Source organism: the organism of the source record quoted next, unplaced genomic scaffold (assembly GCF_019419815.1).
Source record: "Pyrus x bretschneideri cultivar Hongxiangsu unplaced genomic scaffold, Pyrus_bretschneideri_v1 Contig44, whole genome shotgun sequence".
In the NCBI taxonomy this organism is placed as follows: Eukaryota; Viridiplantae; Streptophyta; class Magnoliopsida; order Rosales; family Rosaceae; genus Pyrus; species Pyrus x bretschneideri.
The window spans coordinates 529,739-600,790 of record NW_025999768.1 but is presented as its reverse complement, the minus strand read 5'-3'; the positions used below and the strand labels follow the sequence as shown (position 1 = coordinate 600,790).

Below are 71,052 nucleotides of genomic sequence, written 5' to 3'. Positions count from 1 at the left end.
AAGGTGGTGGTCGGCACCGGTGGTTATGTTCTCGAAGATGTTCCTCATTTCTCGGATTACATTCCTCATCTGCCGGTACGTCGTCGTTTTCATCTTATCTTTTCGATTGTGAACTTTTGTTGTTTGTGGATGGTTTTGTGGTAAAATTGGTTGTGTTTTGATGGCCTTTGCAGACCTACCCAAATCCATTGCAAGACAATCCTGCATACTCAGTTGTCAAGTAAGTACTTGTATGACATTTGTGTAAAGTTGTTTGCGGTGTTTCAAGTGTTCTAAAAGTCCCGTCTAGCCCCGAAGGTCCACTAGACACTAAACTGCTAGTCATTGTTACGATTAATTCCTAAGCATTTAATGTGTGTTGCTCAATTGGGTAATTTACATGATATGTTTTTGTTTTTGAAATTATTTTCAGGCAGTACTTTGTTAATGTGGATGACACTGTTGCACAAAAGGTGAGCCTTTTCCATATTGAATGTAATTTCCCTCCAATTTTCTGATGAAGAATTTACATGTTGGAATTGTACAGCAATGTACAGCAATTTTTACGATCTGTGTTGAATTAGTTCTTGTGTTCTCTTCTACCTTTTGTAGATCGTTGTTCACAACAATAGTCCAAGGGGCACACATTTCCGGCGGGCAGGACCGCGTCAAAGAGTACGTTTTTTCGTGTAATTTACCAACGAATTTCGACATGATTAAATACCATGATCCCGTCAATGACTCTGTTGGTTCTTCGTCATCAGGTGTATTTCGAGTCGGATGATGTTCATGCCTGTATTGTGACATGTGGGGGTCTATGCCCTGGACTCAACACGGTGATTAGGGAGATAGTATGTGGCTTGCACCATATGTATGGTGTCAAGAAAGTTCTCGGAATTGATGTAAGTGATTTAAAGTATAAACCGATTTTCGATTGTATGATTCAGTGGCGTCATTGGCTGATGAAGTTTTCGAAATTTTCAGGGAGGATACCGGGGTTTTTATTCACGTAATACGATTCCTTTGACTCCTAAGAGTGTGAACGACATCCATAAACGCGGTGGAACAATCCTTGGGACGTCTCGTGGCGGCCACAATACCAAAAAGATCGTTGACAGCATTCAAGATCGTGGAATCAATCAGGTTTTTATATTGTTCTGTGCATTTCTTGGGGTCTAGATCCCTTCACAATGCATAGATTTTAACTTAATTGTTTTTATGTTACAGGTTTACATAATTGGAGGAGATGGAACCCAAAAGGGTGCATCTGTGATATACGAGGTAGTCTAATCTATAAGATTTCCAGTGTCATAATATCATTACGTTTACCTGTAAATTATTTTCAATGATATAATGGCTATTCGTCGTGCAGGAAATTAAGCGACGAGGTCTCAAAGTAGCAGTAGCCGGAATCCCCAAAACCATCGATAATGACATTGCGGTACATTTTTGGCTTAGCGTACCTGTTTGCAGCTGAGTTATGCAGATGATTTGTCACAAATGAACAAAATATTTTGGTAAAATGTTCTTTCTTGTTGTTACACTACAGGTTATCGATAGGTCCTTTGGCTTTGACACTGCCGTTGAGGAGGCTCAACGTGCAATTAATGCAGCGCATGTCGAATCTGAAAGCATTGAGAATGGCATTGGTGTTGTAAAGCTGATGGGTCGCTACAGCGGTAAGCTCACTGCTTGTTCAAAAATCACTAAGATTGTATCGAAAAGTCTGCCTATATTTACTTGTTTCACCACTTAAACTGGATGATGGGATGCAGGGTTTATCGCTATGTATGCAACGCTTGCAAGCCGGGATGTAGACTGCTGCTTAATTCCTGAATCACCCTTTTACCTAGAAGGCCCGGGTGGACTTTTTGAGTACATAGAGAAACGACTCATAGAAAACGGGCACATGGTCATAGTCATGGCCGAAGGTGCTGGCCAGGAGCTTCTTTCTGAGAGCATTCATTCCATGACCAAACAGGACGCTTCAGGAAACAAGCTTCTCCAAGATGTTGGACTATGGATTTCCCAGAAGATCAAGGTCTATATTCTAATTTCTAAAATGCATTCTCACCTGTTATAATCCGCTAAATAAGATTTTCGCGCACCAGGTTCGTTGATTTAACTTTTGTTTTCTGCAGGATCATTTTAAGAAGGGGAACAAAATGAGCATAAACCTCAAATATATAGGTTGGTAAATAAACATACAAAATTTCTACTTATACATTTATGTTCCCATCAAGTGGGAAGGACTAGAGCAAATCAATCAAGTCTTGCACTTCATTGTTTGCAGACCCTACGTATATGATCCGAGCGGTTCCAAGCAATGCATCTGATAACGTGTACTGCACGCTCCTTGCTCAAAGCGCCGTCCATGGAGCAATGGCAGGTTATACAGGATTTACAGTTGGGCCTGTCAATGGGAGACATTCTTATATACCCTTTCATGTGAGTGCCTCATATCATGCATAAAATTAAGAGAAATACGCAGACTTTTAATAAAAAACAGAAAGAGAGGGACACCAAACATACAAGAAAGAGTACTAAAACACTTGCTAGGTATACGGCTAAATGTCTGTTTAGTGTCGCCTAACTCTATTTAACTAGTTCCGTTAACGCATATTACCCTAAAATTAATCTATCTTTTAGTTTTTGATAAAACATGAACTAGGGATTGACATGAAGTGATTGTTGGATGGTTGATCTGCAGAGAATCATTGAGCAGCAGAACAAGGTTGTGATAACTGACAGAATGTGGGCACGGCTCCTATCTTCGACAAACCAGCCGAGCTTCTTGAGCACTAAAGATGTCATCGAGGACAAGAAGGAAGAACCACCAACCCAGTTGCTGGATCACGAAAATGGTTTGGAGGACAACTTGTTGAACAAGAAAATCAGCTCTGCTTGTAATTGAGATCACGACTGTAATGCTTCTTAGTTTTAGTTTCATGTATTCGAAAGAGAGAGCGAGAGTCGAAGTCTTATCTTTGTAGGCGTTCAGGGATGTAAGGCATCACATATCTGTAAGAAATGTTGTTTTCTTCATCAAAAATTTGTACGGACGTTTGTTTCCAGAATAATGACAGTAATAAGATGATTTGATTGTATATTGTAAACATATGATTTTGAGGCAGTATACCATGAAAAAAAGTAATGGATGACCAAGACCTCGTTTGGAGAGATCAAGAAGAGATATTTTACCGATTCTTTCAACTATTATATCTTTTCGCTATTTAAAGAAGAAATTTAATCATCAATCGTCACGTCACGTGGTCTACAAAATGTGGTCTCTCTAACATCACCCCTTAAAAAACTATGAGTTCGTGTTTCGTTTACCAAACCAGCACTGAACGTATCGGAAGGTTCAATGGTACACAACCGAACAAAAAGCTTGAACTCTTTTTGGGAACACATTCGGTAGACCTGTACCGAAATCAAAGTCAATTTCGGTGTATCTTGACTGACCTTATTCAGAGAGGTACTTTCGGTGCACTCCACCAAGCACCTCACATGTTGTTGAATACACCCCATTTAAAAATGTAATACTAAACAACTTGTAACTCTAATATGAAATGACTATTCGAAGCCTCAAAGCTACTCTTACTCTCCAGTGTAGAACAAAACCCTAAAAACACAAACAAGTTGATGAAAATACGTCTTTTGATGAACGGAACAAAAATATCAAGTTTTGCTCCTCGTTCATTCGTTGGTTTTCACATTCAAGAAATTATTTAAATAATGAAACAAAAATTTGACTTTTTGCAAAGCCCTGCTCTAGTTGGAATCCAAGAAATAGGAAGAAAACTGGAGAATGTTGTAAAATTTCAAGATGTAATAAATGTAATATTCTTGTAACTGTTTGATGATGAAGAAATTCAATATTTTTTGGTTGGTTGGAATTGACATGACCTCAGTACCTACCATTTGTCCATCAGGCTTCTTAGAATCCAACGTATTTATTCAAGAAAATTTGACGGATGCTTATAAATCAAACGGCAAGATGGAGATTTTATACAATTTAATTCATCTTTCTTGTCTTTAAAATGTGGATTATTCTATTATGTGAAAGAGATGAAGAGTTTAATGTGAGATTTTATACAATTTAATTCATCTTTCTTTTCTTTAAAATGTGGATTATTCTATTGTGAAAGAGATGAAGAGTTTGATGTGTGGTTAATTAGTTGATGATTGTGGGGATGTGGGATGTACAAGATGTGAGGTGTGAGGGTAGTATTGGAAAGTAGGGTGATGTTAATAAAACAAACCAAATATTTATTTTTAATAAGAAAAAGGGAAGCTTGTAAAACTGGTTCAGCCAAACAGATCCCCGAGGCTGCTCGAGCTGCAGAAAAAACCAGACGTCCGTCTGAGAAGTTGGAGAGAGAGAAAGAGAGGGGAGGAAGGAGATGGGGATCAGATTCATACTTATGGTGAACAAGCAGGGGCAGACCCGACTTGCCCAATACTACGAATACCTCACTCTCGAAGAACGGCGAGCTCTTGAAGCTGAAATCGTCCGCAAATGCCTCGCCCGCACCGAGCAACAGGTCCTCTCTCCCTCTCTCTCTCTCTCTCTCTCTCTCTCTCTCTCTCTCTGCACTTTCCTTTCATCGATTTCTACGCTTGATCATCAAATCTAAATATCCGAACCAGAATCTCCGATTTCTTTTGTTTAATACGAAATTAGCAATGCCCAATTGTTCAATTCTGAGTTTGCCTGTTCAATTGGGTTGAATTCTGAGATCTCAGTTCCCAATTATTTTGTTTAGATTTTGCTTGTGATCATTAAAAAAGTGGAATTGGGATCCAGAAATTTATTGGGTTATTTCGGTTTGTATCAGAATTAAGAAATTTTAAATTTTTACTGGATGCACTGCTTCCTGAAATTGAAGTCGCATACAAGTGAAATAGGATGTTCTTGTTTAGTCGCTTAGGTCGAATTCGAAACTCCCGAGTATAAAGTTTGATAATTTGAAGTTGGAATATAGGTTGTTAATATCAAGCACTTGCTACATTACCCTATGGTCCATGTTCTGCATTAGGATTTATGTTTAGGGGATTTGGTGGGCAATCTCATTTGTCACGAACCCTTTTCGAAGTTCATATTTTCGGGTCCTGCTGAACTTTTCATCATGTGGAAGATTTCACTACCTGCCTTCCTACCTTGAACAAGGTCTTTGTAAACGGGTTGTGTTGGTTATTAGGATGCTTACACATATAGGTGAATGCGGAATGCGGGATGCTAGTCATGTTTAGGACCAGTTATTTCTTTGCTTGCATATCTATGGAATTTGGCTGGGCTGTGTCCTAAGTTTCGTAGTTGAACAGCAAAAGTATATGAAACTTGATGAATTTGTGAACTTAATTTTTTGTTTGTTTGTTATTAGTAGATATTATGCAACAGGCGTTATACATGTCTTTGATGCTGATGTGTATTGTACATGGAACAGTGTTCGTTTGTTGAGCACCGGAACTACAAAATTGTGTACAGGCGCTATGCTTCGTTGTTTTTTCTGGTTGGAGTCGACAATGATGAAGTAAGTTACTAACAACACAACCCTGTTCTTTTGATGCCTCCAACCATGTCTTCTTAATCGCTGTTTCTCTCTTCTTGTCATTTCCATTGCAGAATGAGCTTGCAATTTTGGAATTCATACATCTGTTGGTTGAAACCATGGACCGCCATTTTGGCAATGTGGTAAGCTCCTCTTCCAAAACAGATTAACTAAGTATTCTTTTTCTTCCAACTTTCGAGTTAATCTTGCAGTTTTGTGTATTTACTTCCAACTATATTGTTTTCTCTGTTCACCTTCGCAGTGTGAACTAGACATCATGTTCCATTTGGAGAAAGCGCATTTCATGCTAGAAGAAATGGTCATGAATGGATGCATTGTTGAGACGAGCAAGTCTAACATTCTGGCGCCAATTCAGCTGATGGACAAAATGACTTAGAAAGATGCCGTTGTAGATGCTAGTTCGCTATGCATTGTATCGAGTTACTCGAAGGGTTTGAATTTATTTGTGTTTGCCTGTTGTACAATAACTGCAAAGAGGATAAATACCATATTTTTTTTCTTTGTTAATGAAAATCGTCGTTTATTTTGCTTGAATACACTAACTTTGTTGAAATTCATTCAAAAACACAAAGGCAAGTAGAACATTGTGGAAATTTGTAACATTTGATCTTGTTGATGTCTGAGGAAGCACAACCTAAGCTACACATGATGTCTTTCTATGTACTAACAAATCTGCACAGCAAGACTAAATATCCCACAAGGCACTCTCCTTCCTAATCTACAGAAACTTGCAATCATACAGCTGCAGGCTTCCCGTCCTTTCTCGGGTCACTTACAGCAGTGAGCCTACCGTGAAATATTTGTTCATTAGAATTCTTTCCGCCTTTCCGGCCTATGTTTGCAGGATTTTGAAGGGTTTGAACAATGAGCTGAGTGATGGCTCCCCCTGCCTGAGCCTGCAACTGATGACCCCGCTGTTGCAAGAACAGCTTTCTTTCGTCTGAAAGCTCGATGTGATCGCCATCTATGACAGTCATGTTCTCGTAGCAAACTATGTTCGGTATCAGCTGCACGGAATTAAAAGAATAAATTAAACAAACGTAAAGAGTTCATAATATCTATCATGGCTATGATCTGAATCAAGAAAACAAACCCTGTGGTAGATCCTTGGACTTTGAACTGCATCTAACGGGTCCATCCCTAACACGAAATGATTAAGGAAAACCTGTGTTACTGCTGGAATTATGTTCATTCCGCCACTGCCGCCAAGAACCCCGGCCAACTGATTGTCCTGCAAATGCCGAAAAAATTCCCTGTTATTGGCTACTATTATCTTAAGGACACATAGTATGCAATGCAGTAGTTTCTGTACCTTTGTGATAATAAGCGGAGTCATGGAAGATAAAGGCCTCTTGTTCGGTTCGATAAAATTTGCCGGAGCAGGAGGGAGATGGTCGGGGGATATATCCGTTGGGGTTGAAAAGTCACCCATCTCGTTGTTGAGCAGAATTCCGGTAGAAGGAGAAAGCACTCCAGCTCCAAATGGGTAATTTACGGTGCTAGTAACCGAAACTGCGTTTCTGTCTGCATCTACTATGCAGAAATGACTTGTTCCATGATCTCTGAGCTGACTCCACCTGAATCATTGTGAGCTGAAAGAACTTTAGAGTAATGACTTAGAAGAAAAGCTCTAATTTGAACCAGAAAAGTCGAAACATCATGCCTGTGCAGATAGTACTCAGGAGGGAAAGTCGTGCTGTCAAATATCTTCTGCCGAATTTTCTCTGCGAATGATGGGGAAAGCATAGCAGAGGCGTATTTAGTTGTATCTACGAACGCAGGGTCGCCCAAGTTCATTCGGATTGCAAACATGTGTTTCAACGCTTCAATCAAGCGGTGTAGACCAAGATCTCCTTTTGCAGCATCTGAAGTTCCATAGCTGTTGAAAATGTTCAGAACCTGTGTTTCAAAATGCATTGTCATCGTCATCCCATTAGGATCGAAAACTCTTGCTTTCATAAGCTATCGAGTTTGATGAAGAACAAAATGGTAAAGAGAAATAACCCACCAAAGAGAGCCCCAATGTTCCACTCGAAGGAGGAGGCATTCCAAAAATAGTGTAGCCCAACACATTCGCAGCCACTGCATCCACAACATTCACCTTGTAATTCCTCAGATCCTCCATTGTCAAGATCCCACCAGCCTCTTTCACATCCTTGACTAATTTCTCGCCAAGAGTGCCGTTATAGAATGCTTGCGGCCCAAGTTCTGCCACCGCCTCTAAGCTCCGGCCAAGTTCCACATTGTAGCATGTATCGCCTTCCTTTAACATCTTCCCATTTGGTGCAAACACTTGCCTTAAGCCGGGATCACTTAAAATGTCATCTCTTAATGACCTTAGATATCGTCCAAGATAAGGAGCAACCACATATCCATCTCTAGCTAGTTTTATTGCAGGTTGAAATAAAGTCCTCCAAGCGATACGCCCATGTTGCAACCAAGCTTCATGGAGACCGGCTATCTCACCCGGAACTCCCATTGACAGTGCACCTTCAGTCTTGGCTTTCGGATTGCTCTCATACATGTTCTGTTTGTTCACAATAACAATTTACACACAAAATGCAGAACAAAATTACTGCGAATATTTACCTAAGAGATTAGATTGGATCCATTGGCAGGGTACCCTGAGAAAACCTCGCTTCTACTCAGTTTTCTTAAACTTTGACCCCCATCCTATGACATAGTTAATTGTTTTAAGGTGTAGAATCATCATTTCTCAGAAATTAGGTTTCTAATCGCTTAGGTTAACAAAAACTTGAAGCTCTAAAGGATCAACCATGTCAATAAATGGGATCAAAGTCGAAGAAAATTAGAAGCGGGGTTTTCTCAGCGCGTCCGATCTTCCTGCACAAACAATCTCTCCAGTGCAAACTAGCATTTCAACCGAAAAGATAGGATTTCAAGACCTGTGAGGCAGCTAATGGGGCAGTTTCCCTCATATCAAAAGCTTGGGTTTGGGAGGTTGCTGAAGATCTCACAAGCATGAAAGCTCCACCTCCTATCCCACTTGCCATGGAATTAACAACACCAAGGCACAATGCAGTTGCCACTGCTGCATCAACAGCATGCCCTCCTTGCCTGAGCGTTGATGCTCCGATTTCGGAACACCTTGCATCATCTGCAGCAACAACTCCATTTTCTGACTCAACTATGTCAGATTCGTTGCCTCCAAATTTCCCATCATTGTGTTTGTTTGATCCTTCAAGTAACCAGCCATTTGTGTCCCCGCCAAATATAAGGCCTACAACTAGAAAATTAAACGAAAAATAGAAAAATGGTCAATTATTAAACCATTTATCTTTACAAAGTATGGCCAATAATTATGTTTCTACTTTGCACAAACAAGTATTCTATAAAAAAGGTAGATTCCCACTTCCCAAAAAATGTGATATAATATGTTAAATTTGGGGATGATGAACAAAAATTTCGTAAGTCGTTTTTTTTTTACTAACAAATTATAGTTTAACGTGCATGTAAAAACTTATTTGTTTTGTAATTTTCTTGAGTTATGTTTGCGTATTCATTTACTGTGATTCCGTTGTGAGGAAGAATTGTTCTTACCCTCACATGGCAAAATTTCTGGAGAAAGTGAACGGATGGTGGAAATTACTTTATGAGAATGAAATTTAAATTATGAAAATTTTTGGTCTCCTCCATAGCTGCAAACTTAAGCACCAACACTTGGCTTGTATAAAGTCAAACTTATGGAAAAAAAAAAATTGGTTCCTTAAATAAAAATGTTTGAAAGTCTGTACAACGAGAAAAGCCAGACACAGAGATCGTACACACACACACATGTATATATATATAGATTTATATATTTACATATATGTACATATACACCAGAGAAGATCAAAACTATAAAATGATCGGAGAGAGAGAGAGAGAACTGACAAATGATGATGGCTAGAAACGTAAACAGGAGAAGCCAGAGAGGACTGGTAGTCTTTTTGCTCTTATTGGCCAAACCATGACTGCCAAGGAGTGGAGCTTCCGAGCTCTGCTGCCCCATTATTCCTGTCAGGCCTCAGACTCACCGAGAGAGACAGAGGAAGAGAGAAGGTTGGGTGCTTTGACAGAGAATGGCAGTAATGCTTGTCGCTGGTGTGGCCCTTTCACCCGATACCTTTTTAGTCTATTTTTTTGTGAATTAGTGAGGCGTGACAAATGCACACTTGCAACAATAATATCGTATTTGTCACGTTTATATGGAGAGGACGATGGTTTGGTTTTCATTATTTTAATTAGAACATGACTTTTACGGTTTTATCTCTAGTTTTTATATTGACTACCGTAAAGGAGAATGAAAGTATAAAATATGAAAGAAGAATTCTAATCTTTAGATTAAATAAAATAAAATAGAACGAGAGTAATGTAGAAAAAGAAAAATGATGTGTGAAAATCGCATCTCTATTAATTAATGAAACCATTTTTGTCAATTTAAAAAGGGTAAAAAGACTACTTAATCTTCTATCACAAAAAAAAAAATTAATGGGCAACAATATAATTCCACATGTCCAAATTTTACTGTTTTTTATTGAAATCTCAGCTACAGGTAATGTTAAAATATCTCAAATATTAAAAAAAAAAAAAAAACCTCCCGCTCTTCGCTGTCTCTCTCTCCCCTCTCATTCTCATTTTCTAAAAAAATGTGTTCATACGCATAAAGTATACAGACAAATGCTAATGATTATTAATCTAGTTATGTTTTGCGACCCAATACAGAGTTTTGAATATTATTGGCTTTTTATTCTTAGGATTAGTCATCCTCCATTAACCATATACAGGGTTTAGATTCCGGCTGTCAGACCAAGAAACGAAATAGAAGGTTTAGAATTAGATTCCGTATGTACTTGGTTAACTTCCACCAATTAACTGCTGCCGCATCGTACCAAAGAATAAAAATCTTGTTCCTTGATACTGTGATAATTGTGGTGTGCGTTCTGGACTAAATTATACAACGATTCAGCTTTTAATTAAGTGTTAAACTCGACATTTAAAGTTGAGTTTAAAATTTTCAATCATAAATGAAAGAGAATATTATTAAAGGAAAACTAATAAAAAAATGTTTGAAAACTTTGAGTTTTAACGATAAGGACAAAATAAATGCTAAAGTAAATAGTATTAGGATTAACTTTTTAGTGTAAAAATGTAATTTTTCGTTAAAGTGAACAGTACTGGATCTTTTCGTTAAAGTTCCTTATATTATTAAACCGCAATTTGAAATAGCAAAAATGAAGAAATTTTTCATTGTGACCAGAACACTGGTGGTAAGTGATGGGAAATTTTATTTTTGAAATTATTAACTTTTTAACACACATATCTCACCATTTGTATAGTGACACGTGGTGTACCACCCCGTGTACCACCCTATCATTTTTATTGAAAGCAACCGATATCAATATCGATATCCAATATATCCATCAATATTTTCATAAATTTACATATCAATATTTTTACAGACCAACAGGATCCCTCTTCGAATCCTCTTTATGAGGATCCTGAAAATCCGTAAATCATGTCTGTTCATCGTACATCGAGCGGTCAATTTTTGTTAGATACTATTTATGTTTAATTTTAAATAAATTAATTAAAAGTAATTTATAATCGTACAATGTACGATAAATAAATACGATTAATGAATCTTCAGAATCCTCACAAAAAGAATCATACAAGATTCAAATTCTTTTACATATACCAATATTTTAAATATTGCCCAAACCCCACCCCAACCCCCACCCACCAGCTCCCTCCAAATAAGTTTGGACTTTGGAAGAATAATGCGTTGGCTTGGGATTAAGATTCTCTCCTCTCATCTTTTCATCCCCTTCCCTCATTTCCTCATATTTTCTATTTTGTCTTTCCCTTTTCATGAAAAATTAATATAAGATGTTAACGTAGTTTAACCGTTACCGTCAAATAGAAGAGGAAAAAAGAAGAAAGCAAATCCTACTCCGTTGGCTTGCCTAAAAAATAAAGTATGAAGTGGGGCCATGTTAAGTCCCTTCAAATTGAATAAGGATCCTCTATCCGAATATATAATGAACGAACATAATTTGAGTATCCCCAGAATCCTCACACGGGGAATCCAAAGAGGATCCTCATTCATAAGATCACAATTGTAAATTCCAATGTCCGTGCGTTCTCAAAATTTGACCTTGTGTTCCTTTGAAAAGTTCCGTTTCCTCTCACAAAACACCATTAGCATATACATCAAGCCATTTTAACACGATCGTTTCGTAATCAAACATGTCATGAATTCGGACTTTCGAGGATCGATAACGACGGTTTTTATCATAATGTCAGCCAAATATATGACCATAGCGAGCAAAACCGATTTGCATACACCGGCACAAGCAAATGGACGAAAGGCATGGAGTCTGTTGAAATATTTGGCAACTGCTATGATGCTATCCATGATGTCTCGAAACATATGTACGAGAACTTTTCTTTTTTCTTTTCTTTTTCCATAAGACAGGCCACAATCTAAAAAATGACCTCGATCGAAAAAGAAAAATCTATATACGGTTCATATTTACCAAAAAAATTAAACCAAAAATTAAAAATAAATAAAACTTGAACTTTGTCAATGAACCTCTTTCATGACTGCCAGAAAACGTCGGGGTCATTGCTGTACAATGAGTGATCCTGGATTTCCTGGTTCGCCACATGGCAGTCGATGAGCCGCGACTGCACGAGTTTACACAGTGCTAGGCCACAGGGAAGCACCCACCATTCACTTTCATCCCTGAATTGATGCGAGAACTTTCATTAGTGAGGACTGAAGTTGCTGCAATCAGGGATATAAACAGTTTGCTGCCATGACGGGTTGAAAAACTTACATGCTAAAATTCCAGGACTGAAAGTTGGAGTGCTTTTTCCTCGAGTGGGCCGCATAATGAATCAATCCACACGTAAACGCAACACCCTGTAACAACCGAAAAATGTCAGGAATCACGCCGTTGAAAATGTGCATCGCTTGCTTTTACCCTATGTCATTGTTTTGAATACGAAAGCCACTGGATTCAAGGCAACTTACGACATTGATCAAGGATGTGATGTTCCATAAAGCATATATACGCGTAAGACCTGCTGCCCGTTTAGGTCCACGACTAAACAAAGCACTGATTCCAGCCGGGAAGGGAAACAGTAGACCGAGAGGAAGAATAAATAAGACTAAGAAAAAGTTCAACAGTGAAATAGAATATAGCTGCAGCAAACTGAGCAAGACTATGCTAAAATCTCCCAAGAGTAGAATAGAGATGAACAAACCGACAAGATCCTGCGAGAACGGAAGAAAGTAGGGAGGGAAAAATTAGAAAACGTCTAAGAACAACTGGAAATCAGAATGAGGAATGACAAAGGACCAAGTCAGTACAATATAAATGTAGGCCTGTTCAATACCTGATGGCCAACCGGTTTGCCATTATAAACTATGAAAGAATACGGATAAAATATAGCTATCTTCTCTTTAAATGTCCTTACGCTCTTGCTGTGTAAAATGCCTCCAGAAAATCTTTTCTGTGACATCCAATGGTCGATGAGTCTCAAATGCTCAAATGGGTTTTCCCAATGAGTTCTTGGCGTACTGCAAATAGGGTGGAAGAAACATGAGCCATATGATACGTAACTTGCTAGAAAGATAATCAGGAGCTGAATGTTACCGTGACAGATAATCCCGCAGCAACAATGCATCTTGAGCCTCCAGTGTTGGTGGCACACTTTCGTTGTCGATAGCATATATCAAAAGTCCAAACTGGCTATACCCAGACGCTGTTGGCTGAAACCAGGCAAGATCAACATGTACGCCATATGGCCTAAGAGTAGGGTTAGCATGCGTTTCAAGCCAGCTGATAACATGACCAAAAGTTAACCTTAAGTGACCACGCCGAACCAATCGCAGTTGAGCATTTAGACCAGCTACAAGCCGATACCAGATGGTAGGTGGAATACTCTGAAAGCAGATCAAATATAACGATCACAACTTTGCTTTATAAAAATATCAATAGGAAACAACTTCACATTGAACACAACCCTAAAGGTAGGTAGATAACCTGACTCATGAGGCTAGTGAGAATGTTATCACTGCAAAGATGGAAAGGCGTCATGTAACTTCCATCTCCTCCAAAAATTAATGACAATGGAAATCGCTGATGAAGACGGGGAGGAAGACCAGCTCTTTTCTCATCTCCACCAAGGTAAAAGTCCACGTATGCAAGCATTAAATCAGAAGTTGCAGCTACCTGCGTCCCAAAACAGTAAATGATGCTAAAACTGTTAATGCATCTGTTAACAAAATGTCTCCAATTAGGTACACTTCAAAAGATGTTGGGAAGAGAATTTATGACTTCTTTAGATATACCTTGAGTCCTTCATACAGTGCACGTGAACGACAAGAACGCAAACACGAATGATCATATTCTGATCTAACATATTCACGAAGTTGTTGTAACTTCTTTTTCCTTCGACTCTGTAACCATGACCAGGCAAGTGGATAGGCAAACACGCAAAGAATGCTGTAGACTGATCCTTCCCACCACTGATAAGCAGCTAAACCATTTATCTCGTCCACAAATCTATTGAATGCAGCCTCATACCTGACATGTCATGAAATACTTTAAAACACTTACAGAAGTTTACGTAACTTGAATTAATATGAAACAATGAGTTAAATTATCAAGCTCAAAGCATGACTTGTGGCCATTATTTTTCAGTGGGCATCCGACCACCAAAGTCATAATACATAAAGCGAAAGAGAGCTTACACAATCTCTGTGACTTGTTCTGAAGGGGAATGAGGTAGATGCCAAGGTTCACTGAATGTATTTGGCCCCATGAAAAACATCCTATGCACATGACTCTGAGATTCCTCGTTTCTATTTGTTTCCAAAACCTACACGAAAACAGGATTGTCACATCTAACATGATATGTCACACATTACAGGGTACTGTAATGTGGTTTTCAAATAACCATTATTCCAGTTATAAAACTGAAGTAGCCAAAGTTAAGATTGGTAGGTGAACCTCATTCAACGATTCCAGGAAAGGGAAGGAATTATCTAAACGAGAGCCCTGTCGAGCAGGTAGAGGAGTCGGTAATTCGTCTCCAGTAACATACTTCATCCGTGCAACACTAAGCACAAGAGCTAACAGGATGAGGATGCTTAACAGAATAAAACCAAACCACCATGGTCCGCCAAAAGTGTAAACCAACTCTTCAAATGCTGTATAACACTTAGGCATGTGATATCTGTCAGAAATGCACTTATGCGGACATGGAGTTTCGGTGACACCACCTGACCAAATTGAATGAAGTTACAGAGATGATTTACCCAAAGAAAACATAATCAAGGCAAACCATGTAACACCACTCTCAACAAAAAAGATCCAATCGATCACAAATTCCAGTTCTTTAAATAAGCTCACAAGAAAACCATAGCAAAACTCTTGCCCAAAGTAGCCAGAGTAGAATTTAGGGATACCTCGAACCGTGACATATATGGCACGATGTGGAAGCTCCAAAGATGGGCAAGCATGACAAAGGGCTCTATCAGAGCCACTCACATTCTTAAAGGTGCCAACAGGGCATTCCTGCAGTACAATTTGGTCAAATAGTGAACTTAAAAATGATATTTTCCCCGCCAAAAAAAAAAAAAAACATAAACATAAACATGAAAACCAAGAGAAACTAAGCAAACTCATTGAAAGCATGTTCATTACTATAATCACAGAGGTAAATATGTATATGAATATAATATGACCAAGATCTTGCTAACATAACTAGCCAACAAACTTTCCAATTAAACAATGTAAAACGGGCATCAACTAGAATTTTAAAAATAAGTCTACAACAACAAAACTTAACTTATACAACATGTTTCTTAATGCGATGCTTGATTTAATAGTAAGTCAAAATGTCATCAAATACAAATAGCGAAGCTACCTCACAAAAGATACCATAAAGCCCTCTGGGACAGGCCTTTCCAGTAACAGTCCCATTTTGTCCAGCCTGACCACGACCTCTACCGAAGCCTCCCCTGCACCAAGGAGACGAAAAGAGGGTTAAAACTTGAGTGATATCTCAACACCAGAAACAACTTGTTATACAAAGAAACTATGTTATATTGAAAACAATGTTTATATTAAAGAAACTTACTAGAAGTGGCACAGGTTCTAGTACACCTATCATTAAGTGAGCAAATGATGGTAGTACTCAAAGAATTTTACTTCAACAACGTACAATGCATATATGTCAAAATTGTGAAAAGCAGTATCTATTTCCGGATACTAACCCAGTAATGATGCTTCCATTCGCACTTGCTGTGGGTAGATATGCATCCCCAACTGGTATATCTGACCAGTGAAAGTGAATCCTTCCACCACCTCCTCCGCCACCACCACTAGGACTACCATGTCCACCAACAGTTGAGATTGTAGAAGAATTACCAAGTGCCAATGTTTGAACAAACAATAGAATAGTTCCACCAGAACCACCCCCAGGACCTATATTTGTAAAGACCCTATCATTTTTCTCCAAATATTTTTCTCCAAAGGATTCTCCGTCGGATCTAAGTGAACCATCAAGAGACAAACTTGACAATGAGCGCTCCAATGAACCCATTACTGTTTAGGGATGGAAAAAACACATGTTACTGTTCAAAAAAGGATATATGACCCAATAGCTATCGATCACAAAAAGAAAATCATCCATTGATCTGCTGATATCTTCTAAAACTTTCTCCACATTCTTTATTATATTTGTTTTATATTTCTTACCAATGATACCACCACCTGCAGTTGCACCAGCTAGGCTATCATTTCCACTACCACTACCAAGTTCACACGGCAAATCAGCATCTCCATAGGAAACACCACCATCAATAAAATTTCCATCGTAATACCCATCCCCACCTTTGCCACCATGCCCACCACCGCCACCAAGCCCATTTGTGAAAAACTTTCCTCTACCAATCCCACCAGGGCAGCCTGTGTATAAAATAGAAATCCCTATAATCTTAGAAGGCATGGTTTAGGTAATACTTTATCGCTTCAAATCCAAGAAAACATCCAGGTTACATGTTGAGTCAAAACTGTTAAAAAGAAACTGAGAGTCCAAATGCATACCTAGGCCAGATGCACTAATTACCCCAGAAGAGTGGACCTCTACAGCTCTAACCCAGTGAAAATGTATAACAGATCCAGTTATACTGCCTTGAATAATAACATCTTCAACTCGACAGATCTGAAGCAGGAAGCCAACCATTTATCAGCAACACAAGGTGGACTCTGTTCAGCCTTCTTAAAAATTTAAATAAATTGCCAAAGAACTTAGTTCCCAATCTGGATCAATGGGAGACCTGAAGAGTGAAGGTCAATGTAGAGTTCATGTTACAATCTTCGGGTGGATGAAGTAATTCCATGGGGCAGTTTGGAAGTTCACAGTTGAGTTTGGGTTTCCTGCCAGTCCCAAAATGAGAATCACTTCCAAAGGAAAAAAATGACATCATTGAGAACTATGAATTTAAAACTTACGTCAAATTACCACCACCACTTTCCAGAGGCCCTTGCAGTGAAGATCCAGGTCCAATCTTCAGTAGTAAAAGAAGAAGATTCAGCATGTACATGCCACAAGATACAAATAGTGCACAATCATATGGTACACTTCAAAATTCACACATGAAACAAAATCAGACTGGATGGATGAGAATACGTTCACATATTTGTAAGTGGATTTGCTGATACTGTGAAAAAGCAAATCAACAAATCAATATAATTTTCCAAATTTAAGTAACAGAAAACTGTGCCAACATAATTGTCCCTCAGATGCCAACAATTCTAGGTATGTGATATTTTGGTGGATACTTTAAAACCTCTGCACCAACAATTCATAAAACCTGGTATTAACGAAATGATGAATACTTAAAAATACACACCAAATCTGCAACTTACCTTGACACTGAAAAATAGAGACAGAATCAGGTGTTGTGCTTCAATCAGATCTCCTGGCCCAGACAAATTCAAGAAACCTTGTCCGTGAACTCCCAAATTCGCATTAGAATGTATCACAGATGCCCCCTGACAATCAAATACGGAAGCATGATTTGACAGTGTAAATCAAGGTTCCATCTGTTTCCTAGGTGTACAATCAAGGTTCTAGTTTCAACATACCCTGAGAACCACTACATTGCTTGCCTCAAGCAAGGATGTTGCCACAATTGCATCAGCAAGACCATCTATAAGCATTTTAGAATTCCACATCAAGTGCATTTTGACAGACATTCGAAGAGCCCCAAATATCTGAGTTTATCAGGAAAAGACAGCAGACATTCAAGTTTTAAAATATTTCAAGATATGAGGTGTGCGTGTGTATCTGTTTTTGCACTTTCTATTTCCGCTTCCACAGCCAATTTATTTATGCCTGATTGTCAAACATTTATGAAAGGAAAGAAGGAAAGGAAAAAGGATAAGTCTTACGATTACCTTGATAACAGAATCACTCATCAGAAGCTCTTCTGCCATTAACTCAAATTCTGATGAAGCAAAATGTGCAAGACCAAAACTCAAAACTGCACCACATGATAAACGAATTTGACCTCGAACCTGCACAATACATTACAATTTCAGCATAATATGACTTCAAATAGAATATTTGTATTTTTTATTAATACTAAGACAAGAAAAGCCCTTCATCGCAAAGCAATAGAAGTTAGTTTAGTTCTTCAATGACCTGAACACGGCTCCAATACAAAGGAACCAAAGCTTGGCATGATTTTGGATATCAACATTTGTCCAAAGTGGCTGTTTGGGAAACTCTAACAGAAGCGTGTCAGTCTGTGTGGACAAGTTATGATTATTGACTATAAGTCTCCGAGGTACAGCATCATAATATGTCCCTGCAGCACCTGCATTTTCCAGACAGCCTAAACTCCTTCCCCCTGCCAGAAGAAGCAGAACATCAACATACCGGTTGTAATGTACAAAAACAAAGTAGTTCCAATGGTTCTCTCAATAAGTTCTTCCTCTACATATACCAAAGAGAAACTTAATCAAGTTATTTGCTTTGATGTACAAATTATATTACAAAATGATAACTTTTTACTTACCATGAGCAAAGATATCTGTATTATCACGCCTGCTGAAAACTTTGATGGAAACTCTTCCACCTCCTCCTCCAGCAAATCCATTACCCCCCACTGCACTTATCCTGCCACTTCCAGTCCTGCTCTTCAAGGAAAATAATTGTAGTTACGCAATGAAAGAGGTACGTAACAACCAATCAAACAAACTATTAGCCTCCATGATTGAGCATATTAATAGACATAATCGTTATTGGGTCATTGTTTCAAATTAAACACACAACAGGTAAAGTACATACATTCTACGAGCTTTGACAAATATGCTGCCCCCTGACCCTCCACCACCCTTAATCCCACCATCACCGCCATCAGCCAAAACACTCCCACTAAGTTCAATTGAACTTCTTGCCTCCAACCAAATCCTCCCACCTCCTTCCCCACCATACTTCTCATCCTTACTAGTTGTTCCACCCTTACTCCCATAACTCACCGGCTCATTTAACGATGACCATGCATACGGATCCCCACCCCAAACATCGTCCGGGAGCTTCGTATTATCAATCACACAACTAGCACCTCTCCCGCCATGCCCTCCACCAGAACCCTGAACACCGTCCGGGGTGCCACTAGTCTGCGCAGGGGGTGCACCCGCCAATGCCGTAACATTTACCACTGAGCCAGTTAAAAAGCTCGCATTCGAAGCATTAACCGTAACTAACCCGGCAATAATCATTGAATTTCTACCTAAACTGAATTCCCCACTAATGTTAACCACAATTTCGCAACCCAAAAATGGGCAGCTCAAATTAACACCGGAAAGTATAAATAAGCTCCCATTTCCTTCTATATACACATTATCTTCAAGAATCAAACTGGAATTCAGCTCACAAATGGTGTCCAGCGACCCAATTCCATTGAGACCCCCCTGACACGAGAGCGGGGGAGGGTGGGGCGGCGGCGGAACCGGCGGCGGAGAAGGAGGCGAATAGTCCCCGTGAATTTCGAACGCGACAATTGAAAATTCATCGTCGGAATCAGCGCAGAGGCTAGGGTTTATGGCGAAGCTGATGAAGAGGTTGAGGATGAAAAGGTGGAGAAGAAGGGGGGCGCTTTGAGCCATCCTGAAGAGGCCAAACTCATCACAGAGATGAAAACCCTAGCTGGAAACCGATTGCTGAGTCGAATTCTGAGTGTTGGGGATTCGGGGTTTGTGAGAATTGGACTTAGTGGTGAGATTTTTGGATCAAAGACCAGAGCTTGGACGAGAAATTGTGGGGTAAATTAGGTAAATACGTGAAAGCTTGAACCTTTTGAGAAATTTGGATTGGGTCGAAAATGGTAAGAAATCTGAGAAAATTTATGGCGTCTGTGGTGGTTTCGCTTTGACAGGGAAGAAGACGAAGAGCTGATGCCCGGTGGAAGGAGAACAGACAGAACGGAACAGAACAGAACAGAACAGAACAGAACATAACGGAACAGAACAGAACAGACGAACGTGTGCACGGCACGTGCAACCTTCTTTGTTTAATTTAAGGGGTTAATTTTTTTTTTTTTTTTTTTTTTTTCCAGTTTCTGATAAGAAATGCACGCAGAATCTATAATGACCGGTGTATCATACGTATTATTTTTATAAATAGCTAGTTTTTTTTAAATTTAATTAAAACAATTTAAGTTAGCAAATATTTGTGTATTATTTAATTTTTATATGCTAATGGAATTAATTAGTTTTGCATCACATGGTGGAGATATTTTTCAATTTGCCTGAACTACGGTGATGTTATTACACAAGTGGAGGAATTTTTTTTTAAGTGTCATTTCACTTGTATGTGCTACACTGAAAATCGCTTTTATCTGATAAGAGTTATTAGATTTGATATAATAGGTCAAATGCATATAATAAGGTCACACTTCTTTTGTTTCATGCAATATATTTTCTGTTATCATAAGCTATTATCTTGTAACGATATTATATTTTGCAATATATTCAAATGACAACTAAGTCATTCTCCGTGTTAGGTTCATCAAAAAAACTTTTAACCGTTTTTTGGTTGAGAAGGAAATTTTTTAAATGATGAATAGTAAGAATAGTTACTTTTATATTCTAATTTTTTTATGTTTGGCTTTCGGACGAGAAGGGAATCAAATTCGAGACCTCTTCTGACGTTGCAGGGTTATGATTATATTATAATACTAGTGGATCGGTCACTTTGAATATGGGATTTGAATAATAAGAACGCACGGCTTTGGCTCTTTGATCTTTTTCTTCATTACTTAACTAATCACAGCTTGATTAACAAAATTCCAAACAGTGATTTGTCCTGGTGGGGACTAATTCTCAAGAAATCTGTTGGGGTGGAGAAATATCATGCAACAGCAATATATGCGCCTCTTTTTTATCACTCATCAACTTAGTACGAGTGATGAGTGAGAAAGAGATAGAATACCCTCGGGGGTACCATGCAGTTGAAGAAATGAGACATGAGCGCTGACCATTTTTCTGAAATGTGCTATGGATGGATGTAAATTAACTTTGGGCATAGATAGTAGCGGATTCAGAATTTTTTCGAGCAAACCTATAAAGGTTGAGAAAGAAGAATAATTGGAAGCATTTGGAATAATTACTGAAATGAAAGATATGCTGAAATTCGTTTTTCTTTATTTATGTTTGAATTTGGTGCAGCAGCACAACAAGAATACATTTGTTAAATGTTCCAAACATGAAATACAACTCAACAGCCTCTTTTCTTAACCAAACACTATGTACATCACTGGACAGATGAAGTCTTGAAGCAGAACAGAAAGGTGCAATTCTCCTTAATATATCAATTGTGTCGAAAACCTGAACGGATCACCATCTGAGCTTTGCTGGGAAATACTGCAAAAAAGAATTCACATCCAAATCAGAATATGAGTTGGTGAATGATCGAAAAATTTGGAATGTGCTCGGTGAACAGTACTCACCTTCTCAATGAGGGACAAATAATATGGCTTAACTTTTTCGACATCAACTCGAACTTTGCTCTTGCTGTAGAGGTCATATTTGCTGCAAATGATAACAAAAAAGGCACAAATAAGGTCAGTTTGGTCCATGCAATTTGGCAATCACAAGATATATATATATATATATATGTATGTATTATGTATATGTTGAATTAGAAATGGAGCTTACTTGAATACTTGAAGCCACTTTAGATTCTCTTCGTCCTCTTTGTTCATAAGGTGTGTATATGCCTCTGCACTATGTAAAGCTGCAACATAATAAATTGGAAGCTTAATATTTGTCACAATGGATGGAGTAATTTCAAGTCCGGGGGAATTTGGTGATGTACTTACGATAAAATGAGTGATACCGGATGATGAACAATCCTGCCTGAGGCAAAGTTGTTCCGTTTTCCTTGGCCACCTGCAGATTGATTTGAACATACAGGTTAACAAAATCAGGGTTTAATGATAGAAATGTCCAAAATTGTTCATTTGAAGCGATTTAGCGAAAGACGTACCAAGTACATGTAGTCATCATGACCCCATGAGATCATGACATTGTCTAGTCCACATCCTTTTGAGTAAATCCCATTTTTGGTGTTGTAGGAAGGATTGTTGCAATCTGGATTTTCCTTGAAATACTGCAAGGGCAAGAATTTTTATGTAACTTTATTGATTTAAGATGTTTACTTAGTGCAACTAATTAATCTTTGAGAGTAAATTATACCTTGTGGTGAACAATGGATTCATCGAAAGCGCACCCGAGAGGATGTGTGTCTCCTGCAGCATAACATTTGGGTTATTTTTCATTAAATAGCTCAAAAATGGAAAAGGTGTATCACATATCAATAGGCAAAACATAATGCTCACCAACGACAGCCCATTGAGGAAGCTGTCCAAAGCTAGGAAGAAGAAGCACTTTTCCGAGATCTGAAACCAATACAAGCTGAAGTCAAATGCAAGAAGAAGCACTTTATCAAATCCTAGAAGAATATGGTAAACTCTAATGAAAAAAGTCAGAAGCAGTTGTGGAATTCTATTTCTATCTATAAACAATTATATAGGAGTCCATCTACAGTGCGGTTAACTGCACTTTTAAAAATGTGTAATTAGATTTAAAATCAGAATAAAGAATTTCAATTGCGAATATACCATGAATAAGAGCAGTCAAGTGCAACCAATCTTCATTGGGATAGTCTTTTCTAATGGCTTCAGCAGTTTGCAGCAAGTGCTCAATTTGTGGTTCATCCAAGTCCGGATCACTGTCATCCACAACATCATTGAGCAGCTCACAACATTCCCATATGCTCATTTCGACTCGATTCAACTTGCTGTACTCCTCCCTCATCCTCTTCACGAAATCATGCGTTTGATTAATGTGGTTCAACCGGTAGAATTCCTCCACAGATTTCTGCCTTTCGCTTTCTGCATTATAATCCCTGCATTGCATAATTTGCATTTGTGCATAAACATATGTCAGACTTCGATATTTCATAAGAACCACATGAAAAATGTGACAAAAAATTAAGAAAATAATATTACAGACCTGAACGACTGGCCAAATGAATTGATTTCAAGTGCAATGAAAGCCTCATTAGATCCTGTAATTTCTTGTGCCACAATTCCATCATTTTTTGAGATCTCTTTGGGCACCACAAACCCACCATCCAATACCAAATCATTCATTTCTCCATTGTTCTCTGAAGAAATAATCTTCTTTTCCTCCACTTGTAACCCTAATCAGCAAATTAAGATCATAATTAATTAACTAATCATAAACAAGGAACAAAGGGAAAGGGTTTGTAGCTCGCTTGGTTCAGAACATTCGCCCAAGCATCCGAAGTTCTGTGTTCGATCGAAGAAAAAACAGATCAAAGCAAAGGGTAGAGGGTTTACCAATCTCAGGCTGCTCAATGAGGATAGTCATCTTTGCCTCCGCAAAATCGAGCAATTAAAATATGGCTCGATCGAGGCAAACAAGAATCCAAAAGCAGAGAAGAAAGCAAATTGGTTGTGTGGTACGATACGTTGCAAAAGTGGTTTCTTATAGTTTAACCTAAAAATGTCCTTGCATGAAATCTGGAAGCAAGGGAGTCCTCAACTGAAAAAACGACCTGTTGAAATTCCTATTTTATCCAACTAAATTTAAAAAATACTGTGCTTGCATGAAAATTTAGGAAGCGTGGGAGTCCTCAACTGAAATTATAATCCCACTAGTCCGAAAGAAACGTTCAAATTTCCATTGTATCTTTGCCCACATTTAGAAAAATAAAATGATTGGATTTTAAGTTAAATAAGACTCAGAGTCGGCTATTACGTGGATATCATTATCTAGAGTTCTTGCTTGGATCTACTGACTTGAATCTAGTCATGGCCAAGTAATGCACGTTGGAATTTTTGGATCGCTAGGCCCGTTTCATTCTAATAACACCAATACTGTTTTCAACTTTACCACATGCCCAATCCGTCAGGTAGGATTGTATTAGTTAGAGGGTGGTAATACTATTTAAACCTCTTGGTTTCTTTTCACCCCACCGATATGGGACTTTAACACGCCCCATCACGTGTAACCTCATTTAGTGGTTCACACGTGGAGATCCACATCGGTAATTGAAACTCAGAGGTCGTCTCACGTTGGGCCCACTTGTTTTCAATTGGAACTCAACGGTCGTCTTTATATTAAGAGCTCAGACTTGTTTCCTTCCTGGTGGTGACAAGCTCGTTGGCTTGCACGAGCCCGCAACCATGGGCTCTGATAACATGTTGGAATTTTTGGATCATCAGGTCATCCCACTCTAACGACACCGATACTGTTTTCAACTTTATCACCTAACCAATCCGTCAGGTGTGAAATTTTACCATAAAAAGTTTCGGTATTAGTTAGAGTGGGGTAATACCATTTAAACCCCTTGGTTTCTTTTCACCCCACCGATGTGAGACTTTAACAATGCATGCAAACTGTTATTATTAATTCGGTTCTTAACAGTCAGAAGAAAATTTTGGATCGCTATTTGAAATTGTATCAATTTCTTCGCATTGTATCTTGAATTTCTAATTCGGTTTTGAACTATCTTGAAATTTCACCGGCTATCGTCGAATGTGTTACATTTTTTGTTAAATTTATCATGTCGTGACGCACATAGTACGCTTATAAGGGACATTTGATCAATCATGATTAATTAATATGCAAAAAACATGTCTAACTTATGGAAAGGGGGTTTTGATTTTTATCAGTAAGTGGAGTCCTCTATCAAATTATTTTTATTACGAGGGGTAAAATTGATAACTTAAATTTTTTTCAATTAATAAATTCCCTTTTGTATCTTAAAATAATAGTCACTGTTGAGGATTAAATTAAGGGTCTCATACGTGCATAACGTCCACATAACAGAAACTCTAACACATTTGACTGCCGAAGGCGAATCGTTGAGTGGAGGTGAAAACCAAACTAAAAATTCGTGGTGAATTAATGTGGAACAATTCCAAAAGTTCATCAGACATTGCTAAACAATAGTAAAAGCTTAGGTTTTGATCCTTCTTATATATTTTTCATTTAAATATTGACTAACATGGCAGTGGTAATCAGAATCCACGGCCAGGACTGAATATTGGACGCCGACAACAACAGTAATCTTGCTGAGAACATCTACCTGCAACTTGTCTTCTTGTTGTCATGCAGATGCTATATATTCTTTATAATACACAGCTCGGCTATATATATATTCTTAGAGGATTCGCGGTAGATAATTATCCTGGCATAGATTAATACCATTGCCGGCTATGATTTACATTTAATTATAGTCAATATTCTCTTATCAAACTGCATGACGCGACATATGAATGATCATCTTATAAGATTGTAAACGTCATTGCTTCATGGTTGATACTTGTTAGAATATACAATAAGTTAGTCTTCTACACCAATCTCTTATTAATTAAGAATATTTATCTGATATTGCAATTCTAACAAGAGGACATTATCAGTAAAAATATATGATGTTTTAAAAAGATCATACATAATCTTGTTAAGAATATTTATCTAGCACTGTAATTCTAACTAGAGAAAATTATTCGTAAAAATATATGATGTTTTAAAATAATAACATTATTTGTAACTGCAACACTGTCACGGATTATAATTATCGACCCGCTCATGTTATACGATATCTCGACGAGAGAGATTCATATACTTCATACAAGTTTTCATGAACCCACTCCTTTCGCATGATCTTCCCATTTCGATGATTCACCATTTCGTCAAGCTCAAGCTGACAAAAGCACTAGTTATAGAACATTTCATGAATATATATTAGGGTGATATTATTCACACATCTTTTTATACTTTTCACACGTTCTCTATTAAATTTTTTTAACTTCATCAATTCACGTTCAAAAATTGATAAAAAAAATAACTGTGTGGAAGTTAAAAGGAAGTGTGTAAATAGCATCACCACACACACACACCCGTTGATAAAAGTCATGAAAACAAAATACATCTTTAAAAAAAAAAAAAATGAATTTTTCAGTAAAAGACCAAAGGAAAACTGGTCTAAATATAAACGAAAAATAAAATGTTGGAGGTGTCAAAAATTTAGTGAAAAATCTACTGATAAACGAAAAACTAGTATAATTCTTTCTTTCGTGGACCATAACTTAGCCTAACGTTACAACTCTTGTAAAAACCGTTTGATCCTTGATGTTGCATTCATTTACATTAGTGGAGATATGATATGCAGAGCAAGCCTATGGGTTACATTCATTATCTTGAGATCACTCATATCATACTTGTTTGCATGTAACTATCTGAAGTCCAAGTGTTGTACTAATCATTGGCTAATCATATAACCAAAGAAAAGGCATATGACGCTAATTATATAAACACAAAAAAACTTTAATCAAAATTATAATTAATACGACTAATCGCATTAATTTCAGCCATATACCATAAGAATGTTTTTGTAAGGTGTTGTTAACCTTTGAATGGGTCTCATCATCTTCCTCTCATGCTAATTCGTAGTTGAAACTGTGGCACCCAGTTTGGGATGCGAATGTTCTACCAAAAGTAAAGGTGTGCATTTGGAGACTCTGCAACAACTTCGAGCCTACCAGAGCTATTCTAGCTAGGCGTCATATCGACACACTGACGAATGTTGTGTGATGTGTAACTCCCATGGTGAAACGGTTATACATTTATTGAAAGAGTGTCCATACGCTAAGGGTGCATGACTTGCATCACACTTGGGTATTCTTTCGAGGGATGCTCACCCAAACTCTTTCTTAATATGGATCGGAGAGATTGCTGATTTGATCCCTGCAGACAAATTTGATTCTTTCCTAATGATTTGTTGGCCATGAACAACTATGGGAAGAAAAACACGATTCACCTAATACTTGTGTGGCCAGGGCAGTACTCCGGTGGCATGAGTATGATAACACTAAGGCCAATGCATTCTCGGGAACCAGAGCCCGACATGAAGGGATTCCCAAATGGTCAGCACCGCCTAGTGGAAGACTTAAGATGAATGTTGATGGATCGTGGAATGGGGAGAAAAAATTGTTGTCAGAGAGGGCTTGGTTTGGGCAGTAAACGGGGTTTTCTAAACTTCCATTATGAAAGCGATTCGATTCAGATTGTGGAATCGTCAAGAGATCATTCTACTAACTTATCCAATATTGGGCAAATAGTAGAGGATATAAAGGTGTTACTCCTTACAATCACTGAGGCTACTATTACCCATACTCGCTGCCAAGCTAGTGTTATTGCCCATGGGCTTGCACGTTTTGGTTTGTCCTTGAGTCAAGTTTGTGATTGGTGCGACTCTCCTCCAAGTTTAATCGTACATTTACTTGTCGAGGAAAGTTTGTCGCCTTGAATGGCTCTTTGTAATGGATCTTTTGTAATGGTTTCACTCAAGGAATATACTATAGTTTCCTTCAAAAAAAAAAAAAAAAAGAGAATCCTTACAATGTTTATCTATTTTTTTGAGCTGCAGTTTCAATTCAATCTTTCAGGAATCTATATGGAAAGTCTTAACCACTTTAATCTTGAGTCTTTTCTATGTTTGCTTGAGGACAAGCAAAGACCAAGGCGGATGTAGTCAAGCTATGATTTTATAGGATTTTAATAGACTTTAAAATCAAGGTGTATTCAATTAGGACTTTAAAAGAGGATTTTACAAGACTTTGAAATCATGGTGTAGTCAAAATAGGATTTTAAAGGATTTTAAAAATATAGTAGTCAATTAAAATTTTAAAAATGTCCACACATGTTAGGTGTAGTGAAAATGCTAAGGATTTGCTAGGATTTAGTTCGGATATTTGATTGAACAGTTATTCCTTACAGTTTACACATTTTTTATTTGGATTCTTGTGATTGTTTTTACTGAATTCAGTTCTATTTTACTTAGTTTTGTGTTCTTCTTAGGTATGAGAAGTAAAGATAAAGAAACAAGAAAAATGAGAGATTTGGTGATTAAAACGAGTTTTGCGTCCTCGAAGCAGAAACTGTCCTGTGCAGACCAGCCAACTTGACGGAATAAACTGTACTTTCTAAAAAGGAACTAGCTGTTGAGCTTATATCATTGGAAAGATATGGAAGTTAGCTTTCAGTGGAATATTACGGATCATGCTTTTGAGTTTTCTAGGTGATGTTATGAAGATTTTCGTACAAAACATCAATCAGCCAAGTCTATACAGAAATCGCAATGTTGGGTTTTTTAGGTCATATTCAATTGAAGCCCAAAGCCCAAAAGAGGACGTACAGTCAAAAGGGTTTGAAGTAATTTAACTTCGAAATTTACTTGCCGCATCATCAGCTGTGCAGTGAGGAAAGGATTGCAAAGACCTAATTAGAAGAGGATTTTGACCACAACCAAAAAAGAGGTGAAACAGCAGCCATTGTTATATCCTCTTGCATCGTTCATAAGTTTTTCATGTTTTCTATACTTTTCGTATTCTATGAATAACTAAGCTCTTTTTTAGGGCTAGGATGATGGCCTAGCATGAATATTTATGCTTTTTAATGATTATTTTATGGATATTTTGTTTGATTCAAGTTCTTTGACTTGTCACCTTAAGGCTTTACATATAGTAATTTGAAGACGGATTTGAGGGATAATTGCAATATAATTTGAATTAGCTTCTTGTGAATAAGGGTTGTGAATTACTTGTAACAAGATTTATGGTTGCATGATTATCTCTTTCTCTTAGACCTAATAAGTTCTACATGTTAAATTTATGCCCTAATTGGATAGATTGCATTTTAGGATATACGAGCTCTGCCCTAATCAAGAGAATCATATACTTTAGGAAAACCATGGTCTCTAGTGCCTTAATTGGACTTAGATACGAGAATTGTTATCTAAAGTTCCATTGAATGCATTTTAACCTAGAACTAGATTGCTTGTTGTTGATTGCAAATCCCTAGACCTTTATCCCTTGCCTTTACACCCAACGTCTATTCTCTTTAATCTTAGATTTAATCTTCTATTCTCTTTTTATTTGCGTATAAAATCATCACAACAAATTATTCACAACTTTAATTGAATCGTTAATTAAGATCGAGCTAGCTCGTTGTTTGTGTTTACATTTTCATGTTTTTATGTCTTTAATATAATTAGATTTGGTTTTGTTTATCAAATTGAAGATTGAATTAGGATCCTCGTGGGTATGATACATGGACTTGCTAAATGCTATACTGCAACTATCTTGTGCATTTACAGGTTTACACTAGGTTACTATTCATCGAGGATAAAAAGTCGAACAGTGATCCGACAAGCTACTATTCATCTACAGTGCTGCCATTGCAAAATCGTTACGTATGCAAAATCAACAGTAAAAGCCAATTTTTAGACAAAGCCTCTGTTCACGCGTGCTCCAACAGTCACTCCTACAATAGTTCAAGCCTCAATTCAAACAAGCCTCAATTCGCTTGCTCCAACAGTCGCTCTTACAATAATTCAAGCCTCAAGCTTAATCTATCAATACAAGGCTCCAAAACCTCAGTCATCCAACTTTTCAATTTCAAGTTTTATATTCTCAAGTTTTCTAAGACTTCAAGTATAACTTTTGCATCAGAGAAATTAGTACAATTACAATCATGCATTTCAGTTTATTTTTGGCAAGACTTCAGTAAAATCTTTTAGTCAAGGTTTCTGTAAGTTCATTTTGGTTAAATAAAGATTGGTGTTAATTTATTGTATTACTTTGCGTTAGTAATCTTAGATGATACCAAGTTACCAACAGTTGGGCAATAACAAACTGGCATCGAGTTAAAAGATATCGGGTAATAACAATGAAGAACAAAATTTGCAAAGTTACTTGAAATTGTTATCAAGATGCCAATATATTTATTGATACCAACTGATAACAATGAGAAAGAAATGCAGCAGTTGGGCAATAACACATTAATGCAAATTAATAACAACGATCCCTCAACCTTCACAGGGTGGTCCAATATATTGTTAGAGGCGAATTATAAATCTGTATTGGTGATCAGGAAGAGGCAGAAATGCATTTGTTCATGTTATTTGATCCTCTTCAATTCATTCAATCCAACAAAAATTTGACAAAGATGTGTGAAAGGTAAAAATAAGTATGTAGATAACACCATCCAGATGAATGAGATAGGCATTTTAATCTTAGTTTACTGGACTAATCATTGTAATGGAATACAAAGCTTGAAATGACAAAATAGACTTAACCCCACTCCACTAATCACCAAAAACAAAACTAGTACTCCAATACATAATCTTATGCTGAGCTCCAGTAATTTTGAACCGAAAAGTAACTTCTGCACACTCGTTTTTACTCATTACCCGTCACTCTTTTATTCTTTCAATTCATTATTTATTTATTTATTCAATGCAGTAGCTGAAAAATTAAATAAATGAAAAAAAAAAAAAAAAAACTGTGCACGAATTTGAAAATGGATGCATAAATTATTGAGAATTGTCATTTGGGGTGTGGAATTGAGGATATATTTGAAAGCGGCCAGCTTTACCCAGTAGACCGCCCAAAATTTGGCGGCTCAAATCATTATTCTGTTGAACCGGATAAAAAAATATCGAGAAAACTAAAACGAGAGTGGCCCATACCAACCAGTTTTCTTTTGATTTACAGACCAACCAAATAAATTGGGTTGCTTTCCACAACCCAGGAAAATAAATACATGCTGCATGACACGAAGACTTCTACACATTCGGGTTGTTTTTTTCCTACTGGCAGCATGTAAAGATTCGAATTAGGACATCTTACAATAGTGGGATGAAAAACACCGCTGGACTAAGAATTAGTTAGTCAACGTTTCTATGTACACAACTACTGAAAGTGGTACAATGAAAATGCGATAAAATCCCAAGTCAGGTATATTTTTTAGTCTTGGCAGGGAGTTGACAATACATGTAATTCTCTGGTTGAAAGTTTTGGAAAAACGTATGCTATTTAATTGTATTTAGGGGTGGGCTAAAGCTTTCGGAGCCCATTGGGATTTACTCCTATCCTTCGAGGTGTGGGATACCTCATGGCTCATGCTTTGACCAAAAAAAAACATTTCTACATAAACCTAGGAATGGATGCACATTGGGAAATATACATGTGAAGGTTTTTCGATGGCTCTTCAAATGTTTGGTACAGGCACTTTTGTACTTATCAAGTGTTAAATGTAATACATACTAGTCATATCTCAACAGATAGCGTCGACAATAATCGACAAATTCTCTTAATATCACTAATCAGATTGCTTCGGCATATGTCAACTTCTGTTGACATGTCCGCAAAATGATTTTGCCAACTACAACAAGCCACGAAGTGTGTGACAAAATGTCTCAATGAATAAACTGAAAAAGAAATTTGCACGCTTCGCACTATGTTTCTATCTAAAAAACTTGAATTTTTAACATTGGGATTCCGATAATTTAAATAATGAGTCGGCCACTGCATATACCAAATTTGTTTGAATTTTTGGACAACATTATTTATGTATACTATTGTTTTTGGTAACATCATTATTTCAGTTTACTTAATTTGTACATCTCCTTATATTATAAGACAGTCCCCTGTTTGGAATGTAACTGTGGTTTACCATCTCAAATTTGTGGACCCAAAAGTACATATTTGTTTTCTGGGAATTTTGGTTAGTCAAAAGCTAAACATGAAAATCTAGTTTAGGTGAGATTGTTATCCACTTTTCAGGCCTAATCTTTAGAAAGAAGCCAACTTTAAAACATGCATGATTTGTTTAATCTTGATTCCTAAATCAAGTTATGTACTCTAAACTCCATCCACAAAATAATAATAAATAACTAATAAATTAATTTGCAATTGGTAATCTTATCCACGGGTCTAATCTCAACGTTGTGTGCTGCTGCTGTTATTTTCAAATTTTTAATCTCCCAACTTAAATAAGTAAGGGATTGTCCTGTTAATTAGATACTAGTACATGGACACACACAAAGTGTGTGAGAAATTTTTTTTTTTTTTTTTTTGAAATAGAATGAGAGAGGATAAGAGTGATAGATAATGTGAGAGCGAGATTTTTTTTTTTAATTAGAGATATGTTAGGATTACATGTAGGTGAGACTTTAAAAAAAAAAAACAGAAAAACTTAGTTGTGTGAAATTACATTTCTACCCTATATTTCTTATTCATGTTCTATTTTAATTAGATGGTTAAACTGGTAATTTCATAAAGTTTTGATTGACAATGAGTATTTTATTAATTAGTAGAGATTTATCTACAACTTATTGTGTTTCAATCATAAACTTTCTCGTTTTTTCTCGATTTAGATTAGAATAGTAATATTGTTTGTAATAAAATGAAAAACATCTCTTCAACTTAAAATAAACAAGGCCCTCGTTCACTAAAAAAAATAAATAAATTAATTTAATTTAAAAAAAATAATAATAATAATAAGGCCCTGGTACCTTTAATTGAATGGACGACTGACGGTCGCTGATCAATATATGCAATATCATTAGTAGAACAGACATACATTAACGATTGACAAGTTTCTTATCCAATACGTATCCATGCACATGCAAACCATTATAATTAGCATTTATACAATGATTTTTAGCTTACTTTTAAAGTACACAATTTTTTTAATACACGATATTTTATTCTAAACTACAGTACCGAGAGATGGAAGATTTAAACCCGTAATGCAGCGGAATTAAAAAAAAAAAAAAAAAAAAAAACTATTTCCGTCATTTGCAATTCATATTCTTACATGAATACTTTATTGTTACATCCATGATCAACCCAAACTCATCCACAGTTATTAATAATAATAAAAAATAAAAAAAACAAGGTATATACCAATCAATTGTTACTTTCGTGATTTCATCGGTGACATACAAAAAGAAACCCGCACTTTAAGCACACTAGCCTTCTGTGCAGAAGTATTTTTTTGAATTACGGCGTTTTACACGTAATTTACATGTTTTAAATGTATTTATATACGTGAATTGACAAAAGAAATATCAAATATTTGAAATAAATGAATAATCTTATATCATACTAGAAAAAACTCCTCACAAACCAATCAAAACAGTTAAATTCACATAATAAAATCGATTTTTCAATTTTCATCTACATTCTATTGAATTTACATTAAGTATAGAGAAAATAATATTTAATAAATAACTGATTGAATCACATTATTGCTAGCCTATTGTAAGGCTAAGCCCACTCCCCTTCTCCTTAGTGTGGATAATATTGTCTGTTCAAAAAAAAAAAAAAAACTCACAAACCAATCAAAGTAACTAAATTCGCATAATAAAATCGATTTTTCAATTTTCATCTACATTCTATTGAATTTACATTAAGAATAGAGAAAATAATATTTAATAAACAACTGATTAAATCACATAATTACTCGCCAATTGTGAGGCTAAGTCCATCCCCTCCCCCTTAGCGTAAATAACAAAAAAAAAAAACAATTATTTGATAACTAATTTAATCACATTATTATGCGCGTGCACAAAACTTTTTCTATAACCGGCATTACACGCCTCTTAAGATGTTTTGAACGTGTTTAAAAATAGAGAAAATAATATTTAATGAACAACTTATTGAATCACATTATTGCTAGCCTATTGTGAGGTACTAATTTATATATAAAAATAAAGAAAAAAAACTGAACAAAAAAATTTATTTAAAAAATGTTAAAATGACGAAAATACCCTTGATGCATTATTTTGGGTTTCTTTTGAAATTTTTTGTTTTGGGGGCAGTTTTTGTCCAAATAACTTTTAGTGTAGCTTGTGATTCCAAAAGGGATTGTTAGCTTTATATATAAAGATAAAATTCATATACAAATTAGGAGAAACGCTAGAGAGATTCTATCAAAAGTATAACTCATTATGAATTATATGTCATCTCATTTGACACAATATTTTATAATGTTACACATAAATTAACGTTAAATTAAGAAATAACAAAAAATAAATAGTTCTACTTTAAAAATCTCATTAGCATTTATCTTCATATTACGTACCAAGACTAGAAGAAGCTGTAAAAAGTATGATTGGTATAAATTTGGTTGGTACAGATATTATTATAAATTTGGTTGGTACAGATATTATCAAATTAACAGTGACATGTGACGATGGTTATTAAACCTATCTATATGTCTGTATCAGTGTGACTGGGAATCTCGTGCGACTGATAGTGTCACTTCCAGTTTTCCAATATCAATTCCATGTCCCCAACTTCACGGCAATTAGAGCGTCTGTAATGTGGAACGCGAACGCCCAAATCATTGACACAGAATACTTTGAGTCCTTAAAAAAATGTTGTTTGCAAAGAAGTCTTTAAAATATAACTTTTATTGCAGAGACTTAAAATATTAAAAAAATTATTGTTCATTTTGTTGAAGTATTGTAGCGATTGATAAAAACAAAAATGTTATCTCTACTATTGATTTTCCTACGGTTCAAAAAAAAGGAAGATGCACGAAACAACCAAAATGAGAAGTTGTTGTATAGCATTCTAACGTGGGTTGATTAAAAAACAACAAAGAAACAAAAAGAGTAGTCGTTGTGTAGCATTCCCACGTTGGTGCTCAAGTTGGTGGGTTTCTTTCCCACGCAAAATCAACTTATATACCGTCCTAGGGATTTTTTTGAGATATCCGACGAGTCTTTTGTATATTGAGATATTTTGAGAACTTCCAGTTCGACCTATTGTAAGCCTTTTGCCCATATATTTAGAGACCAATGGTTGTCGGGGCCCAAAGAGTAGCTACATGTTATATATCATCTAGAGACGCTCTTACAACTTTCGTTAAGCTACGTGTTATATATCATTATGTGTACTTCTTCATGGATAACACTTGTGTTTCTCCTTGGGGAATGCACGCATCTCATCTCTTTCGAAAAACGTATATTTAACATTAAATTTTATAATCGGAACTGTTCAGTTTCTTAATTTTCATTTTCCCTAAAATTATTAGAATCGGAAATCGTTTAGTCATCCAAATATATAAAACAAATTGATAGGTGAGTAATAAGTAACATACTCATGATGAACCATTATTTAATACATTCGAATGACTAAACAATCTTCGATTCGAGTAATTTTTTAATAGGAATAATCTTCAAATAAAGATTAAAAATCTAAATAATTATGATAATGGAGTTTATACGGTAAGGATACGTTATTAGCAAAATGTGGAATATGTACATTCCCCTAAGGGGGAATAATTAAATCTTTCTTTTTATTATATGATTACTTTCACTTGATAATAGAGATAAATATAAAGAAGTTTGTGACCCATTGCATGTAAATTTTTCTCATCACCTTCAACCATGAGGGTATCTCTCATGTCACCGATTCATTTCGTGTCAAGTGTTTATTATTGATAAATAGTTTAGATTTTGAAAACGTGAAAAATATCTATTAAACTAGTGATACATTAGGACTATATCTTCGTTGTAAGATTATTATTATTATTATTTTAGAGAAATGATGGTAGTAGATTGACAGAGAGGCCAAAGAAAGCCTAGAGTCACAGTACATAATGGTCACATTCCATCCTCCACAAGGCGATCAATAATGAAACAAGGAGGCTGGTCAATCTAATCTAAATGACTGCTAGTATTTAAACTGAACCCAGCTAACCTATGAGCAACAGTGTTGGCTTGTTGGCGGAAATGGGCATAAAGATCTTCAGTGATTGCGGTGAGCAAACTCTTCGAATCTTTAATAATATGCCCAATAGGAGACACGTTAGTTAAAGAATCGTTAAAAGCAACCACAATTTGAAGAAAATCACCGGAGCTGGATCCTCTTTGAGATAAACCCTCTGGATCCTGCTGAGCGACAAACACGGATTATTGGATTTCGATCTAACGGCTACAATTATTATAACTTTAAAATGAACCCTTTGTTTATAGTCATTGGATTAAAATTCAACGGTCATGTGTTTTTCGCTCAGCAGGATCCGAGGGTTTACCTCGGAGAGGATCCAGGTCCAAAATCACCTTCCATAATAAAAATTCCGAAAGCCCCTTATGCCGCCCAAACCACACTCACGAGCTGCCAAAGCTTCCCCCATTAATAATCTCTCCTCACCACACACCAAAACGTCTTCCTCCTTAACCTTTGCTTTATGTGATATGGTAAATTTGTGACCGGCCTACAGGCTGCAACAGCTGCTAGGAGACTACTTCAGTCCTACTTGGCAATCCCACAATGCTCTTGGATTGATCATGAAGGCTTGTTTACCTGAGAATGAATCTCAAATTAACGAGAGATGAGACAAGAATTTTGCATAAACTTATACATAAGTTGGGCTACTTCCTATATATTAACAATTTATTTACAATAGAACCTCAACTTTTTCATAGTATCAAAGCAGGTTGTCCCACGTGTGAAACACAACTGTCACATGTGCTCGACATCATCCCATTTGTATTGTTTGCGTGAGGGGGTATGTGAGAATGAATCTCACATTGATGAGAAAATGGATCTTGTATGAGCTTATAAGTAAGTTGAGCTACTTTACATATTACCAATGATTTTGTGGTGGAATCTCAAACTTTTTTCAGTTTAATAACCATTTTGGCTTTAGTGAGTTTAGTTGTTACATTTTATGCTTGAAATATGAAGAAATGAATGAATAAAGAAGGATGATTGGAAAAAATGGAAGGAATAAAGAATAATGAATGAAATTAAAAACAACTTAAAGTAATTATTTTGTTGTTGATTCTTAGTTTTTTTCATTACATATCCTTGTATATTTTCTCTACATCTCTATAACCATCTTTTCTTCACTGTTTTACATTCTTTATTTCACATAACTTGGAATAAAAATATCGAAACAATTCAACTGCTCCCGTAGCTTGTGCCAAGATTTTCCAAGCTATAGCAAGAAAAACTTGTGCGTCCAAAAAGTAAAGTTAGGTCATTAATCGATTACATTGAATTTGCATGGCAGAAACCAACACCATCAACGAATTTCACAAGTTAGGATTGGGAATTATGTGACGCAGACACAAAATGCGAAACTTTATGAATGCTTCCAAAATTATAATTATTCATCTTTTTATTAAAAAATCATTTCCTAGATACCATCTTTGGCAGAGTCGGAACTTTCAAATAATTGGGTCAATGGATTTATCCAAAAAAACTTCATTAGACTATTTCGTCAAACACTTAATAAGAACCAGTTGATTCTTACCAACATCTGTCGAATGTTTACACCAACATATGTGAACAACTACTATGATATGTAGAGGCTCATTGAGGGTGGTTACATGAACTGTGAAGTAATGTTGAAGATTGTCAAGGCTTATCAATTGAGATATTTCATTGAGCATTTGGTGTGCACAATAGAGTCGCACACAAATAGAGAAAATGAAGACATGTATGATAAACAATAGAAGAAGAAGTACGAGTAGGAGTTATAATTTAGTTTTTTTAACTGTTTACAGTGTTAGATACAACATATATGAGTTTTTTGAAGTTAAAATCGTGGACAATTAATAGGTCCATGCTAAATCTGCCACTCGCCACCGTATGCAATTTACGTGGATTTTTTTTGTTGTTAGAGAAATCAATTCGTGGGGATATATGAATGTCAAATTTCAATTCAAAACCAATTTGCAATTGGTGTTCAAACAGACGCATATGATCGAGTACTATGTCAATATAATGTAAAATATGAGAATTCAAGAATCATGATTTATTTTCTTTAGGATAAATAATTTCAGAGGGTGTCGAATTACCCAACACAATGAATTAGCTAATGTAGTATCATAATATAGTATCAACTTTATCATTTGTGAAAGTTGAGCTTAAATCTCCCGCCTAAAAAATTGGAGGACTATCACTAAATCATTAGTCCTAGTGACAACCATCGGAAATTTGGATTTCATAAGGAATAAGCTTGGGACAAGTACAAACTCCAAATCAAAACTCTTTGTATTCAAATCACATAACTTTATGGTTTATAATCAGAACCGTTCATATTATGAATCACTTTGTAAACTAAAGATCATCTTTGCAAAAAATGAATTAAAACTAAGGCCGTTTAGTCAATTTATTTTAACAAATACATAGACAGTTCGTAATGCTTTTATCAATTCTGTTAATTTGTTTTTATACAATTTGATGACTAAACGATCTTAATTTTAATTGAATTTTTGTAGAGATGATCTTTATATAATAGTTTATATTATGAACAATTCTGATTATAAACACAAAATTTTATAAATTAATAACAAATAATTTTAAATATAAATTTTACTTATTTTTTAAGTAACCAAGTATTATTGTTTTAAAAGACGCCAAGCAATTTGATGGATTCTTATCTTTATCTTTGGCTTTGAACGTAGTAGGCAAAGAGTTGTTGACGGTCAAAACTAGGAGGATGTGTCCGTGCATAAATCAGTAAATCAAAATCTTCCATGTCGACATAGCTAGGTGGGTGTTTTGTCACATCATATGAGGGAGCAAATTAACAATGGTCTTGAGCAACATAATTAGGCACAAAGTTGTGGAATTAATCCATTTCTAGACAAGTAACTGCAACCTAGGGAAACCTTGGTCATACCCATCTCGGCATTTTTCTTACTTTTGTAAAATTAAGTTTAATATTCTGTTGGCAATTTTGTTTATAAAAGTCAGAAAACAGCAGATCAAGCCGACTGATTTCCATTCACTTTATAGTTAAAAATAAACATATAGTTAATTAGTATTTTTTTAAGGAAAACTAATAAAAAGGATTTGAAAACTTTGAAGTTTAAAGATAATGATAAAATAAATGGTAATGTGAATAGTACTAGGATTGACTTTTTAATGTAAAATTGTGGTTTTTCGTTAAAATGATCAATACCAGAAGGTTTTCGTTAAAGTTCTTTTTTTTTCTTTGAAAGGGGATTAGCGGGCAGTCCATCCTTTTTGATACTAAAGTGACTCATAAAATCATTTCAGCCTCCTCATATCCATCATCGTGTAAATCATCAGTGCTAGGAATCAAATTCAGAACGTGTTGTATGGACCACGAATTTGAATTTTGTCTTCAATCGTTGAACTACCCGTGATTATTAGTTAATTAATTCTTAATTAACTACGTTAGAAAGAAACTTTTTAGCTTCCACCCTTATGAACCTCCCAAGTTAATTTGTTCTTCCTACGTTTTTATTCTTGTCTTGGTTTCTCTTTTATAATTCTTTTACACTTTAGGAGGTACCCCCTACCTGCATCTCTTTATTTTTGGCTGGTGCCCACAGTTTAACTAATTTAATGGGACACTAAAGTTCTACCAAACTTATCAAACTAACAGGTTAATTAATATTTTCTTTCAACTTTACCCCTGTAGTATGGAATACGATTTCTTCTTTCCTCCTAATTTGGAGCATGACTTATATAGAACGTGTTTATCGTCATGTGGTATTTCTTATTCAATAATATACTATTAAGTGCAAATTTTGTTTCACATGACAACATATTATTGAATCAAAATATCATATGACTGTAAATTCGTTATATGTAAATTACTTCTCTTAATTTCGCCAGTGCGTGCAGTGTGCTTTCCCTTTCAATTAAACAGGCAGCAAGATCTTCTAAATCCCAATAACGTCGACAACTCCTCCATTAGTTGAAAAGGCAAAGTATATAAATATGTACATCACCCTAGGGTTACTGAACCAAGGCTCACCCCAAGAACTTGATTGGGCAGCACCAGATGAGATTGGCAAAACCCTCTTTTAGGTCTTTAGACTTTAGCAGCAGCAGCAGTAGTGCAATTATCATTCGCATGCATGCTTTTCTTTTCACTCGATCACAAGCTAAAGACTCTCCAACTTAACTATCTAAACTTGAGGATTTGAAAATCTTTCCGAGCAGTGATCGTGCCCACCACCACTAATGTAAAGTATATATCTCAACTAGCAGGTTCCAGGGTTCAATTAATCCAAAATAATACACATATCATGTTTGTGATGATGTTAAGCTACTAATTCTAATTATTTTGTTCCGAATCAAAATATTAACGGGTTATTCGTCTTACTCAGATATTCATGGCCAAAAAGTACCGTTGTACCGGCTTCTTTTTTTGCTATTATTTCATCAATTTATCTAAACAGAAAATCAATTAATGATTGAGTAGTTACTTAAAACAAAAACAAAAAAAGGAAGAAATTATGTTAGTGAGATTTACGATATTATCTTTGGTTATTTACTACTAATCTCTTTTAGCAAAAATAGAGCGCAATAGTCATTTTAGCGATTTAGATAGTAGCATAGAAGATATGTCGTTGGTTAATACTAATCATTAACTTAAATTGTAATTTATATAGTACAAACAAGAGGAATATAACATTTTAGATTGTCGATAAATTAAAATAAATTAAAGAGGATTATTAACTCAAGTTGTGTTCTTGATTCTATTTTGTTTTTTTGAGTTCCGATTCCAAAGATCGTGCACCCTCGATAATTTTTCAGTTGTTCTCTGCCTAATAATCGACCTAGGACACTTGTTATATTATATAGGTGAAAGCAATGTTCTTCGACATATAACCGTTTGACCTCCTAAATTATTATTTCAGTTGAAATTGATCTCTGAACTGTTTTTAAGTAAATTAATATCTTGAACTATTTGAAATTAGCCAATTAAGCCCTTCACCATCATATTTGATGAAATTTTATTCACTTTGCTATTATATACTGGCACGACTTTACCCTCAAGAGTAAATGTCGTGTTGGTCATATGCCAGTATTTAAAGGTAAAATATATGAAATTTCATCAAACCTAATGGTAAGAGATTAATTGGCCGATTTTAAATAGTTTAGAAAACTAATGTACCAAAACAATAGTCTAAACGATCAATTTTAACAAGACTAATACTACAGGAAGTAAAACTACAGTCTACTTTGTATCATAGTATAGATATTCATGCATTAGGACGTTTCTTTATATCAAAATTTAAAACAAATATAATCATGTCATGTAGTAAGTGATATCATATCATATCAGTGGTGGCAAAATGTCTTAATGTCACGTGCTTATATCTTGTTTGCAAGGCAAGTAAACAGTCTCTGTTGAAAGAGAACGACAGACTACCCTATAAATCTGTAACCTCACATATTATAATATAATTAATTTTCTAAGAATAGAAAGAAATCAATATTTCCTAATTTAGACGATCGAGAGTTGAGTGAAGATCATTGTCGTTGCACGTCGTGTCAAATGTTGTTCACCATTACCATGTAACTCAAATCAACAAATAAAAACAAATGTTAGTTGTAAAGAAAATAACGTGTAATTAATAAAAAATAAATTTATAATTAATATTAAATTCATGATTGATAGTTATAATATAGAATTAAATGGTCACTTTAGTATTATCCATAACTTATCCTTTATGTACTGTTTTCTAGCACACAAAAATATCGTCTTATTTTTTAGTGCGAGAAAATGAAATTTAAGTTTGATATTAAAGAGGAAGAATAAATGGATGTGTTTAATTTTTTTATATCAAACTCAAGGTGGAGTGAGAGTTAGTCAACAAACAATCATAAATTTTTAATCACCAAGTAAATAAAAAAAAAATCTTCACAAAATACAATTGCAAAACTAAAATTTCGAGTTTGCAAACCAAGATTAGAAAGGGAAAACTTACTAATCCGAGAGGAAAGAAAGAAGCAGAAGCTATTCTGAAATCTTAAAAACCAACGTCTTCGCACCTACTCATATGATAAGTCATTTTTATTTTTGATCATACAATATTATTTACAATAAAAAAATAAGCTTAGTTTAATATTAAATTAATCATAATAATTTGATACAAATTCGTTTTTAATCAAAATTAAACCTAAATTTTTTTACTTATGATTAGAGAGGTACCAATAGATGATAGTCCTCGTGACGCGACAAGTCATTTCTAATAACAAGCGAACGGCTTAAATCACGCATGCAACGAAGGACTTAAAATCCTAAAGAAAGTAGGGTTTCAGTACAAACGTTGAGTTCCTCTAAACCTTATCCTATGAACGTAAATAAACGGTGTATGATAATCAAATCAAGTTCATTGCTCATACCGTGATCTTGAGCCCTTGATGAACGACTGTTCTTGCTGGTATAGGTGCGAGACACAGGATTAGAGCTCTTCTATCCGATAACCTCAAAGCGGTCAACTGGAGCTAAAATCCAGAAACGTCAAAATCACGGGAATCTCAAGATCTAAGATGCAGGGAAATGATGCCACGTGGAACAAAGGTGTATGTACAGCAGCCGGCATGGGTCCTTACTTGTCGCTTCCGGGAGTAAGTGGAAAAGGACGGGGACACGTGTACGGCGACGGAGATGAAATCGGGACGCGTGGTGGGTGACCACACGTACAAGCATCCCGGTGACTGTAGAGGAAGCTCGGGATATTTCTCGTACGGGGAGCGTGTTCTGTTTTGTCGGGACACCAAAACATCCCCCCAAGTTTGGGACATGTGTCCCACATCCCACCCTTCTGATTTCCTTTGGCCTTACCCTTTGTTACGTCAACAATATTTCACGTGACGCTGCAATTTAGCACCAGTACTTTTTTGGCAACCCAAACAACCTTATCCACAACATTTTGGCAAGCTAATTCCATATGTTGAAAACAAAATAAAAAAAAAACACGTTAAAATAATATTTGGTTCAATATTTCAATGGATAATATGTCGAACTTTTATATACGTCTCAAGTTTCAAACTTTCTATCTCTTTTGAATAAGTTAGTTTCAAACCATCATCTCATCATTAATTGATGATAAGAAATTAGAAACACCAAAATTGTTAAGATCTGTCGTTTATGAATAAGTTGACTTCAAATTTTGATATTATTTGTCATCTATACGTGCATTAAACAACTTTTAATGCACAACTCCGTCATAATTGGTTACATTTTACAAAATAAAATCACAGTTATGTGCTTTTTTTAAAAAGCATTTGAAGCATACGCTTCAAATAATTTTACAATATTTCTAAACGTGTCCTTAAGTATTTAATTAAATTTCAAATGTTTGTTGACAGGTCACAGTTCCCAATTGGGAGAATCAGACTACCAAATACTTAGCCCTCAAGAAAAGAAGGCTAGAGAAAGGAAAGCGGTTAGTAAAACGAGGAGTTTATAATTCAGTTGGTTACATATAAGTAATCGAAATCTCAAGTTTTAAAATCAAAGGGCACCGTCCCTAACAAGTTTCAAAAGAACCAAACGATTCGAAGAAGTTAATCATTCAGTGTGTGAAGATTATTTACTCTTGTACTTGAAATCTCGAGTTCTAACAACAAAGGGTAACGTCGTCCCTAAAGAAAGTCCCAAAAGAACCTAAATAATTTGGCACGGTGATCAGTCATGCGAGCACATGTTGGACAAAAAGATGGTACTGCTTTAGAATGCGCTGGAAACCCTAGATTGATAGAACCATCAAACAGGACTAAACAATCCTGTCCAGACTACTGGCTTGCATCAGAGAGTATTGATTCTGCTTGTGTTGTGGTGGACAGATGAACCCTTACGTGCCGCAACAGAAGGGCCAAGTGTTGGTCGCTAAGGCTCACAGCACTAGCATCCAGAGTCCCATGACCTGTATTATTACGGTGAGCATGCAGCGGTAGCAGCAGGTTAGCTAGGGTTATAATATTTTTGCATGGCTAAAGTTTGCTCTACATATATACACACTTGCCCTTTACCTTACTCCACCGCTGCACCTTTAATTGCACATGCCTGCCTCATTCTTATCCCCTTCAGTTGCCTCCACGTCTACCCCCAGATTGTACGCATCTCCAATCATTTCATATTATCTAATTTGAATTGGTTTTGTTTTGTTTTGTTATGGGGTTCAGATCCAAGAGAATAAGGTGACGATTTCAAGTATGTTTGATGGCCTCTATTTAAGGTTGAGAAATGTTCAAAACAATTTATATACTTTATGGGTCTTCATGTTTTTAAAATAATATTTTATAATTTTGACACGAAAATGAACGTTAAATTATAAGGTATTACAAAATCCATTGAAAGTTTGACGTTGAGAGAACCCAAGGATTTTATTTTGAGAGTTTTAACGAAAAGTTCGCAGTACTGTTCACTTTAATAAAAAAACCATATTTTTACACTAAAAAGTCAAATCTGTTACTATTTACTTTACCTTTTATTTTGTTCTTATTGTTAAAACTCAAAGTTTTCAAACCATTTTCATTAATTTTCCTTATTATTTTTCCAGTTTTAAACAGATTGCTTGTAAGACAGATATTTACAATCTTCTTTATTTAAATATTTTATTAATTTTTTTTTTTCATTCTACAATGTTATAAATAATTTGAATCGCTTAATTTCTAACTCTCACTTAAACATCATCGGCAAATAATTAACTAAATTCAAAATTACGCCTTCATCGTAAATCGTAAAGAAATTTTATCTGGGATTAGTAAAGTACTTATCTAGTGCTGCTTCCTATGAATTATGTATCAACAACCCTTACCCACAGTCCTGAGCCAGTTTTGTAGACTAATTCAGCACACAGAAATAGAAAGACCCAACTTCTACAACAACTAAGGCACAAACAACTAATTACATAGTGGATTCTAAAAGGAATTGCTTCAACAGTTCGCACCAACCTCCTGAACCTCGTTCACTACACTCGAAGAAACATAAAACTTATTCTTTCTTGAATCACATAATGGTGCTTATGCTTTCGCAAGCATTGGCGCAGAAACATGAGGAACCGAGCTGCAATCGTAAATGCCAGAGCATTTCACTAAATTTTATGAAATACGCACTTATAACTTGCTTAGCCAGTAAAATGTGATCTATTCACTCAGCTCAGTTACGTGCAAAAAAAGTAGATGACTATGATCATGAAGTAATTTACATAATGAAAGGGAGAGTCTGGGTAAAACGCAATGATTCGAATGAGAAAGATATTAGTATACCTAATTTTATGTGTCAACCCCTTATCCTGATATACTAGCATGTGGTATTACAATTTTATTCGTATCATCAGCAAATTTCTCTCATTACGTAACATGACACATCAAATATTAGTGCCTAATATGTATATGGAGTATGACTATTATATTCTGTGATTTTAATTAATAATAGACAACCCTCGCATACCTGTCTGACAAGGCCTTTTTAAATTTAAAATCAAGTTTTGGCTATGTTTTAGATCTAATTACATATTTTCAGTAAAAATTGAAAAACCAATAAAGCATAATTAAGAATTAACCACCAACAAAATGTGTTGAAGATTCGTTTAAAACATGTACAACTTTTATTTTGTCCTTATTTTTTCTAGATAGTTGTTTATTGTTTTTCTCCGAGAACATTGTAAAGAATATTAAAAACTTTACCATTCTTGCATCTCACTTATATGTAAATATAAACACAGCTAACAAAAGCGTATGATATATTTATTTAAATCTTACTCGTTCAATTTATATTTCATGCAGCATTGTAAATAATCCGGCCATTGTACGAGACAAACCATTTTTTTCATAAGTTAGATATTGTATAAAAAATTAATCAATTAATCAACTCATGAAAGTTAAATCAAATTCACCAAAAAAAAAAAAAAAGTTAATCAACTAATGTTCTTGATTATAAACCCAGTTTTAGGAGCATAGACTTTTGGAAAAATATCCACAAAAGGTGAGCCCCATCAAGAGCTGCCGACCTCTCTGGTTATCATGGACAAGGGCAAAAAGACGAATTGCATAAAGCATTGGGGATCTTTGCTTCATCTGAAGAGGATAGCCACAAACTCGACCACACACGCAAATCTGCTGCTCCATTGCAACAAGAACATTGTGGCCCAGAACTGGTTGGATCCCAATGGGGGAACACATGCCTCTAATTGGTTAATCTCAGATAATCACATCCGCAATAGAGAAAACAACAACATTTAGGGTTTTATTAGACTTAAATAATTTGATCAAAAGCAAAATCGAGCATTTTTCAATATTTAGAACATAATCACATGAGTCGTGACTTATCATTTCACTCATATTATAACACGTAAATTTATTTTTATTAAATATATTTGGCCTTGTTCAAGGGAAATATCATTTGCAGGACAATTGGATGGGACATTGATCGTGATTAAATTGACCTTTCGAGTATGCTAAAAATTTGTGGTGCACAGCACAATCTTACTAGTCAAAGAACGAAGCATAAGAATTTCTGAAAGAAGTAATTTAAGCAGTGTACATAGAGTTTTATCCATTGGAATTGACAATAAAATTAAACAAATTAGTAAAATTCGTACGTTACAAAGTATGAAATGTCTATTTTATACCTCTCGATTGCTACAAACCAAACAATGGGATCTGCATTGTCTACTAGGGTTGTTTGAGTTAAGACGAATCGTTCTTATTTCTACACTAAGGTCTAGGTTCGAGTCATGCATGGATTTGTGTAAAAAAAATAAAAAATAAAAAAAGAAGCTGAAACCCTCTCTATAAGTCACCAAAGAAATTTATAGTATAACCCTGACCCTAAAATGGGGTAGCTTTCTCTTCATCTAAACTTTCGGGTGGCAAACAATGGGATCTGCATTACGTCCAAAATTAGTGTAGTGGGTACTACCTAAGAGTAGCATCACTCCTAACTATTTTTTTCACGCATTGATGTTAACTTCACTAAAGTTGACTTGGTGGAATAATTAAATCTTGATTATACCAATACAGTCAAAAATTGGAAACAATTTATAAGATGAGTTCTTGATATGGTACGTTTTGAGTGTTGGAGAGCAAAGATTGTGCTGCATCATTAGTTTTGGTGTTCAGGAGTACAATGCGGTACATCAAATACCGTAGTACAAACTAGTTAATTTTTTTTTTTTTTTTTTTTTAAGTTTCAATCAATTATTTTATGACACTTATATATCAGATCTTGTGTTTAGAACATTAAAAATCTGTCCTTATATAGAATGCTTCTATGAGCAACAAGTCCATTTATAAAACACAATATATATTTAAAAAAGAGAATTATTATTAGCATTAAAAATATCTCATTCTACACTCAAAATTTTTTATATAAAAAAATACTATGTAAAATAAAATTTTAAATGCTAATAAAATTTCTCTTAAAAAAAATCCAAAAGTTTTTCACAAAAAGAGGATCCAGAAGCTTCTTGTTTGTTGTGAATTTATTCGGAGTTTTCTATTTTAAATTTATTTTGTTCCCTCTATTTTTCTGTTGTTTTATTTTTTTGTCGGATCATTATGGTGCTGTTTTAAATCCTTTTATTCCGATTCACACACTCTCCACCGCCATCGGAATTCCAAGGGCCTAGCAGTAATAAAGTGTCGGATCAGGATCATCTCCTGAGCTTAGGAGGTATGCGCAAATTACACGGTTCATTGATTGATTATATAAATAAAAATTTTTTTTTAAAGTTATAATAATTATAGTCATTGAATTTTGATCTAACGATCTGTGTGATTTACTCAAAGGCTCAACCTCTAAAGCGCTGGAGAGGATCTGATCCATAAAATGTCCCGTCCAATGATCATCATACAGCATGTTCATCCCATTCAGCTCACCTTCAAATCACCACCATCCACGTGGCAACGAAATCAACGCTAATGAACCTCAGCCAGTTGCGCGGGCCACGTGGAGAACAAAGGTGTACCTGTCAGAACCCAACCGAACAGCCCAGTGACCGAGAAACTCCCCGTACGTTTCTTTTAACCGCGTGATAACTGGTGCAGCAGCTCCTAGAATTTTTAACCCAACCACGGTTAACCCACAGCTTGGTTAACTCAACCACGGTTAAAAACCCACTCGGTTTTTGGTAGTTTATAAACCCACACCTTACTCATGTTCCCCCAAACACCGCCATCCACACCCCAAAAAAAACCACTGAAAAAATGATGCTCGGAGAACCGCACCGTCCTAATCCAACGGTCCACGTCCCACCGTGGCTTCAGCTGGACGATCCTACGGCCGAGATGTACTCCCCGTACCCGCTCAGCGGGGTCTCCGTTAACTCCGACGGCAATGCAAGCGGCGCTGACTTCAACAGCCCGTACTATCTCGACGAAGCACTAACGACGCTCCAGCGCTTCTTGCCGTCCAACGAGACCGACCTGGACTCCGACTCCGACATTTCTGGCCGCGAATCCGACGCGCCGGTCGACGCCTACTCCTGCGACCACTTCAGGATGTTCGATTTCAAGGTCAGAAGGTGCGCACGTGGAAGGTCACATGACTGGACCGAGTGTCCGTATGCCCACCCGGGTGAGAAGGCCCGGCGGCGCGACCCGAGGAAGTATCACTATTCGGGTACGGCCTGCCCCGATTTCCGAAAAGGTCATTGCAAGAAGGGCGACACGTGTGAGTTCGCGCACGGGGTTTTCGAGTGCTGGCTCCACCCGGCTCGCTACCGCACTCAGCCGTGCAAGGACGGCACCAGCTGCAAGCGGAGGGTTTGTTTCTTTGCTCACACGCCGGAGCAGCTTAGGGTTTTGCCTCAGCAGAGCCCCAGAGGAGCCAACTCGCTCAACTCGACTGAGTCGTATGACGGGTCGCCGCTGAGGCAGGCGATAGAGGCCGCTGCCGCTTCTTGTGTGAAAACGATGCCATTCATGTCCTCCCCACCGGAAGACTCGCCGGATGTGTCGCCGCCGATGTCTCCGATGGCCGGACAATGAGCCGGTCTCTCGGGTCGAGCTCGATAAACGAAATGGTGGCTTCCCTGAGGAACTTGCAGCTCGGAAAGGTTAAGTCTTTGCCCTCTTCTTGGAACGTTCAGCTGGGAGGATCTTCCGGATTCGGGTCTCCAGTATCTTCCGGGTTCGGGTCTCCGTGCTCTTCCGGTTTCGGATCTCCACGCGGGTCCATGCTGCGACCCGGATTCTGCAGCCTGCCTTCAACGCCAACGCGGGTCCCGGTCCGTTCCGGAATCGGGTATTTGGATTTGTGCGAGGAGGAGCCTGCAATGGAGAGGGTGGAGTCTGGAAGGGGGCTGAGAGCCAGGATGTTCGAGAAGCTGAGGGAGGAGAATTCGTTGGGCCGGGTCGACCCGGGTCCGAACTGTACCGGTGCTCCGGATGTTGGGTGGGTTTCTGAGCTGGTTCAGTGAATTGAAGGATTACTTGTCTGATAACTTGTTACTATGATGACGATTCTATTTGGGGTACTTGATTCCGGTGGCCTCTAAATATTTTGGGTCTCTCTCTCTAGATTATGTGAACAGTGCATGAATGGGGAGAGAAAGGTGGGAGTTTGACTTTGAAACCAAAGTCAAGTTGGAAGAATTTGAAGATTACGTTGTTTTGTGCAGGTGTTTTTGGAGAGACAGAAGCAGTGGGATGTGTTCTGTCGGAGAATAGTAGAATCTATGTCTTTTTGGGGGGATTATCTATGAGATTAAGGTGAAGTAGATAAATTTAAGGACGGTAATTAAGAAAAGAATTGGTCTTTTGTTGTTGTGTAGTTGAAGAAGTGGACAGCGGAAGATCATCATATCCCTCATTTGCTGTTGTTAATTATGGTGTTTTAAGGATAATTACTACCATCCCCACTTACTCATCTCTTATCAAATCATTGTAAAAACTATGCCTCTTTCTTCTGAGGAATGTAATGCTCTCTTTTGTGCTAATGCAATTATTAATGTAAATTATCATTTTATCAAGTTCTACTGTGTTGTGCTCTTCGTTCATCTGTGGTTGGATTTCTGAATTTTTTGTGTCAGCAAAATCTCAGTTGGATGTTGTATGTAATTTTTACAGTATGGTAATGGTAGTTTGGGAACTACATCACTTCTGCAGGAAAGATTGGGTTTAAATGGAAGTTGGTAAAAAGGACCCCCTTGTTGGGAACTTCGGAGAAAGTCTTTGGATTATGGGCAGCCATGCCGCCTCACGCTTCCCCCCAAATCCAAAGCTACATGCATTGATCTATTAATCCTCGCTTGCGATCAATGCATATTACTTGGGCATGTGTTCAAAAAAGTGAATCACTTTGTTTGAATCGTTGACATGTCACGATTGTCGGTACTTCCAAGAATTTTTTCAATTTCTCGTGCCAGTTTATTTACAAAGTGAATCACTTGTTTGAATTGTGACATGTCACGACTGTTGGTACTTATAAGAATTTTTTCAATTTCTCTTGTGCCAGCTAATTTACGTTTGAGTATGGAAATTTCTAATATACACCATTAACTCTATATAAATTTCTAACATCCTAAAAGTTTTATCACATTCAAGTGTACTACAATATTAGATCCTTTAAATAGCACATTCTACTCCACCATAGAACTCAACTGAGCCAAAAAAGTATAGTAGAAAACGTTACGGTAAGAATTATGATATGCACTTTAAAATTTTAATTTCATACTTCTCGTAAGAGTATTTAATTTTTTAAGTTAGAAAATTTGGAAACATGCGTAAGAGTTTTTACTTTTTAAGTTAGAAATTTTGAGTGCATAATTAAAAAATTTAGGATGTCAATAAATTTTTTTAGAATTTTCAAACAAAGATCTAACTGTACCAGATCTTTTGGAGCACGCAAGAATTTTTGTTGAGAAAAAATAAAGAGAGAGTCTACGAAATTCCAGTCTCCATACTCGACGTCTTTGAAATTGTGGGACATAGAATTGGAAATCAATGGGAAAGGAAATCTCTGGCAAAGAAAATAATCGTATTGACTTAAGGGGAAATCAATATAATCGCTGACAAAGAACAAAGCTATTTTCTCCTTCTTCCTTTGGGATTGAAAATCTTAGAGATCCTGACATCTTAACTATTCATCGAATATTATGCGGTAAAAAATTATTTAAATTTTATTATTTAAAATTAAACATAAATAATATCTAACGAAAACTAATCGTATAATATACAATGAACAGTTAGAATATATGAATACCTAGGATCCTCGTAAAGAGGATCCGGAGAGGTTCCTCATCCCTTGGTTTATTGGTTTTAACTTTTTACTATACTATATTGTTTAGTCTTGGAGTTAGCCCTTCCAACACGCAGTGGTCTTAATTTGTGCTCTTGACATTTATGTAGTCTTGGCGTGTTTCCACCGTTGGATTTCTGTTTACAAGACTTGTGAGTATTAGAGTTTTCTGATCCGACGGTGAAAGATTCGTCAATAATACGATGGGTTTTAAGTCTTTGATTTGGACCTGGATAATTACTTATGATTTGATTTTGAACGTATGGAGTAGGGTTTGTTGGAAGTATATTATTGGAGATGGTACAATGACAGGAGACTAATAATAATTTCTGGTGCAATTTGTTAATTTTCTGAGTATTTCACTGACTTTTTGGAAGGCTGGCTGGTGGAGGAAGCTGCTTTTGGCTTTTTATTACTTCTTGAAGTGTAAGGATTCTCGTCGGTTCATTTTCTTGAAGATATTAAGAATTATGTGATCGTAATCGTTCATCATATATTATAAGGTTAATTTTTATTAGGTACTATTTATATTTAATTTTAAATTTTAAAATGATTTTTGATCGCAAAATGTATAATGAACGATCATAATCACATGATTCTTAGGATTCCCAAGAAAATGATCCTGCGAGGATCCTTTTCCCTTCTTGAAACTACCCGCTTTGGATTTGAATTTACCAAAAACAACTTTCAGCTGTTAACTGCAATATATGCAGCTGATAACAGATATAACCCACTCTGATTTCATTAGAACACCTCCTAACGAAAAAAATCTTGTATAAAGACACTTTGATCACGTCATCTATAAAGTTATTTAGTGTAAGAGCTTTTCTGATACGTTCAAACTGATGACATGCAGAAAAAAATGTGTGGTATGTATTTTGGTTTCATCGCACTTGATGCATATTTTATTTGATGTGATTGTTGTCTTAATTACATAGTTATATTTAAGTTTAACCTTTTTATAAAAAAATTTCTTTTAAAGTGAGACTATTTAATTTATTTGTTACAGTATTTTTTTACATAATATTTTATAATATTAACAATAAAATTATATAAAAAAATAAAATGTCAGAGATAACACAAAGAAACAATTTATGTTTGCCAACAAACAAATAAGAGGAGATTCAAGTTCCATCTCCAGTGCCATTTTCTTCTTCCTTGTGTCACGGACAGCGATACTTATTGCCAACAGGGTCCTCCCCGGAATATTTTGATGAAGGTTTCGGAGATTCGTAAATTATGTCTGTTTATTATATATCGTACGGTTAGTTTTTATTAATACTTTTTATGTTTATTTTAAATAAAAATATTTAAAATGATTTCTAACTGCATAATGTATGATAAACAGACACGATTTACGAATTCTTAAAATCCCTACTTGTTGAACCTAGCGGCACGGAGTTTAAGAATTAGACTTGAACTATTCGAATTAGTAGCTTATTCTGCTGCTAAACTTATACAAATCAAAGGCTTCAATTTCTCTTGCGTACAAATTAAGTACTCAAATTTCTTGGTTCGTAGACTTGGGAAAAGATGCAAATTCATGAGTCATACCCTATAGGCCGCATCACATGAGAGTGTCACCATGCATCTACATGCTTGCCACGTGTATGCTTTGTGGCGCCAAACATCAATTTTGTTCAATGTCGCCTTTGCTAACCTCTTGGGAAGGCAAGTTTTGGAACCTACGGTCCTGAATTTCTCTCAATTATCTAGGCATATGCCACACAGAGGTAGATTGTCTGCCTTTCAGTTTGGATGCTCTTCTTATTTTCTTTTATTTGTCGATTAAGTCATATCAATATTTTATATTTTTATTATTTTTTATCTTATTATTTCTATTAAAAAATCAATATAAAATGTTGACATGGCTTAACTGTGATTGTTCAAGATAAAAGGAGATGAGAAGGGTACCCAAACAGAAGGGCAGACAATCTACCATCTATGCCACACACAGACCCGCCAGATTATTCTCAAAGAATATCCAATTTAGGGTACAAATAAAAATATAAAAAAAAATACCACATTTAGTATTAAAAAAATCACCCGTGTAGCACATAACATTATTAATAATATAGGACCACAGAAAAATATATATGAACCTATCGAGGAATTAAAGAAAATCAGGTATGTTTGGCCTGCCATATGTAAATTGACATGTTTGGCTTATAGCATTGGAAGAAAGAAATTGTGTAACTTGAGTTGTAAATTCCATTTTCAATCGAATTTAATCATTTAAAAATATTGCCGACAAGAGAAGTACTATGATCAATCGCTCACATTCATGCGTCAAATTTATATTTACTATTTACAAAGTGTCATTATTAGTTTATGCATATGCATGCGTACATTCCTCCTGGTCATTTTTGCTTTGTAAATACTATAAACATGAAGTACACCTTGATAATTAATTTTTTTATGGTAATTTATTTCATTTTTACTTCTCGATTCTATTTTATTAAAAATGTAAAAAAAGAAAGAATATTAAAGATAAGAGAGCACGAAAATCATTTTAATTTACTCGTTGTCAATATCAGTTTAAGTCCACTGAAATCTACATTATCAAAGAAAATTTTGACATGGGGACCATTTTTAACCAAAGGCAAAGTGAATATATAAATAAAATAATGTTGTTGGTGTGTATACTTGAGTTATAAATTCCATCTTCCATCGAATTTAATTATTTGAAAATATTGCCGACAAGAGAAGGATTATGATCCATCGCTCTCATCCATACGTCAAACTCATTTTTACTATTTACAAAATGTCATTATTAGTTTTCTTATATGCATACTTACGTTTATCTTGACGGTTCTTGTTTTGTAAATACTCTAAAAATGAAGTACGTCTTGACAATTAATTTTTTTACGATAATTTATTTTATTTTTGCTTCTCAATCCTGTTTTATTAAAAATGTTAAAAATAAAGAATATTAAAAATAAAATAAAAAGCACGAAAATCATTTCAATTTGCTTGTTGTCAATATCAGTTTATGTCCACTGAAATCTCCATTATCAAATAAAATTTAGACATGGGGTCCATTTTTAACCAAAGACAAAGTGAATATATAAATAAAATAATATTGTTGGTGTGCGTGATTGTCAAAGACCATCGGAGAAAGAAGAGGAAGAAATTGAGTAATTATGTAGTCTGATATCCCAGCAAATTGAGGTTACCGTCAAACCAAGTCACTAATGAAATCGAGTTAGTAGTTGCCAGTCGCTATCGTGCGCCGATGGGTTCGAAAGCCAAACTTTTGGATTCAGCAGTACCAATTAATATATTTCCAGTCTGATGTGTTTTAGAAACTGATTATTTATAATTTACATAGCTTAGTTTATTATGCTGAAAGCATGAGTACGATGGTGACAGAATGGACTAAAATTCAAGAAATTATTTCAAGTTATGACTAGAAATATTGATGACATGTGTGCTAGCAGGGAATTACTAAACAAGACTAAAACATGAACTACAACCTGAAAAGAATTAACTAGAATTCATGTATGAGAGTACCAAGAAGAAAAGCATACCAGCAGCAGTTCCAGAACTTGAAGCCATGACACCAAGCTTTTCAGTGAACCTTCTGTTCTCTCTCAGATGATCAAGAACTCGACTTACAAATAGGTTTAAGTCCCAATATGAGCGTGTGTTCTATGAGAAGAGAGACCACTATATATATACATGTAGTCTTTTCCATAACAGATAGGATTCCCTATTAAAATCCTTATAGGAAACAAATACTTGTTTCTTTGTTCCATAAGAACTGATCTCAATGCTATACAAAATCCTTCTTTGTCAAGGATCAACATTCCTCTTATTAACAAGACTTTTCTATCAAACTGAATACATATAGCTGGTCCCAAAACTTCTCTATCTCATACTCATATTCTTACAATGTGATCAAAGAAACCGAGATCCTGTCTGAATTTCTATGTTTGGAGTCGACGGACTCGAAGATCGAAACTAGTCATTTTAAATTTTATGGCCCTCATTAGCTCATTTTACTGGCTCATCTCACACAAATCAAGGTTCCGAATCTCTCTTTTGAACAATCCGGATCTCTGAGCTTTGAGCACAAGAGTCCGAAGACGATCTTAACACAAAGGGCAGGGTCACATGCATGACATGAATGGTGGTAACCACCTATTTGCCTTTAGATTGCTGCAAATCCGGATTCAAAAATTGGTCTAATTTGCAGTTAATTACTAGTTGTATTGATCAATAATTGTGTGCCTATTTGTGAGAAGAGAAAATCTAACACAAGCACCAGTTGTCTACTGAATGCATGCTCTTAACTACTACAGTTATAAGCTCATTTTGCGGCCAATGTTCGACTCTCTTTTTTTTTTTTTAACCATGAATAGTTTGGAACTTTCGATCAGATGGGAAATTGAACACCTTATGCATCACTGAAATGAAACATACTATTTGCTCCTCAAGAGGCTATTTTCCCATCAATGTGATAGGCTATAAAAGTTTGATTGATGGCATTGAAATTTTGAGAGAGTGAAGAATTGGACCGGGAGGGAGGAGATTTTTCATAGGGTAGAGCCAAATGAGTTGGATATTGTTCAAGGCTGGAAGGCCAACTAATTCATATCATGTTCAGTTTCATGCCATTGCCAATCATATTTTCATATTAAAACCCTCTCAACTTTTATGTATGTCGTTAGATATTACATTTGGTATTTTAATGAGTTATTTTATCTGTATGTGCCATATTATAATATGTAAGAGAGAATGACTCTTATGTGTGAGAAGTCAAGTAGTGAGTAATGTTTTATGCCATTGGCAATCCGTTATCGGTTATTATATCAGTGAGACAACAAATGCATGAAACTTGTGCAATTTAGCCTGCTTTTGAAATCATTTTCAAATGAGAGACATCATATTCGACTCACATAAATGGTAAATTTGATAACATTTTTTGTTGAAAAAAAAATGTGTTTGTTACTTAATTGTTATATGTTGAATGTCGAGTTTCTATTAGAAAATATTCTCGTATATAAAAGGAAAACAATTTTAATTTCGTTATGTCTACATGTCAATTTGACCAAATGGCTACTATTTGGTGTTTTAATTACAAATGCATGAAACCTGCGTGCTTCCTCAAACACCAACATTGACCATTCTCTCCTTCTCATTAAAAAAAAAGAGTTTTAACGAAATACTCCCGGTACTGTTCACTTTTAACGAAAAATCACTTTTTTACCTTTCCCTTATACTATTCACTACATCTTTATTTGTTATTTTTCATTAAAACTAAATTTTTTTTCTGAACGACTAAAGTTTTTTTTTTTTTTTTTTTTTAAACTTTTCATTAATTTTCTTTTAATAAAATAAAATAAATAAATATAGCGTCAGTCATACAAAGTCAAGCTTTCTAAACCTCTTTTATGGACAGATATGGATTTTATGGTTCGAAGCTCAACCAACAGGTAATTTGGACCACTTAAATCGAATTCGATAGTACTAATTAACTCATACGCTGCCTCACTTTACATAATCTAAAGACTTCAATGTCTATTTCACACAAAGGGTCCAAATTTTCTGATCTTTAAGCTCTGGACACTAATGTCAGGAGGGGATCCAAATTCCTCTTTATTATCCATCTGTCAAATTTTCAACTGTTTGCTTTAACTTGTTGTCCTAGTTTCTCTCTTCCTCATCCTCCTCTAGCTAGCGTTTGGAATCCGGCATCCGAATCACATGTCCATGCGGTCCTAGACACATTAAAGCTTACCTACTCTACATAATGACTCCACTCCCCTCTTCCAACACCTCCATGTTTCAGACGAAAGAATTTCTAGAATTTTATCGTCAATTTGACAAATTAACAATGGCTAATTGGCTATGCCTCTCCCTCTGTATGTTGTTAATAGTGTCGATATTGTTCCATTACATCGATTGAAGAAAACCCCACATCAGGAATAATATGTATTAACAAAATATGATTCTTTATTTGAGAATCATAGCCGTTGGATGAGTTTACGATAGATAAATACCACAAAGTATAGATAGTCAAAAGTTCGAACATTATTGACGGATGACGAATGTGAATGATAATTCAAGAGTAGTGACAAAGATGATTGGTATTAAGTCTTTGGTCACTATTATCTTGAAAGTTGATGACCAAAATGACAACTGCCTCCCCTTCTTTTGGCTGCAACAGCAGAAATAGGATGCTTACATGGAACCTGCATTTGTGGAATATGAACATCTGGAAATTACTCTAGATGAACTCTGGTATGGTGAACTCGTAACACGAGCTTCTTCATTTGAGCATGGAGCTCTTTCTCGATGCCTAGATGTACACCTCCATTTCCAAACACTCTGTTAACGCACAGCACAAAAGTCTCTGCTGAGAGGTGGAAGTCGTGCATGCAATTGCTGTCTCTAATGGTTTCCAGAACGAATTCACGTCAAACTCTCCTCAAATCCTTCGATCTCAAATCCCCGTTCTGGAACTCAGGAATCAGGATTCACCAACTCCACTATGTAGAGAAGATCATCATTTTCTATGATTGCAGGTTGGCCAGTAAAACTCTAAACATCAATTTTTTTCATTCAACCTTTGATAATTATAGTACCTGCAGACCAAATAAAGTAATCATAGATCACTCACTGCTCATAGATTTGTTTGTTTTTTTTAAATCAAAATTCTAAGAACACGAAATCTGAACATACTCAAGATCAAGATACCCCGCTGTACTCATGGCTGATGTCACCGCGAGTCTCACTGTCACTGGGAAAAGCCATGGACAGACCGAAATCTGCTATTTTTGCGTCCAAGTTTTCACTCAAGAGAATGTTGGCAGTATTTACATCTCTACGCACAATACGTGGATTGCACCTTTATGCAAGTAAACGGTCCTGTGAGCCAAATTTCACAATATACATAAGTTGAATTAGGCATATGAACTTGTGCAGATACATTAGCGTATGAAATAACACGAAGCACTAACCTAACGCAATATCTAGTGTTATCCGAAGTCTCATTTCCCAAGTCAGATGTGAGCTTCTATCTGCATTTGCAGCCATTGACGTGACACTCCAATATTTTGAAACCCTCTGATGGAGGACAATGCTTATAAAATATAGAACTACATACCTGAGAGAGATTCTTTTAGGTTTCCTTTAGGCATGTACTCGTATATAATATAAGTACCAAGTAGTCGGTTTCATCACAGTATCCAATAAATGAGGCCAAGTTTCTATGATGGATTCTCATCAGGAGCTCAACCTGCAGCGACAAGGAACCCATCAATCTCTAACCAACGAGACAAGGCACTTGCAATTCCAAGGAATTAAAATCCTAACTGTCAAAACTCTGTTTGGAACTCCCTAGCTCCTTCAGTTGACGATGGAGAAAGTATTTTAACCGCAACTTGAGTGCCATCTTCCAAGTAGCCATGGTATACAATCCCAAATCCTCCTTTCCCAATTTCAGTTTGAAAGTTTTCGGTGATTTCTAAAACCTCGTCACAAGTACACTGGCATTTCATTGATGCTACAGGTGTGCTACAGGTGTTTTGTTATGTTTTTCTCCATCTGCAGCTTAAGTACAAAAAGTTATGAGTTCAGACTAACTGGATAGGAATACCACTACACCATAGTAGCAGCGCCGTTTCTAACTAAATAAGTATCAAGGGTATAAAATGGTACCTGGTTTTCTTATTCTTCTCAGCTTCCAGACCAGTAAGAGCACTATAACTTGAAGGAGGGCCATTGTTGAAAGTAATGATCCAAGTATTGGAACAACAATGTTCTTCTTGCACTTGCTTGAATCTGAGCTAAAAAGAACTTATCAGCAGATAGAAAATATAAATCTAAAGGACGCAATACCATTCGCTTTCGTTAAAGAATGCTAACCTATTCAGCACTCTCCATGAACGAAACTTGCACAGAGCAGTAGGACGAGGAAACCAGTTGAGATCTTCATCTCACTGTCTCATTGCTGCCCGTGAACTACCTGGTATTTAAAATGTGTGACAATGTCCTGACCAAAAAAACAGAAAAACGTATGACAGTGTGGATTTGTAACCTCATGCTGCACAACTTGCAGAGTACATACATGATCCTTATTACATGGGGATGCTTAGTCTACATCAATCAATGGATCATGCAATGTTCATACTAAGAGAGCAATTTGGTCAAGCCAACGTATTTTTTAGTCAAAGCATGTAAAACATTGTTCCTATTAGGGTTATGTGGTGTGATACAAGTCAGGTAGACAACCTGAAGTATTAAACAAAAGTGATTAAGTCGATGACAATATAGATGCATACTTGTATTTAGCCTACACTGATTCACTGCACAACACATCCCAACCCCATTTTTAACCCACCAAGTTTTGAACATGGGATGAATGAGAGAGTTTGTAGCTACCTAGCATGCTGCTGTCATGGAAACTGCATTTGTGGAATCTGAACATCTGGAAATCACTCTAGGTGAACTCTGGTATGGTGAGATCATAACAAGAGTTTCTTCATTTGAGCCTGGAGTTCTTTCTCGATGCTTAGACACCTCCATTCCATACATTTTGTTAGTTGGCACAGCACAAAACCAACCATGGTGGCTCTAAGTTGGGAGGTGGAAGTTGTGCATGCCATTGGTGTCTTTATTGATTTCCCGACCGAATTCACATCGAACTCTCCTTGAATCCTTCGATCCAAATTAGTTGTTAAATCACCATTCTGGAACTCAGGATTCACCCACTCCACGATGTGGACAAGATCATCACTTTCTATGATTGCAGCCTTGCAGGTTGGCCAGTAAAACTCTACAATTCAACCTTTGATAATTATAGTACCTGCAGACAATAAAAAGTAATCATAAATAAACCACTCACTGTTCATACATTTGTATTTATAACATGATAAAAAATCTAATAGAACACGGAAATTTGAACATACTCGTGATCAAGATAACCCGCTCTGCCCATGACCGATGTCACTACACAAGTCCCATTATCACTGGAAAAAACCACGGATAGACCGAAACCTGCTATTTTCAAGTCCAAGTTTTCGTTGTACTATGCTTGCTCTCCTCTCTTAATGCAATTCTCCTATTGGATTCCCTTCTTAAGTGTAGCTGAAATACAAATCCAATTTATCTGTGATTACCGTATTCTAGATAACTCAGACATGATTTTATTCAAGGATGAAAGATTGAAGAAAGAAGGTGCACATTGACTAAACAGATTACCTTACACAAAATTGGTCTCATAAAAATGTATCTGCACCATAACACCATGTGGAACATGTCTTAGAACATATTCGAATGCAACTAAGACAAGAGAACAGAACCAATCACGAATTACTGTTTCGGGAAAGAAACCTACACTTGACTGTCAGAAATGCGAGAAAACTTGGGCCAGTCGAGCAGATTGCTTCTTTTAATTTAGAACACAACAGTAAAATTTGGACTGGCTTTCCTACTGTCGACAGATACTTCAGGTTCCCACAACAGTGAGTAGATCGATCGTCGACACATGAAAGGTTCCGTCATCACTCTGGTAAGACCCTTCTGAATCATCCAGTGCCATTGTTGATGGTAATGATCCAAGTATTGGAACAACAATATTCTTCTTGAGCTTGCTTGAATCTAATCCAAAATTACTTATCAGCAGATAGAAAATATAAATCTGAAGGATGCAATGCCATTCGCTTTCGTTAAAGGAAATGCTAACCTATTGGGCACTCTCCATGAACAAAACTTGCACAGAGCAGTAGGACGAGGAAACCAGTTGAGATCATCTCTCTGTCTCATTGCAGCCTATGAACTACCAGGTATTTAAAACGCGTGACAATGTCCCGACCAAAAAAACAGAAAAACGTATATGAGTGTGGATTTGTAACCTCATGCTGCACAATGATCCTTATTACATGGGGATGCTTAGTGTACGTCAATCAATGGATAATGCAATGTTCATACTAGAGCAATTTGGTCAAGCCAACGTATTTTCTAGTCAAAGCATTTCTAACAGGGTTATGTGCTGTGACACAACCCCAAGTATTGGACAAAAGTGATTAAGTTGAGGACAAAATAGATACATACTAGCATGTAGCTTACACTGATTCACTGCACTACAGATCCCACACCCATTTTTAACCCACCCCCATTTTTAACCCACCAAGTTTTGAACATGGGATGAATGAGAGTTTGTAGCTACCTAGCATGGTGCAGTCATGGAACCTGCATTTGTGGAATCTGAACATCTGGAAATCACTCTAGGTGAACTATGGTATGGTGAAATCGTAACACGAGTTTATTCATTTGAGCCTAGAGTTCTTTCTGGATGCCTAGGCACCTCCATTTCCAAAGGTTGTGTTAGTTGACATGGCACAGCACAAAACCCATGCTGCAGACCAAAAAACGTAATCATAAACCACTAACTGTTCTTACATTTATATTCATAACATGATAAAAAATCTAAAAGAACAAGGAAATTTGAACATACTCTGGATCAAGATAACCCGCTGTGCCCATGACTGATGTCACCACACGAATCCCATTATCACTGGTAAAAACCATGGACATACTGAAATCTGCTATTTTCATGTCCAAGTTTTCCTTGTGCTGGGATTGCCTCCTCTCTTAATGCAATTTTTTCATTCAATTTTTTCATTCAACCCTTGATAACTATAGTACCTGCAGACCAAAAAATGTAATCACAAATAAACCACTCACTGTTCATACATTTGTGTTTATAACATGATAAAAAATCTAATAGACACACAGAAATTTGAACATACTCTCGATCAAGAAAACCCGCTCTGCCCATGACCAATTCACCACACAAGTCTCATTATCACTGGAAAAAAAACCATGGACAGACTGAAATCAGCTATTTGTCCTTTCCTACAATTCTCTTACTGGAATCCCTTCTTAAGTGAGCTGAAATACAAATCCAATTTATCTGTGATTAATGTATTCTAGATAACTTGACATGGTTTTATTTAAGGATGAAAGCTTTGAACAAAGAAGTTACATATTGACTAAACAGATTACCTTCCATAAAATTGGTCTAATAAAACTGTGTAAGTTGAGAGGACGTGCACACAGTGAGAAGAAACACAACCTTGTACAAAAGTATATCTGCACCATAACAAGTAACAACCATGCGCAACATGCCTTAGAACATATTTGAACATTATAACATATACAGAATAACCGCAGACTCGTAAACAGTTGCAAAAAAAATTAATGTTCTTCCACGAGGCTAAAAGACAAGAGAAGAGAACAAATCATGAATTGCTGTTTCGGGAAAGAAACCTACACTTGACTCTGGGAAATGCCAGAAATTTTACGCAACAGTAAAATTTGGATTGGCTTCCCCAGTGCCGATAGATACTTGAGATTCCCACAACGGTGAATAGATAGATGGTCGATTCATGACAGGTTCCGTCATCACTCTGGTAAGAGCCTTTTGAATCATCACCAAACACTGCAGAAAACGAGAGTGAATGAAGAATTTTGAACAAAATATACATGCATAATTGATTGGAGATAAAATAAGGGCTCCAAAAATAAAAATTACCTCTTATCTGGAATGTGAGAAATCTTTGGCCATTCTGGGCCGCTGTCCTTGGCGCATCTTTCTCCCAGTTGGGGACACCGTCGGATCTCTAGCTTATGTAATTTGGTTAGGCGTTGCATAGCTTCGACCGTAGGCAGATACATCAGGTTCTTACATTTCCAAATTTCCAACTTAGTAAGAGAAGTGAGGTTGCCCAACCACTCTGGAAGAGCCTCCAGACCATCGAATTTCCAAATTTCCAACATAGTTAGAGAAGCAGAGTGTTGAATTTGCTGAGGCAGAGACTTGAGCTTAGGCCACCCGTGCAATGTTAATTCTTTCAGTTTCGATGGGACCTGAAAATCCGGGAAAGAATCGAGCTCCTCGTAGAATGGACCGATCTCCATCTTTTCCAAACGAGATAGAGAGTGCAGCCCCTTGGGCAAATACATCAGGTTCCCACAATCACGAATTGTCAACTCAGCAAGAGATGTGAGGTTGCCCAACCACTCTGGAAGAGCCTCCAGACCATCGAAACCATAAATGGACAAATATGTTAGAGAAGCAGAGTGTTGAATTTGCTGAGGCAGAGACTTGAGCTTAGGCCACCCGTTCAATGTTAATTCTTTCAGTTTCGATGGGACCTGAAAATCCGGGAAAGAATCGAGCTCCTCGTAGAATGGACCGATCTCCATCTTTTCCAAACGAGATAGAGAGTGCAGCCCCTTGGGCAAATATTGTAATTTCCCACAATTAGATAAATCTAAAGAGGAAAGAGATTGTAAGCTGGAGACATTGTGATCCGCCAGAGATATCAAATTGGAGCCTCTGGGAATAGCCTCTAGATTAGGGCAATTGCTGACAGTCAAATGGGTAAGAGATGTGCAGGATGCAAGCCCACTCGGTAGACTTATTAATCCATGACATCCCCAAATAATCAACTTAGTGAGGGACGTGAGGTTGTCTAAACTGGGAATAGCCTCTAGATTAGGGCAATGGCTTATTAGCATACACTCAAGAGAGACGGGGGTTTGTAGCCCATGACCCGACAAAGTCCTCAAATTTCGACAGATACCAATATCCAGTTTGCGAAGACTAGTACAAGAATGGAGCCCACTCAGTATACTTGTGAATCCATCGCATTCCTCAATTGTCAATTCACGGAGGGATGTGCAACCGTTTAAAGACAAGTCCCCCTCGAGAGTAGTGCACCTCTTAATAACCAAATCACGGAGTGAGGGCAGACTCTGAATTGAAGTGCATCTTAGCTTTGGGCAATCTTCTATCCTCAACACCTGAAGAGATTGGGATGGTGAAATTTGGAAGGATTCTAGATTGCCGCAATCCTCAATTTCCACCGTCTCAAGTGAGGGGCAATATTCTAACCCACAACACAAGCTCAACAATTGCTGACAGCTCCTAGTTCTCAAATAACGGAGATTGGTTTCTCGACAATTTCTCATCATCCACGATGCAAATTTAGTACCCTTGAATTCCTCAATCGTCAAGCTTTCTAAGTTGGGGTGCGGTTGGAGTCCTTCAAGAATATCATCGTCAAGAAAATTGCCATTTCTTTCTTCCCCCCATTTTAATATCAATTTTCGTATGTTTGCCTTTTCCACTAATTTTGATTTCATTGCTTCTTCCTTGTCCCTCACAAATTCCAATGATCCAATAACTAGTTCCCCTTTCAGTTCATTTAACCCACCTAGCTCATCAAGTCTATGACGCCTTGCTCTATCCAATTTAAAAGAAGGTAGCGTTTGAAGATGAGTCAATCTTGTCATCCCAAATGGAACTTCCACATCCTCGTAGAAATAAACATGTCTCAAGTTGATCAAATTTTCCATTTCCCTAGGAAACGTTTTAATATCTATATCTGACATTCTTAATGTCTCAAGATTATAGAGCTTGCCAATAGATTTGGGGAGTTCTTCTATTCCTGTCCGGGAAATGTTAAGATACCTCAAGCGTTTCAACTTTCCAATTGAGATGGGCAACTCCTCAATTCCGGCACCGAATAAATTCAACGTCCGTAAATCTTTGAACCTTTGAAAGGTGTTACTAGGGACCCTGCAATCAACAAACAACGACCGCAATCTCTCAACACTCCCTTTTGGAATTCTTTCAATTGTAGTGGAAGAAATATGCGCAACATGTTGAATCTCAATTTCATCATCATCCATCTGATCCAAGTCTCGCGTCAAGCTTTCAGATTTGAATGCTTTTTTTGCAAGATCATGCACCAGATCGTGCATCTTGCAAATGGTAATGCCGTACTCTTCTCTAGCATCTTGAAATAAAGAGTTTTGCAATAGAATATTAAAATATTCATTACCTATATCCTCCATACTTATGTTGGGAGAAGAATGGAGATATCCTTGAGCCATCCAGAGCTGGACCAAGTCATCTTTTTTAATTTCAAAATCTTTCACAAACATTGAGCAATATGCAAAACATTGCTTCAATGATGACGGTGTTAAATTATCAAAACTCAACTTCAAGACCGACATGATTTTCTGATCTTCATTTGGTAATTCCCATATTTTACTTTCTAGAATTGACGACCATTCACGCCTACTATTTTCAGAACGCATTAGGCTTCCTAAAACCTGTTGATACATAAGTTTGTTAGTTTCTATATATTTTATAATATAAAAAGGTGATTCTTAAAATAACAATCCCAAATTATAGCTTCATTGAATTTTGAATAGAGTGATGAGCAAAACAAAGATGCATTAAACTCAACTTCGTTTTGTATCGATCAGAATTGCAAGATTGCTCTCCAATATTTTTGCTTGTTAGAAGAGAAATACCAAGGAGACTTGCGAGCCAAGTAAGAATTAGTCTTGGAATTAAACTCAAAGATACTTGGTTAGATCATTTAACTATAAGTGTTAATTTAGTACTTATGATAACCGAGTAATTGAACAATTTGTAACAATGCACTAGGAAGGTAGTATTTTGAAGGAGCGTTTTGATCCACATTTTTTATAGCGAACTATAAAGAAACATTAAATTTACACAGCCGCGCGGTGAGCATAGAGCGAACTATTCTTTCGCCATTTACTAAAGAAACACTAAATTTGATCAAACGGTTATACGACTTCGGATTTGGATGATTTTTGTAGAGATGATATTTGAGAAAAGATATAAAAATAGACGGTTAAATCGTTGAAATATACAAACATATATATATATATATATATTATAAACAAATTGATCCTTTAAAAGCTCATTATTATGTTTTTCATGCAATTTTCTTTTTAAAATGTTCGGACAAAATTAAATATACCAAGTTAAGGTTTTTTATAATGGCGATTCTGTTGATTATTTAATTGTACTTATATTAGCAAACTAAAATGTTTTAGGTTCAACTCATATGAACGAGGATAACGTTTTGAATTTGTTTGAGTTCAAAATCATACTCAAACATGACCTAGCCCAATTCCCGTTAAGAGTAGAATAGTAAAAATCATAGTCATACATTACCCTAATTCTGCAAACTAATCCTTTATGGAGAAAGCCACCAATCTATGTCTTCGACTGGCGAACCATTTTTGTGTGTAATTAATGTCTCATATTACAAACTTATTTCTGAACTCCTTATTAATCGTTTAATACCTATTTTAGGTAAACGTATTTGACAAAAGCAAGATGTTTTTTTCTTCCCATTCGATTGATTAATTTAATATGGGATATCAGAGTAATGCTAGAGAGACCAACTACTTCAATCATATTCATAGACCACATGATGTGTTAGTTGATGGTTGGACACATTATTCAAATCATTAAAGAAAAAATCCAACTATCAATCGCTACATCATGCGGTCTACAAAATATGATTTCCCTACTCCCTAGCATAAAATTGCAAAGAGAAACTTGATATGAAAAACAAGTTGGGTCATAATCGTTATCAATTAGCATCATCTTTCTCTATGATTAAAACAATTAGGCTTTAATGACACTTGGATTAAATCTTATTGGGTTTGAGAATCCTGTTTTCCTAGACTTCAATGACTAAGAAAATGATTGTCGCTCACCGTTAGATCTTTAATCCAACGGTACAGGAAAAATACAGCAAAAAAGTTAAATGAGCACCAGCCATTAGATTAAGATCGAATGGTGGGTGACCATCATTTTCTTGGTAATTGTATTATAGGAGAACAATTCTGTTGGGTTTGATAGGGTTTCTTCCGTTTGTGTAGTTAATTGGCTATTCAATCGTATTGACCTCAAACCTCTGTGGCTAAAAGAAATAGAGGATTCAAAGCCAAGTCTATGTTTTCTCCTTTAAGAAAATTTACTCCCTTATTTGTATAGTTTATACTTTAACATTAGTTTATACGACTTTATGCATAACATTTGTTTATATATATTTATGTTACTAAAATAAAAAAACCAAATAAAAGATAGCAAGGGGGAATATGACAATAGACATACCTTTGCCACCAATGGTACACCGGCACACTTTTCAGCTATCGCCCTTCCAATGCCCTCTTGATCTGAATCTAGAGAACGACCATTACCATTTGGTAATGCTTCACCCTTTAATATGGACCAGCAATCCTCCTTTGACAGGAGCTCCAAATCACACTTCGGCATTGTCCCCGTGATTGATGCAACCTTTTCACTGCGGGTAGTAACAATGGTAATGCTTCCGGGAGCAGAATTGAGTCTCCACAAACAATCCGTAAAACTCTTCCATAAATCCTCAGCTTCGTTCCAAACATCATCGAGTATCAGCATATATCTCTTCCCTTGCAACCTTTCTTTGAGGTTATTCTGCAATGCTTCCCGACCTTTAAGTCCAGTGATTTCTGGGTGGAGCAATTCAAGCATCTTACTTAGAATCGAATTAACGTCAAAAGAGTCGGATACACACACCCACATTTTTTCCTGGAAATGTCCACCAATAGCACCATCGTTGAATATTGATTTTGCCAAAGTCGTCTTTCCGAGTCCTCCCATGCCCACAATGGCCTTAACTGAGAGGTTCTTTTCCTGATTCTTGGACTCGATCAAGGTCGCAATGATATCCGACACAGTCTTCTCCCTTCCAATGATCTTCTCATCCTGACGGAAGCTTGAGACGGTTTCTCTGTCCCTCATAATTGGAGGAGGGGTTTGATCTACTGTGCTTGCAACGAATTCAACGAAAGCTGTCTCACTCTTGAGAGTAGCCAGGGACGCATTGATGTTCTTAATCTTGTGTGCCATCTTTTGACGAAATAAAATGGGATTGGAGAGCGAAAGGAAGTTAAGTACCTTCTTCTGGATGTGGTTTTGCAGTTCTGCTTTACGCCGGAGAACTTCATAGTTGATGTCCTCCAAGACATCATCGGCATCATGAGCTACGTCTTTCAGTCTTTTCACCCAGTCCTCCAAGACGGCATCGTGACGTGGTCGGTGGGAAATATAGCCTAAGAACCGTTGAATCGCAGGTAACGATTGACGAAGCTCAGTTAGCTCTTTTTTGAATCCTCGGAAAAGACCGATTTCTTGAGCAGCAAGTGAAGCGACCGACGTCAGTATTCCCTCCACCGGATAAGTGATGAGACCCTCGACCACATCCATACTCGCGCGACAAAGGGAGATTAGAGAGTAGAAAGCAGAGAACTGGGAGAAAGCCAAGGAAGGACACAAGAAGAGCGAATAAGATGAATGAAAGGCTTAACAATAATTCAAGAAAATGCGGTATAAGAAGAAAGGACCCCTTATAATTGACGCCACTTTACACCTGTGAGCGTCAACATAATGTTCAAGAGCATTATTAACCCTTCTTATCAGCAAAGATTCTTTCTAAACAACTTCAGTCAATAATGGAGGCCGACTTTAATAAAGTAAAGATAATTGAATTGAAAAGACAAGAAAGAATATCATCTTATTTAATAGTATGATTTAGTGGTATTCTTTTTTATTTATAAGTAAGAGATATTAGGTTCGATTCTCGTCAAAGATAAAGTTGAACAACATTATTGTTAAACTCACACATTTTCTCTTAATGGATGTAATATCTTTTGTGAAGGAAAAAAAAAAGACAAAAATATAAACCCATTTTATTAGCAAAGATGCTCTAAAAATTTATTATCTGAAATTATTCATATAAAAGATAAAAAGAAAGAAGATGTGGATAAGAAGATGAGAGAAACATATCAAGATGAAAGGACCCCTATAATTGATGCCACTTTACACCTGTGAACTTGGTTTGGTGTTGGTGAGTCTGAGCACTTTTCACGCGGTGACTCATTTATTGGATTAAATTATTTTGATTAGTCAATATTTATTGGTCTTCTATGGATTTTTGTCAGGACTTGGTACTGATGACTATTCAACCCTACCCGGTCCTGTCACTTCATCTTCAACATTATTTCGCATACGCAGTGGTATTTCCATATTTAACTTTACTTTTCATTCTTAATTTTATTGAATGAATTGAAAGAGAATAATTAAACAAAATTAATAAAAATATATCAGAAATAAAAATGATTGTGTAAATAAGACTTTCACATAAAATGTGTTTTCTTTTACACAATCGAGCTAGAAACTTGTCTCTTATACATCGAATTGGCTAGTAATTTACACTCATATTTCTACCTTTTTCATTGACTATGGTAAACCTAAACCTAACAAGAAAATGTGGTAGCTATTACAATCGAACGCTAGGAATTCGTCTCCAACACTACACATAAGCTTTTAAATTGGTCTTGGTTTTAGCGGTTTATAAATACGTCAAAATTCAACGAAATCAAACCAAACTAATTATAGTTTGATTTAGTTCAACCTAAAATTGCATTTGTTTTCATTATAAAAGTCATACCAAACTTCTTTGATTGATTTTTATACAACCATATATATACATAGCTAAAAGTTAAATCAAAACTTTTTGGATTGAGGTGTAGTATAAATTTGTATCGAACTCGTCATTCATGAAATTCAAACTTAAGACCTATTATTTATAAGTACAAAAAATACCGTTAGATCATAATATTAAATGACAACCTCTTGGATGGTTTAGTTTGAACAATATTTTCATACAACAATATATTTACATTAAATTGAGATAAAGTGGACAAAAATGCTCTCCGGATCCTTATTTAGGAACTTTTATCACTATTTCTAAAAGTTTATTTAAAGAATTTAAAGAAATATTCGGGTTTTTAAAAAAAATATTGTTTTTTATGAAAAGTTCTTATAGTGTAATTTTCAGATTAATATAAAATCTAAAATATTGAATAATTATTATTCATGTATGGAAAAGCTAAAAAAATATCTCTACCCAGCTTTTCAACAATTAAAAAAAAATTATGTGAAAAACCAAAATGAAAATTTCACGTGGGTGGGATCAAGAAACAAGGTAAAAGACAAAAAACCAGCTGGTGTGGGTCACTTTTCTGCACAAAATCAACAGAGGCCCACTATACAATTTTCACATTTGAGATTTTCTTTTGAAGTATTTAGTGAGTTTTTATATATTGAAATATTTTTTTGACAAAAAAAATATTGGAATATTTTAAAGACTTTAATTTCGACTCTTTAAAAACTTTTTATCTTTATATTTAGAGATTGTACTATTATAAAGACTTTGTTTAGGTTCTTTATTGAAGATGTTCTAACATAATAAAAAAGTGAAAGCAGATCAAGACCACATAAATATAAATTCATCTTATCTGCAATCTCTCTCGACAACTTTAGATGATAGTGTAGACCCAACTTTAACAAAGTAAATTAAAGATATTTATAAAAAAATAATAACAACTTCATTGGTACATTCAAAAGTGTATGTACAATAAGGAGATTCAAATTAAATACGTATTCGCTCTTTAGTACTAACGAGACTCATCAGATAAAAAAACCCCCAAGGAATTATAGACAATTGGAATTCACGGAACAACTATACAAATTCTACATATGTCATTTGGTTTACAAGTTGATCACTGCGTGTACCTTCAGTAATATCTTGTTTACAATTTGTTCGGATTTGCAGATCCTCCATCTTCTAAGATTGAGGAAAAAATTTCAACACTGCCTTCCTTGTAATTGCTGTAATGAGATGAGTTGTTGTTTTCATGGGGCAAGTCCTAATGAATCCTATAGCTATTGGACCCCATCCCCCTTGTGTTTGGCATCGGTGGCACCATTGTGTTTGGCAATCAATGCAAAATTACGTACAATAATTTAAGTATCAAACAAAATGTAAACTTCATTACGGAATCAGCCATGATGAATGAAATAATGACATAAAAGTAAATAAGAAAAGGGCTTGACCTAATATAGATATTTCATATCCAAAATGTTCTTACGATTAAAACCAAGTTGTAGCAAATAGGTTTTCATTAGGGATGTGATATCCACATACCCTATTTTACTTCTTACACATCTTTTTAATTTTCGGGCGTCAGATTGGATGAATTGAAGAAGATCAACGGAAAGAAATTATTAAGGGGTGTGTGAGAAGTAATGATGATTGAAATTGAAAAGACAAAAAAAAAATATAATGTTATTTAGTAGTATGATATAGTGATATTCT

At 36.0% G+C, this 71,052-nt stretch overlaps 7 protein-coding genes across 22 annotated transcripts in view; 3 read left to right on the top strand and 4 right to left on the bottom strand.

Annotated features, from left to right (window-relative positions):
- The window catches only part of LOC125469596 (ATP-dependent 6-phosphofructokinase 3-like), a 3,451-nt gene extending 356 nt beyond the window's left edge, over positions 1-3,095 (top strand). Inside the window, exons 1-13 of the mRNA XM_048567129.1 lie at positions 1-75; positions 174-220; positions 413-452; positions 592-654; positions 744-881; positions 964-1,122; positions 1,207-1,260; positions 1,352-1,420; positions 1,529-1,658; positions 1,755-2,020; positions 2,121-2,169; positions 2,273-2,427; positions 2,690-3,095. The exon at positions 1-75 is cut by the window's left edge and continues 356 nt beyond it. Coding sequence (XP_048423086.1) covers positions 1-75; positions 174-220; positions 413-452; positions 592-654; positions 744-881; positions 964-1,122; positions 1,207-1,260; positions 1,352-1,420; positions 1,529-1,658; positions 1,755-2,020; positions 2,121-2,169; positions 2,273-2,427; positions 2,690-2,893 — 1,449 coding nt within the window. The 3' untranslated portion in view covers positions 2,894-3,095. The remainder of the gene's footprint in view (positions 76-173; positions 221-412; positions 453-591; positions 655-743; positions 882-963; positions 1,123-1,206; positions 1,261-1,351; positions 1,421-1,528; positions 1,659-1,754; positions 2,021-2,120; positions 2,170-2,272; positions 2,428-2,689) is intronic.
- A 1,178-nt stretch (positions 3,096-4,273) lies between these two features.
- LOC103943933 (AP-4 complex subunit sigma) lies at positions 4,274-6,089 on the top strand. Its single transcript, XM_009354309.2, has 4 exons — positions 4,274-4,526; positions 5,430-5,516; positions 5,609-5,677; positions 5,797-6,089. Exons 1-4 carry the CDS (start codon positions 4,386-4,388, stop codon positions 5,929-5,931), a joined length of 432 nt encoding a protein of 143 aa, XP_009352584.2. The 5' UTR covers positions 4,274-4,385; the 3' UTR covers positions 5,932-6,089.
- Positions 6,090-6,139: 50 nt separating this feature from the next.
- On the bottom strand, positions 6,140-9,723 carry LOC125469676 (glutathione hydrolase 3-like). The gene is made up of 7 exons (XM_048567334.1): positions 9,450-9,723; positions 8,462-8,802; positions 7,564-8,082; positions 7,219-7,454; positions 6,868-7,132; positions 6,649-6,786; positions 6,140-6,562 (listed from the first exon to the last, which is right to left on the bottom strand). The coding sequence occupies exons 1-7, from the start codon at positions 9,565-9,567 to the stop codon at positions 6,290-6,292; spliced, it is 1,890 nt and encodes a 629-aa protein (XP_048423291.1). The 5' UTR covers positions 9,568-9,723; the 3' UTR covers positions 6,140-6,289.
- Positions 9,724-11,916: 2,193 nt separating this feature from the next.
- Positions 11,917-20,130, bottom strand: LOC125469660. The gene is given in 23 exon segments (XM_048567291.1): positions 11,917-12,303; positions 12,398-12,483; positions 12,595-12,837; positions 12,960-13,143; positions 13,220-13,509; positions 13,610-13,798; positions 13,918-14,152; positions 14,320-14,447; positions 14,579-14,850; positions 15,037-15,145; positions 15,498-15,591; positions 15,847-16,177; positions 16,331-16,540; positions 16,679-16,796; positions 16,912-17,011; positions 17,087-17,142; positions 17,504-17,629; positions 17,723-17,851; positions 18,035-18,154; positions 18,282-18,310; positions 18,313-18,489; positions 18,658-18,773; positions 18,930-20,130. Coding segments are annotated over 23 exon segments (4,311 nt in total). The 5' UTR covers positions 19,751-20,130; the 3' UTR covers positions 11,917-12,155.
- Positions 20,131-21,274: 1,144 nt separating this feature from the next.
- LOC125469731 (inositol oxygenase 4-like) lies at positions 21,275-23,639 on the bottom strand. The gene is made up of 10 exons (XM_048567457.1): positions 23,509-23,639; positions 23,159-23,348; positions 22,765-23,051; positions 22,483-22,542; positions 22,340-22,392; positions 22,131-22,253; positions 21,964-22,033; positions 21,800-21,878; positions 21,592-21,673; positions 21,275-21,505 (listed from the first exon to the last, which is right to left on the bottom strand). Exons 1-10 carry the CDS (start codon positions 23,537-23,539, stop codon positions 21,479-21,481), a joined length of 1,002 nt encoding a protein of 333 aa, XP_048423414.1. The 5' UTR covers positions 23,540-23,639; the 3' UTR covers positions 21,275-21,478.
- Positions 23,640-47,913: 24,274 nt separating this feature from the next.
- Positions 47,914-49,733, top strand: LOC103943938 (zinc finger CCCH domain-containing protein 20). The gene is given in 2 exon segments (XM_048567370.1): positions 47,914-48,721; positions 48,724-49,733. Coding segments are annotated over 2 exon segments (1,212 nt in total). The 5' UTR covers positions 47,914-47,967; the 3' UTR covers positions 49,182-49,733.
- Positions 49,734-56,908: 7,175 nt separating this feature from the next.
- LOC125469568 (disease resistance protein RGA2-like) lies at positions 56,909-68,489 on the bottom strand. Of its 16 annotated transcripts, none has more exons than XM_048566992.1 (18): positions 66,966-68,489; positions 63,218-65,134; positions 62,544-62,929; positions 62,283-62,450; positions 62,015-62,101; positions 61,759-61,900; positions 61,464-61,654; positions 60,693-61,364; positions 60,345-60,607; positions 60,209-60,239; positions 59,917-60,094; positions 59,390-59,813; positions 58,874-59,000; positions 58,667-58,789; positions 58,113-58,558; positions 57,967-58,026; positions 57,689-57,874; positions 56,909-57,591 (listed from the first exon to the last, which is right to left on the bottom strand). In XM_048566992.1, exons 1-4 carry the CDS (start codon positions 68,097-68,099, stop codon positions 62,441-62,443), a joined length of 3,447 nt encoding a protein of 1,148 aa, XP_048422949.1. In that variant the 5' UTR covers positions 68,100-68,489; the 3' UTR covers positions 56,909-57,591; positions 57,689-57,874; positions 57,967-58,026; positions 58,113-58,558; positions 58,667-58,789; positions 58,874-59,000; positions 59,390-59,813; positions 59,917-60,094; positions 60,209-60,239; positions 60,345-60,607; positions 60,693-61,364; positions 61,464-61,654; positions 61,759-61,900; positions 62,015-62,101; positions 62,283-62,440. The 16 variants fall into 16 exon arrangements, with proteins under 16 accessions (XP_048422949.1, XP_048422934.1, XP_048422935.1 ...); XM_048566977.1 differs by having other exon boundaries at positions 58,113-58,244; positions 58,322-58,558; positions 62,544-65,134; positions 66,966-68,460; XM_048566978.1 differs by having other exon boundaries at positions 60,693-60,785; positions 61,176-61,364; positions 62,544-65,134; positions 66,966-68,460.
- Positions 68,490-71,052: the final 2,563 nt, after the last annotated feature.

Coding starts and splice junctions, on each gene's coding strand:
- LOC125469676 (XM_048567334.1), bottom strand. CDS start 9,567: ATGGGGCAGCAGAGCTCGGAAGCTCCACTCCTTGGCAGTCATGGTTTG. Junction 8,083..8,461: donor CCCCATTAGCTGCCTCACAG/GTCTTGAAATCC, acceptor GTGAACAAACAG/AACATGTATGAGAGCAATCC. Junction 6,787..6,867: donor CTCCGCTTATTATCACAAAG/GTACAGAAACTA, acceptor CGGCATTTGCAG/GACAATCAGTTGGCCGGGGT.
- LOC125469731 (XM_048567457.1), bottom strand. CDS start 23,539: ATGACTATCCTCATTGAGCAGCCTGAGATTG. Junction 23,052..23,158: donor TCATTTGGCCAGTCGTTCAG/GTCTGTAATATT, acceptor TATGCAATGCAG/GGATTATAATGCAGAAAGCG. Junction 21,879..21,963: donor CCGGTATCACTCATTTTATC/GTAAGTACATCA, acceptor ATTATGTTGCAG/CTTTACATAGTGCAGAGGCA.
- LOC125469568 (XM_048566986.1), bottom strand. CDS start 68,099: ATGGATGTGGTCGAGGGTCTCATCACTTATCCGGTGGAGGGAATACTG. Junction 65,135..66,965: donor GTGTACCATTGGTGGCAAAG/GTATGTCTATTG, acceptor ATGTATCAACAG/GTTTTAGGAAGCCTAATGCG.
- LOC103943933 (XM_009354309.2), top strand. CDS start 4,386: ATGGGGATCAGATTCATACTTATGGTGAACAAGCAGGGGCAGACCCGA. Junction 5,517..5,608: donor TTGGAGTCGACAATGATGAA/GTAAGTTACTAA, acceptor TTTCCATTGCAG/AATGAGCTTGCAATTTTGGA. Junction 5,678..5,796: donor ACCGCCATTTTGGCAATGTG/GTAAGCTCCTCT, acceptor TCACCTTCGCAG/TGTGAACTAGACATCATGTT.